We start from the raw sequence: 72,089 nt of genomic DNA on the forward strand, positions 1-72,089 counted from the left end.
CCCAAAACTCCTCTGAATCATCCAAATGCTCTCTAGCAAACTTCAGACGGGCCCGGACATGTACAGGCTTAAGCAGTGGGACACGTCTGGCACTGCAGGATCTGAGTCCATGGTGGCGTAGTGTGTTACTTATGGTAGGCCTTGTTACATTGGTCCCAGCTCTCTGCAGTTCATTCACTAGGTCCCCCCGCGTGGTTCTGGGATTTTTGCTCACTGTTCTTGTGATCATTCTGACCCCACGGGGTGGGATTTTGCGTGGAGCACCAGATCGAGGGAGATTATCAGTGGTCTTGTATGTCTTCCATTTTCTAATTGTTGCTCCCACAGTTGATTTCTTCACTCCAAGCTGGTTGGCTATTGCAGATTCAGTCTTCCCAGCCTGGTGCAGGGCTACAATTTTGTTTCTGGTGTCCTTTGACAGCTCTTTGGTCTTCACCATAGTGGAGTTTGGAGTCAGACTGTTTGAGGGTGTGCACAGGTGTCTTTTTATACTGATAACAAGTTTAAACAGGTGCCATTACTACAGGTAATGAGTGGAGGAAAGAGGAGACTCTTAAAGAAGAAGTTACAGGTCTGTGAGAGCCAGAAATCTTGATTGCTTGTTTCTGACCAAATACTTATTTTCCACCATAATATGCAAATAAAATGAAAAAAAAAACAGACAATGTGATTTTCTGGATTTTTTTTTTCTCAGTTTGTCTCCCATAGTTGAGGTCTACCTATGATGTAAATTACAGACGCCTCTCATCTTTTTAAGTGGTGGAACTTGCACTATTGCTGACTGACTAAATACTTTTTTTCCCCACTGTATATATTTTATGATATTTAGAAAACCATGTATCATTTCCTTTTACATGTCACAAACTTGCTACTGTGTTGATTTATCACTGAAAATCCTATTAAAGAAACATTTATGTTTGTGGGTGTAATGTAAAAAATGTTTTGAGGGTATGAAGATTTTATCCAGGCGTTGTATATTACAAAGTAAACACTCCTTGATATTAAAATTGCCATTTTGGGTATCAAATTAGGCAGAAAACCGGAGTCAGGCTATAATTTAAATCCACCCTCCCTCGTTTTATCTTAACCCCGTCACCCCTGGACAATTTTCCAATTTTGCCTTTGTTCCACAACTTTTTTATTTTTCCATCAGTATGGCTTTTTTTCTTTTAAATTCATTTATTGAACCAAAGGCAGGGTATACAGTATGCAAACTGACAGCAATGACAATATCATGTAACACACATACATATCACAGAGGATCAATGTCAAACAGCGTGTGTACACCAACTGTGCACTGAATAAAACATACTGTCAATTGCCTTACATTAGTCTGTATTATTATTCAAATAATAAAGCCTGCCTACTTCTAAAACATTACTACTACTACAAAACAACTATTTGCAGCCTATGTCTATATGTTTAGCTCTTTATCATGCGATATCTCCGTCCTACAACCTGAGGTGAGAGGAGTTCCACCTCTCCCATATCTTCTCAAATTTACCCGGGCACCCTCTGTTTTGGTAAAGCGTACGCTCATATGGGATAATCGAGTTCACCAATTCTTTCCAGGCCCTAAGGGAGGAATCCGAACCCCCCATCCACCGCAGTGCCAACACCTTCCGTGCCATGAACAATGTCTCCCGTAAGAAAATCCCCGTATAGTGTCCCCATGTCTCATCATTCCACACCCCAAACAGACAAACCAATGGCTCAAGGGGAACAGGAATCTGTGCCAGGGAGGTTAATAATAACGTCACCTCTTTCCAGTAGTGTACTATAATCGGACATTGCCAAATCATGTGCACAAAATCTGCATCGGATGCATGGCATCTCAGACACTCCGAAGATTGGAAACGGCCCATCTTAAAAAGTCGAGTCGGATTCAAACATGATTGGTTTATGATATAAAGTTGTATCATTCTATTGTTAATTGACGGAGACACCTTAGTTGGTGACTCCAGAATTTCCTCCCACTCCTCTCCCTGAGTATCAGGGATGAGCCTTTCCCATTTCCCCCTAACCAAGCATACGGCAGATTCCGTCCCCACCGATAGCATGTGTGTGTACAGAGAGGAGATGAGACCCTGGGGACCCTGTGATTTGAGAATGCCTATCAAGGGTAGAGACAAAATAGCATTATTCATACTGACATGTCTCATGTACGATTGAAAGGCTGATCTTATTTGCAAATATCGGAAGAATTGTGACCTCGGGACATTGCACTTAGCTTGTAATTGTTCAAAAGATAATAGTGTACCGCATTCATATAAGTATGGCTTTTTTTTGGTGGGGACGAGTTATACTTTTGAATGACACCATTCCATGTGTGGTGAAATTGCAAAAATTTGCAATTCCACTTTTTTCTACTAATAGCAAAGAGACAACTGATGCCAATATGTATTTCTCAGACTAATAGAAAACACAGCGTCTTATAGCACAGTACTAGCACAGATATGACTTATAGAGTACACACAATGGCTTTTAGCACAGTATTAGCACAGATATGGCTTACAGAGTACACACAGCAGCTTTTAGCACAGTACTAGCACAGATATGACTTGCAGAGTACACACAGCAACTTATAGCACAGTACTAGCACAGATATGGCTTACAGAGTACACACAGCAGCTTTTAGCACAGTACTAACACAGATATGACTTACAGAGTACACACAGCAACTTATAGCACAGTACTAGCACAGATATGGCTTACAGAGTACACACACCAACTTATAGCACAGTACTAGCACAGATATGGCTTACAGAGTACACACAGCTTTGTGTTTGTAGAGTGCGCAGTTACAATCTGTCCCTCATTCCAGATGCGTCCTATCCCTACACTAACGAGAACATAATGCCGGTTATCGAAAACAGTGAGGACCCCTTGTCTTTTTTTCATATGGTGCTGTGATGGGGCTGGAAGTGCTCAGACAGAAAAAGCTTGTTGACTGGCTGCACTCCCAGACCCAAACAGTAACATGGACTTCCTTGAGAAGTCCTTGTTCGGGGTCCATGCCCACACTCTAGATGTCTGGTATGGATCCCGAACTTTAGCGTTCGGATTCGGCCATCTCTATGTACAACCCCTTCTATGCTGCTTTCTCTACCAATGAGAGAAAGGAGGCTGACAGCAGAGAAAGCCATCAGTGCTGAGTAGGATTTCTGACGGACTATAATTGTTGCAGATCAGTCAGCCAGATGAAGGGCTTACAGACAGAAGCAAAATGGTAGAATATTTCTAATGAAAAACAGTTTAAAAAGTTGCTTCACTTTGCATTTAGCAAGAAAATAATCTATAACCTTTAAGTTTTGCATCCACTAATTGTAAGATTTTTCAGCAATAGTGATTAAACCCACCATAGAGCTTTCTGTCGAGTGTTCTTGGAAGGTTTGTTGTGCAACAATTGCATCTAACCTCTCACCAATCTGGTCATATTTATAATAATGACCCATGATGCTAAAATGCCATTGATGTAGGCTCACAAAATAGCTTTACAGTTTTGAGTTTCTTATAATTGCCACATAAAGCCCTAAGATTTCTACCCCTTCTAATACACCCCGATGCTGCTGCCAGACCCCTTCTTAAAGGGAACCAGTCCTCTTACTCATGCTGCCCAGTCCGCAGGCAGCATGGATCATAGAAAAATCAAAAAAGGCTATGTAAGAGCCAAGGAGAGCACTAGGAATAATCTACTCTCATCCCACAAAAAGATATGTGGTGATAAGTAGATACGGTATATATCCATGTACAATCATCAATGGGATGCTAGGAGCAGGATTTTTCAGAAACACTGGCCAGTGCTCAGGACTAAGGCCACATTATCCAAACATCTCTCTCAATCGCCATTAATGACAGCCAGGGCTGCCACTAGGAATTTCGGGGCCCCATACAGGCAAAATTTTCGGGGCCCCCTTGAGACTCCACCCAGGCTCCACCCCTCAAACTGTCCACAGTCCCACTGCTCTCTCTTGGAAAAACTCGACTTCTCACCAATCACACATTAACAGTTCCCATCTCCAGATCACACACACAGCCAGCAGCTCTTGTTTTGGCTAAAAGATTTTTTTAAATTTACCACCACAACAAGGTGGACTCTTTTGGCCTGGCCCTACTGTACTCTAACCTATTAAATATTTGTTAAAATATTCAAATACAATTTTGGTATATTTATTTTTCAGTTTTTAAAATGACCAATAATATCATATCCAAACTGACAAATACCACCACACCATGTCCAGACTACATATTACCATCACACAGTGACCTATAATACCACATACAAGGAACAAATACAGCCACACCATGACCAGACCACATATTACCACCACAGTGACAGAATAATAGCACATACAAGGGACAACTACCACCGCACCATGCCCAAACCACATATTACCACCACATGTTGACTTAATACTACAATATTGATCATTAATAAAAAAAAATACTATCACCATAAGTGTCATTATGCACAGGAGATCTGTACTTAGTATGCAGTGTCTGTGTACAGGTAATACAGTGATCACCAGTAACATTACACACAGGAGCTTTTTATATAGTGCCAGTGTACAGGTAATACAGTGATCACCGGTGACCTTATGCACAGGACCTCTGTATATAGTGCCAGTGTACAGGTAATACAGTGATCACTGGTGACATTGTTCACAGGAACTCTGTATATAGTGTATAGTGTCAATGCACAGATAATACAGTGATCACTGGTGACATTGTACAAAGGCACTCTGTATATAGTGTATAGTGTCAGTGTACAGGTAACACACTGACTCACCAGTGATGTCTCTAGGTTAAGTCTTTCATCCAGCACAGACCGCCATCATGTCTTCCAGCCAGGACTTGTCTCTGCAGGAAATAACACAGTTATCTAGAGCTCCACTTGCAGAACACATTACTTAATTTTTTTCCCAACTTTTACACTACACCAGATCAAGAAAAAAAAGGCAACATAGTGTCGCTCTGCACAGTAACAGGACCTTCCCCCATTTAAAACAGTGTCCTCAAAAAAATAAAATACATCACTGCAGTAATAATATCCCTTAATTAGGCCCTATGGTAATAATATCCCCCATCCTGTCCCCCGTGTGTCTCATTCCTGGCTCCAGCGATATTTTCCCTCATCCTGCCCTCATGAGTATCCATTCTACCCCCATATGATCTCCCCATTCTGTCCCATCTGTCTACATTGTATCCATCCTGCCCCATGATCTTGCACCATGTGTCTCCCTTCATGCCATGTGTCTCGCATCCTGCCCCTTTCTGTGTCTCACATTCTGCCCCCTCCTAGAATCATAGAATCGGAGAGTTGGAAGGGACCTCCTGGGCCATCTGGTCCAACCCCCTGCTCAAAGCAGGATTCGCTAAATCATCCCAGTCAGGCTAGTTTCACATTAGCGTTTTTTTGCGCAGCGCATCGGGCGCATAAAAAACGCAAAGAAAAACGCAAAACAAACGCGCGTTTTTTTAACGTCATGCGCACGCTGATGTGTAAAAAAAACGCAGCGTTGTTTGCGTTTTACATGCGTTTTTGCATGAGTTTGCGTTTTTTATGCGCATGCGTTTTTAAGTGTGACGTTTTTTCCATTGTCTAGAGAACATTCTAGACTTGTTTAACTCAAAAACGCATGCGCAAAAAACCGCAAGCGTGTGCAAGACCATGCGCACGCATGCGTTCCCATAGGCTCCAATGTGGTGTTTTTGCGCATTCCGTGCGCAAGCGTGCGCATGCGTTTTTTTGACGAGACAGGGCGGAACCAAAAATGCAACATGTTGCGTCTGGCGCGCCTGGCGCAAAAGACAAAAAAACGCATGCGCACGAAAACGCAAGTATGCGCAAGACCATGCGCACGTCATGTTAAGTATAGGTGCGCAGTGCGCATGCGCACGGGTGCGCACGATGCGCTGCGCACAAAAGCGCTAATGTGAAACCAGCCTCAGATGTCTGTCCAGCCTCTGTTTGAAGACTTCCATTGAAGGAGAACTCACCACTTCTCGTGGCAGCCTGTTCCACTCATTGATCACTCTAACTGTTAAAAAGTTTTTTCTAATATCTAATCTGCGTCTCCTCCCATTCAGTTTCATCCCATTGCTTCTAGTCTTTCCTTGTGCAAATGAGAATAAAGTTGATCCTTCTACAGTGTGACAGCCCTTTAGATATTTATAGACAGCTATTAAGTCTCCTCTCAGTCTTCTCTTTTGCAAACTAAACATTCCCAAATCCTGCAACCTTTCCTCATAAGACAGGGTTTGCAGACCGGTCACCATTCTGGTCGCTCTTTTCTGAACTTGCTCCAGTTTGTTGATGTCTTTTTTTAAAATGTGGTGCCCAAAACTGGACACAATATTCCAGATGAGGTCTGACCAAAGAGGAGTAGAGGGAAATAATGACTTCACGTGATCTAGACTGTATGCTTCTGTTAATACATCCTAGAATTGCATTTGCCTTTTTTGCTGCTGCATCACACTGTTGACTCATATTCAGTCTGTGATCTATTAGTATACCCAAGTCTTTTTCACATGTGCTGTCACTTAGCGCTATTCCTCCCATTCTGTATATGCTTTTTTCATTTTTATTGCCCAGATGTAGTACTTTGCATTTCTCCCTGTTAAAAACCATTCTGTTAGTTGCTGCCCACTTCTCCAGTTTATTTATATCTTTTTGAATCCTCTCTCTTCTCTAGTGTTAGCTATCCCTCCTAGCTTTGTGTCATCAGCAAATTTAATCAGTTTACCCTCAATTCCTTCATCTAAATGGTTGATAAAGATGTTGAACAATACAGGGCCCAGGACAGAGCCCTGTGGTACCCCACTTGAGACATTCTTCCAACTGGATGTGCAGCCATTTACGACCACTCTTTGGGTCCGATCACTAAGCCAGTTATGAATCCACCTAACAGTTGCCTTGTCCATTCCATACTTAGTCATTTTTTCAATAAGGATTGTATGAGAGACTTTGTCAAATGCTTTGCTGAAGTCAAGATATACTATATCTACAGCATTTCCTTGATCCACCCAATCAGTGATTCCGTCATAGAAGGAAATTAAGTTAGTCTGACATGACTTATTAGTTACAAACCCATGCTGACTCTGTTTAATCACCACATTCTTATCCAGGTACTGACATACATGTTTAATAATTTGTTCAAAGATCTTTCCTGGTATAGAAGTCAGACTCACCGGCCTATAGTTGCCTGGGTCCACCTTCTTCCCCTTTTTGAAGATAGGAGCAACATTTGCTCTTCTCCAGTCTTCTGGCACTTCTCCTGTTCTCCAAGAATTTTCAAAGATTATGGAGAGGGGTTCAAAAATTTCTTCTGCTATCCCCTTCAGTACTCTGGGGTGTAATTCATCTGGACCTGGAGACTTGAATTCATTTAGGTTAGCTAAGTGTTTCCTCACTATCTTTCTGCTTATAGATATCCTGGATTCTTCTGGATTCCTGTGTCTCAATGTCACATTCTGCCTCATGCCTCACATTCTGCCCCCTCCTGTGTCTCACTGTCACATTCTGCCCCCTTGTCCATTCTGCCCCCTCCTGTGTCTCACTGTCACATTCTACCCCCTCCTGTGTCTTACTGTCACATTCTGCCCCTGTGCCTCATATTCTGCCCCCTCCTGTGTCTCACTGTCACATTCTGCCCCATGTCCATTCTGCCCCCTCCTGTGTCTCAGTCACATTCTGCCCCCTCCTGTGTCTTACTGTCACATTCTGCCCCTGTGCCTCACATTCTGCCCCCTACTTTGTCTCACTGTCACATTCTGCCCCGTATCCATTCTGCCCCATCCTGTGTCTCACAGTCACATTCTTCCCCCGCGTCCATTCTGCCTCCTCCTTTGTCTCACTGTCACATTCTGCCCCCTCCTGTGTCTCACTGTCACATTCTGCCCCCATGTCTCACATTCTGCCCCCATGTCTCACATTCTGCCCCCTCCTGTGTCTCACTGTCACATTCTTCCCCATGTCCATTCTGCCCCTCCTTTGTCTCAATGTCACATTCTGCCCCGTATCCATTCTGCCCCCCTCCTGTGTCTCACTGTCATAATCTGCCCCCATGTCTCACATTCTGCCCCGTGTCCATTCTGCCCCCATGTCTTGCATTCTGCCCCCATGTCTCACATACTGCCCTCTTGTCTCGAATTCTGTCCCGCGTCTCACATTCTGCCCCATGTCCATTCTGCCCCTGTATCTCGCATTCTGCCCCATGTCTCACACTCTGCCCCATGTCTTGCATTCTGCCCCCATGTCTCACATTCTGCCCCATGTCTTGCATTCTGCCCCCATGTCTCACATTCTGCCCCATGTCCATTCTGCTTCCATGTCTTGCATTCTGCCCCCATGTCTTGCATTCTGCCCCGTGTCTCACATTCTGCCCCCATGTCTTGCATTCTGCCCCCATGTCTCACATTCTGCCCCCGTGTCTCACAGTCTGCCCTGGGCCCCCCCAGATTGCCGCTTTCAATTAAAAAATAAAAAGTCCTTCTTACCTGCCCGCACTCCTGCGGCAAAGCCCCCTCCACGCAGCTGAAGCAGGCACTCACCATGCGCGCTGCGGCTGACGTCAGCTGGCAGTCTCCAATTGGCTGGCGACTGTGAACTATTGACGTGCGGGCCTGGTTTAGCCTGCCGGTAAGGCCCGGTGAACAGATGAGACGGGGCCCGATGTGGGCACCCTCTGCCCACTGGGCCCCATACGCCAGTCAGGGCAGTAATGCCCTGATGGCAGCCCTGATGACAGCTAGAAGAAATAAAACCCTGAAAGATTTTCTAGTTAATATCCATTGTGTGCCGAAATCCCATGAACTTTTTAAGGCGGGGAGAAAAAAATGTGGAGGTAACCCTTGCTGTGACTGCGACGCCTGTAAGAACGTACTGCGCGCCTCATCCTTTACACCATCAGATGGCCTTAGAGAGTACAAAATATTAATATTATTATTATTTATATAGCACCATTGATTCCACAGTGCTGTACATGAGAAGGGGTTACAGATAAAAGATTATATCACATGTCACACGACGCACGTAGTATATCATGTAAGATGGTCTATATTGGATTCACATCTCACGAACTGCGTGTCAGGACTCGAGAACATGTGAGGGACATCATGTCCACGCAAAATGCCGAGGATACAGGTACTCTAAACAATCCTCATGCACTTCAAATTGTACCATAAATGTACAATGAAGGTCAAGGGTATTGACAGAGTTTATACCAGAATAAGGGGTGGAGATATCAGTCACCAGTTGGCGCAAAGGGAATGTAGGTGGATTACAGTCCTTCAAAGGAAATGTAGGGGGATTACAGACCTTCAAAGGGAATGTAGGGGGATTACAGTCCTTCAAAGGGAATGTAGGTGGCTTACAGTCCTTCAAAGGGAACATAGGTGGATTACAGTCTTTCATAGAATCGTAGAGTTGGAAGGGATTTCCTGAGCCATCTGGTCCAACCCCCTGCTCAAAGCAGGATTCGCTAAATCATCCCAGACAGATGTCTGTCCAGCCTCTGTTTGAAGACTTCTATTGAAGGAGAACTCACCACCTCTCGTGGCAGTCTGTTCCACTCATTGATCACTCTAACTGTCAAAAAGTTTTTTATATCTAATCTGTGTCTCCTCCCATTCAGTTTCATCCCATTGCTTCAAAGGGAATGTAGGTGGATTACAGTCCTTTAAAGGGAATGTAGGTGGATTACAGTCTTACAAAGGGAATGTAGGTGGATTACAGTCCTTCAAAGGGAATGTAGGTGGATTACAGTCCTTCAAAAGGATTGTGGATGGATTACAGTCCTTCAAAGTCCTTCATAGGGAATGTAGGTGTATTTCAGTCCTTCAAAGGGAATATAGGTGGATTTCAGTCCTTCAAAGGGAATGTAGGTGGATTACAGTCCTTCATAGGGAATGTAGGTGGATTTCAGTCCTTCAAAGGGAATATAGGTGGATTACAGTCCTTCAGAGGGAATATAGGTGGATTACAGTCCATCATAGGGAATGTAGGTGGATTACAGGCTATCAAAGAATCATAGAATCGTAGAGTTGGAAGCGATCTCCTGGGCCATCTGGTCCAACCCCCTGCTCAAAGCAGGATTCGCCAAATCATCCCAGACAGATGTCTGTCCAGCCTCGGTTTGAAGACTTTTATTGAAAGAGAACTCACCACCTCTCGTGGCAGTCTGTTCCACTCATTGATCACTCTAACTGTCAAAAAGTTTTTTCTAATATCTAATCTGTGTCTCCTCCCATTCAATTTCATCCCATTGCTTCAAAGGGAATGCAGGGGGATTATAGTCCTTCAAAAAGAACGTAGGTGGATTACAGTCCTTTAAAGGGAATGTAGGTGGATTACAGTCATACAAAGGGAATGTAGGTGGATTACAGTCCTTCATAGGGAATGTAGGTGGATTACAGTCCTTCATAGGGAACGTAGGTGGATTACAGTCCTTCATAGGGAATGTAGGTGGATTTCAGTCCTTCAAAGGGAATGTAGGTGGATTACTGTCCTTCAAAGGGAATATAGGTGGATTACTGTCCTTCAAAGGGAATATAGGTGGATTACAGTCCTTCAAAGGGAACGTAGGTGGATTACAGTCCTTCATAGGGAATGTAGATGGATTTCAGTCCTTCAATGGGAATGTAGGTGGATTACTGTCCTTCAAAGGGAATGTAGGTGGATTACAGTCCTTCAAAGGGAATATAGGTGGTTTACAGTCCTTCAAAGGGAATATAGGTGGATTACAGTCCTTCAAAGGGAATGTAGGTGGATTACAGTCCTTCAAAGGGAATATAGGTGGTTTACAGTCCTTCATAGGGAATGTAGGTGGATTTCAGTCCTTCATAGGGAATGTAGGTGGATTTCAGTCCTTCAAAGGGAATGTAGGTGGATTGCAGTCCTTCAAAGGGAATATAGGTGCATTACAGTCCTTCAAAGGGAATGTAGGTGGATTACAGTCCTTCAAAGGGAATGCAGGTGGATTACAGACCTTCAAAGGGAATATAGGTGGTTTACAGTCCATCAAAGGGAATGTAGGTGGATTACAGTCCTTCAAAGGGAATATAGGTGGTTTACATTCCTTCAAAGGGAATATAGGTGGATTACAGTCCTTCAAAGGGAATGTAGGTGGATTACGTTTCTTCAAAAGGATTGTGGATGGATTACAGTCCTTCAAAGTCCTTCATAGGGAATGTAGGTGGATTTCAGTCCTTCAAATAGAATGTAGGTGGATTGCAGTCCTTCAAAGGGAATGTAGATGGATTACAGTCCTTCAAAGGAAATGTACTGTAGGTAGATTACAGTCCTTCCAAGGTAATGTACATGGATTACAGTCCTTTAAAGGGAATGTACTGCAGGTGGATTACAGTCCTTCCAACAGAACGTAGGTGGAATACAGTCCTTCAAAGGGAACGTAGGTGGATTACAGTCCTTCAGAGGGAATGTAGGTGGATTACAGTCCTTCAAAGGGAATGTAGGTGGATTAGAGTCCTTCAAAGGGAATGCAATGTAGGCGAGTTACAGTCCTTCCAAAGGAATGTAGGTGGAATACAGTCATTCAAAGGTAATGTAGGTGGACTACAGTCCTTCATAGGGTACGTAGGTGGATTACAGTCCTTCATATGGAATATAGGTGGATTACAGTCCTTCATAGAGAATATAGGTGGATTACAGTCCTTCATAGGGAATGTAGGTGGATTACAGTCCTTCAAAGGGAATGTAAGTGAATCACAGTCCATCAAAGGTAATGTAGGTGGACTACAGTCCTTCATAGGGTACGTAGGTGAATTACAGTCCTTCATATGGAATATAGGTGGATTACAGTCCTTCATAGGGAATGTAGGTGGATTACAGTCCTTCAAAGGGAATGTAGGTGGATTACAGTCCTTCATAGGGAATGTAAGTGAATCACAGTTCATCAAAGAGAATGTAGGTGGATTACAGTGCTTCATAGGGAATTTAGGTGGATTGCAGTCCTTGAAACCATGCAGAAAAGGATTTCCAGTTTGTCAAGGAGCGCTTCCAGCTGATTCATTAATTACTCCGAATATTTCAAGGAATATCCAGTTTATTGTTAGACATACAACTCGTTTCGGCTATACATAAATTTAGCCTTCATCACCCTCTCACCCTTGTCTCGTAGACTCCATTGTCTTCAAAGACGATATTGATTTAGTCCTTGATACCATGACACTATCAGGTTTAAATGAACATTTGAGTTTTGTCCCATATTTCTAAATATGTTGTCTCTTATTTAGATTTTAATTTGTGTGTTTATTTCCATTAAATGTTATTTGTTTCTAACCCCTGATGATTCCTGAATCCCTTGGTGATATATTACATCATATATGGCATCATTATATCAATGATCGCATCAGAAAATGATCCTTTTGGTGGATAGGATCCTCCATCCACAACCTTGTGCTACCGAGATGACAATCTATAGTTGGTATTTGCAATACAATTTTCTTCTTGGACTTACTTTTCAAATGTGGGAATGAACTATGAAGCATTTGCTTGTTGTGGGGTAGCGTTCCCTTTACCCGCACATTATGATCTTATTAGTCACTATATTTGATCATAATAATAAAAAATGTTTTCCACTTGTAGACTCAGTGCATTAGGATTGAAACGGAACTCTGTCACTACTGATTAGCACTTTTAGGGGCAGCTATTAATTCACATTTACTTATTATATCTAGACATTATCGGGTTTATCTCTCATCTAGTTCCTTTTTCATGTTTTTATTGAATTGATAAATAGGTACACTGTCACTTTAACTTGCACATAGCACTTTATACAGGTTCCGCTTCAGAATTCATATTTAATCATTCTTATTTATGCAATATAGGTCTTATTGGCTGCTATGTAAAGCAGTATTTGGTGACTGTATTCCTGCCCTTTCATTAGCCCACAATAAACATGGTAACAGGTTAGTGCGCATGCCTGATGTGCAGTGAGACTAGAAACATTGCTGACGGCATCATTCATATGATACGGTGAGGTTATGTGACGTCACAGGGGATTTCCTCTTACATGTTGAAGCCTCAAAGATGCACCATGACAGCTCTCATCATGAAAGCCTATGAGCTTGATCAAGACAAATCCTGGGCTCCTCACATCTGTTGATCTTACAGGTTGGATGAGAGGTTCTCATAAGTCAGTGCCAGGAACAGAAGGATCACGTGACTGTTACATCTGTCTAACCAATGTCCCAGGTTTTCCTACAAAAGAACAAGAAGTCCATGGAATATCCTAATCTGCCTTCAGTTATGAGACCAGTGCCACATGATGACCCTCGTCCAGTAGCAAAGCCTCTAGAGACAAGGAGCCTAGTGGAGGCATCCAATGAAGATGTTGCTGTCCATGGGTCAGCGATGGGGAACAATGCTGATTCAGACATTGAGCCATGTATGTCTGGTGAGCCTCATCTTATATCACAGCCAGAACTTAATGACTTGTTCCAGAACTTATGTTTGCCAAAACCAAATGCAGTTACTGGCTTCAAGACTTCAAGGATGGCATTTGCTGTCACCCGCTACAAAAGTTTCTGTCTTTCGAAGCCGCTAAGATGTCATAACACAGTTCTTAGAACTGGTTGACAACCTGAGCTTTTGCACCGACATTGGTGGGTTGTTTGCAGCTTTGGATTGCTCGCATGAGTTAAGACAGTGGTGTCTCCTAATTGACTCATCAGTGTAAAGACTCCAGGCTGTCTTGTTACACAATGGTAATGTTCACCGTCCAATACCAATACTAATCAATAATTCAATATTCAAATGTTCCCAAGAATAACCGACGCTGAGATTAAGGAAGGCATTTTTGTTGGTCCACAAATCTGACACATCATGAATGACAAGCAATTCAAGGAGCTGCTGGCGGGGAATGAGAAAATTGCTTGGAAATCATTCAAGGATGATTCCCAGAATTTTTTTCGCAACAACCCAACCCCAAATTACATCAAACTGTCATCAACCTTCTGGAAGCTTACAAAGCGATGAAGTGCAACATGTCATTGAACATTCATTTCTTGCATTCACATTTGGAATTCTTCCCTGTAAATCTTGGTGCCATTAGTAATGACCATGGCGAATGGTTTCCCAAAGATATTGCTACTATGAAAAAGCATTATCAAGTGTCCTGGACTCCATCAATGCTGGCTGACTATTGCCGGACACTAGTACGGGACGCACCAGACGGTGACTACAAATGACCTAATGCTTCATAATCCGTAAAACGTCATCTCATGTTTCACAACGTTTCTAAGTAACATAGTAACATAGTTTTGAAGGCTGAAGGAAGACCTTATGTCCATCTAGTTCAGCCTATTTTTAGTGCAGCTGTTCTGCATTGTTGATCCAGGGGAAGGCAAAAAACCCACAGAGGAGAAGCCAATTTTCTCCATAGGGAAAAAAATTCCTTCCCCTAAGCTGGGTCAACCATCTACCTATAATATTCTTTATTCGTAACCTTCTATACTGTTACTCACAAGAAAAGCCTCCATTCCTTTCTTAAATTCATTCAGTGAGTTGGCCATCACCACTTCCTCAGGAAGAGAATTCCAGAGCCTCACTGCTGTTACCGTGAAGAACCCTCTTCTATGCTGGTGCAGAAATTGTCTTTCCTCCAAGCGAAGAGAATGCCCCCTTGTTCTTGTCACAGTCCTTGGTACAAACAGTTCATTGGAGAGATCGCTGTATTGCCCTCTGATATACTTGTACATATATATTAGGTCTCCCCTAAGTCTTCTCTTTTCTAGAGTAAATAGACCTAATTTTGATAACCTTTCTGGGTATTGTAGTGAACCAACTCCATTTATCATTTTAGTAGCCCGCCTTTGAACCCTTTCAAGTTCAGTAAAGTGATGCAGACGATCTGAAATTATATTTCTGCTGGGCTCTAATGGGTTTATTATAATCACGTCACATTTTCAAGGAAGCAAAACTTTGGAAAAAATGTGTTGCCCAGTGTAACATGGAGATTTGTCATTTCCTAATGATATCATTGCATTACATATTTAGGATTGGTACAATCTAATATATTATATTTATTCAGATTTTTTTATTCAGATTTTAGGAACAAATGTGCTGGCAAATCCTGATAATGGAAAATCGTAGCCCCCGGAGATCCATGAGTCTGTCAGTGTGAGTATCACAGATGGAGATGTCTGTGTGTAATGACTCTATAGAATAGGTGACTCTCACTTTTTGTATTGAAGAACTGAAATCAATTCCCTTTTGATGATCTTCTAATGATGTGAGAGGCTCCTGTATAGAGACTCTCCTTTTTTCCATGATCGGGGCTCTTGTTTAGGAATCTAATGTACGGAGTGTGACCTGGTCAATTTCTTATGGACTAATATGTAGACTCATTTTATAGTACTGACCTAGAAAACAAGGATTCTGAAATCTCAGCGTTTTTTTAAATCAGTGGTTTGTCAAGTGTTTCAGGAGTTTTGCAGCAAATTTTACTTATTCAAGTGAATTAAAAAATGCATGTAAAAGCACAGCAAATACTTGTATTCAGCACGGGAAAAAACCAGACAGAGCCAGAAAACAGTCACATGCCATACGGACCATCAGAGTGACAGAGTGATGCTAGCCCATTGTGACATCACTGGCGATGCTAGCCCATTGTGACATCACTGGTGATGCTAGCCCATTGTGACATCACTGGTGATGCTAGCCCATTATGACATCACTGGTGATGCTAGCCCATTATGATATCACTGGTGATGCTAGCCCATTATGATATCACTGGTGATGCTAGCCCATTATGACATCACTGGTGATGCTAGCCCATTATGACATCACTGGTGATGCTAGCCCATTATGACATCACTGGTGATGCTAGCCCATTATGACATCACAGGTGATTCTTGGCCATTGTGACATCACAGCTCAGTCCCTACTTATAGAATGTTCACAGGGTCACCGGTGCCATTTATGGTTCTATAGTGACTGAGAGCGTTTGCAATTTTTCACTATGTCTGGATTATGTCTGAGCGATTTTCAGGTAGATGCTCTGTTGGAGACTCTTACCAACAATCTCCCTAACACTGAGCTTCTACCACCCGATGGCGTCCTCTGCTTCACTCACCGGCTGGTGGTGGAGCTAGTCAATGACTGCCTGACCAAAAACAATGAAGATAAACTAACATCAGAGTATCTGACGGATTTACGTCACAACATCAGAACATTACTACAGCAGGTAAGTGGTGGACACTCGGCACAAATCTTCTCCATAGTCATAGATAATAATGGTGGGAGAGAAGCTTCTTTCCTTCCATATAAAACACAACGAGTCCCTAGATATGGAGTCGTTGTATCTGCAGAGAGGAGCAGAGGACACATACAATGGCCGCCTCCATTGTTTCCTTTCTTATCTCTGAATTTTTCTTTTTGTGTCTTTTCTTCTTTATAGGCTGAAAATAGATCTCAATATGGAGATTTGGCTTTTGTTAAGGAACTGGCCGAAGAAGTCCTGCGTGTATTAGAAGGTCCGGCCTGCTCGCCGGAACGCCCGGTAAGGAGCCATCATCTTCTCTATCACACGTCCTTGTTTTCTGATCTTCTCCAGATCACCAATCAGATATCAGAAGATCTGGTGTCACATAATCCACATAAGTGAGAGACGTTTCTAAGAAAAGTTCTCATGATGGCGCGTGATTTGTAGAGTTACAGTTGGTGCATCAGTAAATGTTGGTTTACTCCTTCCTGATTCATGTATTTGGTGATTTAGTGAAATCTTCCACATATTAATTAACTGTATTATATCTATCAGGAAACACCAGAAGGCGACGACGAATATGGGGCGACTGTGACCCAGGAAACCCCTGACTCTAATAGGAGTCAGCCGGAGCTGAGCAGCGATCTGATCACAGGTGAACCGATCACATAACCTCCTACAATGAATCTCCAGATATTACACAGCAGGGAATAATGGCAGATCACTCTCTACTCCATGGAATGGGACCTGTCAGCACATGTTACATATAGGAGTGGTGGGATGACGGTGTAGGACGTTCCCCTATTATATACAGATATTACACAGCAGGGAATAATGGTAGATCACTCTCTACTCCATGTAATGGGACCTGTCAGCACATGTTACATATAGGAGTGGTGGGATGATGGTGTAGGACGTTCCCCCTATTATATCCAGATATTACACAGCAGGGAATAATGGCAGATCACTCTCTACTCCATGTAATGGACCTGTCAGCACATATTACATATAGGAGTGGTGGGATGACGGTGTAGGACGTTCCCCCTATTATATCCAGATATTACACAGCAGGGAATAATGGCAGATCACTCTCTACTCCATGTAATGGACCTGTCAGCACATATTACATATAGGAGTGGTGGGATGACGGTGTAGGACGTTCCCCCTATTATATCCAGATATTACACAGCAGGGAATAATGGCAGATCACTCTCTACTCCATGTAATGGGACCTGTCAGCACATATTACATATAGGAGTGGTGGGATGACGGTGTAGGACGTTCCCCTATTATATCCAGATATTACACAGCAGGGAATAATGGCAGATCACTCTCTACTACATGTAATGGAACCTGTCAGCACATATTACATATAGGAGTGGTGGGATGACGGTGTAGGACGTTCCCCTATTATATCCAGATATTACACAGCAGGGAATAATGGCAGATCACTCTCTACTCCATGGAATAGGACCTGTCAGCACATGTTACATATAGGAGTGGTGGGATGACGGTGTAGGACGTTCCCCTATTATATACAGATATTACACAGCAGGGAATAATGGTAGATCACTCTCTACTCCATGTAATGGGACCTGTCAGCACATGTTACATATAGGAGTGGTGGGATGATGGTGTAGGACGTTCCCCCTATTATATCCAGATATTACACAGCAGGGAATAATGGCAGATCACTCTCTACTCCATGTAATGGACCTGTCAGCACATATTACATATAGGAGTGGTGGGATGACGGTGTAGGACGTTCCCCTATTATATCCAGATATTACACAGCAGGGAATAATGGCAGATCACTCTCTACTCCATGTAATGGAACCTGTCAGCACATATTACATATAGGAGTGGTGGGATGACGGTGTAGGACGTTCCCCTATTATATCCAGATATTACACAGCAGGGAATAATGGCAGATCACTCTCTACTCCATGTAATGGAACCTGTCAGCACATATTACATATAGGAGTGGTGGGATGACGGTGTAGGACGTTCCCCTATTATATCCAGATATTACACAGCAGGGAATAATGGCAGATCACTCCCTACTCCATGGAATGGGACCTGTCAGCACATGTTACATATAGGAGTGGTGGGATGACGGTGTAGGATGTTCCCCTATTATATACAGATATTACACAGCAGGGAATAATGACAGATCACTCCCTACTCCATGTAATGGGACCTGTCAGCACATGTTACATATAGGAGTGGTGGGATGACGGTGTAGGACGTTCCCCTATTATATACAGATATTACACAGCAGGGAATAATGGCAGATCACTCTCTACTCCATGTAATGGAACCTGTCAGCACATATTACATATAGGAGTGGTGGGATGACGGTGTAGGACGTTCCCCTATTATATCCAGATATTACACAGCAGGGAATAATGGCAGATCACTCTCTACTCCATGTAATGGAACCTGTCAGCACATATTACATATAGGAGTGGTGGGATGACGGTGTAGGATGTTCCCCTATTATATACAGATATTACACAGCAGGGAATAATGGCAGATCACTCTCTACTCCATGTAATGGACCTGTCAGCACATGTTACATATAGGAGTGGTGGGATGACGGTGTAGGACGTTCCCCTATTATATCCAGATATTACACAGCAGGGAATAATGGCAGATCACTCTCTACTCCATGTAATGGACCTGTCAGCACATGTTACATATAGGAGTGGTGGGATGACGGTGTAGGACGTTCCCCTATTATATACAGATATTACACAGCAGGGAATAATGGCAGATCACTCTCTACTCCATGTAATGGGACCTGTCAGCACATGTTACATATAGGAGTGTGCAGCGAGGGTGGGGGTCCTCATTCATGTGATGATTGGGGGTCCGCCACCACTTACCTTACATTAATCTATGGATGCACCATACGTCCGTATTATTCCCGTTTACAGACGTCTTGTTATTTCTCCCTTATGTTGCAGTATTATGTATGTAGGATTGATATCGACTAATATATTTTATTTCTTCATCACTTTATCACTATTTTAGTACCATCAGCGCTGGCGAATCCCAACAGTGGAATCTGTGGGATCCCGGAGATCCAAGAATCTGCCGGTGTAAGTATTATAGAGCCATAGGGGGTGTCTGTGTATCACCAGATCATGGGGTGTGAGTGACCCATCCAGTATTATCCCCATATAACCATGGGACGGCTCTGTTCTAAGCGTAGATGACTCTTTGGTGTTAGAGAATAGTATTTATAGTAAATGGAATCTGTCACCAGGTTTATGCTGCTGACAGATTCATCCTGAGATGTTTTCCTGCAGCTTCTAGATCTTAGTATTATTTCTTATTCTTTTTTAGGACTTGATGAAATCATTGATCCCGGCAGGAGAACCGCGTATGAGCGACTATGAAACATCTAAACTGATCGGCAGAGGAGGTTTTGGGTGAGATTTCTATTCCCATAATCCCCATTTCTCAGGGTTCCCTATGACAATGCTTCGGCCTCTGTGCTCTGCCAGTCAGTGTTGTCATAGGGAAACGATTGGAGTCCACATCTCCAGGTCACTATTCAGCTCAGTTATATACAGCTGAGCGAACTGTTCTGTAACCAATCAGTCTGTAAGGAAAGGGATGATATAATAGACGACACTCCCCGGTCCTAGACCTCCTCTGCTCTTCTGCTTCCGCCTACACCAGTTTCCCTGTCCTCCGCATCGATCTTAGGTTTTTTGGGGCCCCATTATGGAGCTGATAAGAGTAATTGGTTGCACACGGTCACGTGAGGGGTGACACGATACTGACGGTAATGACATCTGCACCCCCACCCTCCACCATAACCATGTGAGTCTGATCACCGGCCCCAGCAGCAGGAGGAAGAACAGCCAAAGACCGGCACAGAGGACGGAGCACTGCAATGATGGATGGGCAGGGACGAGGACAAGTGGGTCTAATGTGTTTAATTAAATTTTAACCTCTTCCTGCCCCTCCATTTATTCTGCCACGGGCTGTGGAGAAAGCCAAAAACCAACTTCTTACGACTATTGGAGCATTTTCAATTTTATCCAATTTTTATTTTTACTGAATCCTATCTATTGGTGGGTTATAGGGAATCTGCCCAAGATGAATTTCGGTAGATTCTCTCATCTACAATGTGACCTGGTGAGGGCAGACGTGGCGTGGTGCAGACCTCCCATCATCTATGGAGTGTTATTTCATGGGTTCTAGATGTGGATTTCTAGCTGGTATTAAACATTAGTATAAAAGATCATGGAATGACTTGTGTATATAGACTGTTAATAAGGCTTTATTATAAACCATGGATTCTCCTTCTCTTCAGGGCCGTCTACCTAGTGCGCCACAAAGAATCACAACAGACCTTTGCCATGAAGAAAGTGACCAAGAGGAGCCTGAAAACTCCTATTAGAGTGGACATGGCCTTTCTGGAGCGGGACATCCTAACATTCGCAGATTGTCCCTTTGTGGCCTCCATGCTCTGCTCTTTCCCTATGAGATCTGACCTTTGTATGGTCATGGAGTATGTAGGAGGTAGGACCCACACCTTGTGTTATATTCAGCCCATGTCTGCTGACATCTTATCACCTCTCACATCATTAAGACTTATCCCCATGGACGGTTACATCCCCACAGAGCATTTACTATAGGTTATCTCTTACCATGGTGCCCGGAAAGTCATTGATGTGTGGGATCTCCCTGTCGGTCCGCACTGAGCACGTCAATATCTCCAGCTGTAGACGAGATGTGACATCACTTTATGTCATTAGTTACTTGGACAACAATTTCATCATGACCTCAGACTAATATTCTGTACATTCTGTGCTTATATATTTTCTCCTGCCCCAATGTTTCTGCTCACTTCTCTTTATAGATCATGGTGTTCTGCTGTATAAACCCCTCACCGGTCATATTTCCTTTCTTCTATAGGTGGAGACTGTCGGACCCTTCTAAACATGATGGGTCATTTCCCTGTCTTGTTGGCCCGCTTGTACTTTGCAGAAGCGGTCCTTGGTGTGGAATACCTGCATAGTTACGGTGTGGTGCACAGAGACCTGAAGCCGGAGAAGTAAGTGCATACCTGTAGTATAACAAAGGGGGGAAGTTATCCCTTATCATCTCACGGACAATAAAGCTAAAATCATCTTCTCTTTCACAGCTTCCTGATAACATCTGCTGGACATATTAAAATTAGCGACTTTGGACTTTCAAAAGTTGGTGTCATGATACCACACACCAACATCTACAAGCAATCAGCAGAGGACATCTCCAGAGAGTTCCAGGATGAGGAGGTCAGCATTACACACAGGAACTTAGCTTGTTCTGTACAAATCTCATAACTCTATTTTCTCTTCCCCACATTCTTCATTTTTAGACAGCTTTTCCACTGATATTTTATCTTCTCTAATTCTGTTATTATGTCAAGAACTTGTCATAATAATCGTTTCATCGATTCTCATCTCTATCTTCTGTTGGTTTCCAGGTGTGCGGCACCCCGTGGTACACAGCCCCTGAGGTCATCCTGAAGAAAGGCTACGGAAGACCTATTGACTGGTGGTCAATGGGCATCATAATATATGAATTTGTCCATGGCTATACACCATTTGATGGGGATTTCCAAACTGGGCTGAATAAAAATATTGTCGGTGGTAAGTAGAATAATCCCATCATTGCTTTGCCTGGTTACATGGCTTTAGTTATTTCCTTTGCTTTACCTTATAGTCCAATACAGAGGATTTATTTTCTGTAACTTTCTATATAACAGGAGATATAATTTGGGATACTTATCAAGCTACTCTATCCGATGATCAGGACCCCATCACTCAGCTGCAGGACCTCATCACTCAGCTGCTCAGTATAAATCCTGTGGATAGCCTTCTGCAGGACCTCATCAGTCAGCTGCTCAGAGCAAATCCTGTGGATAGACTTGGGACAGGTAACAGATACAATAATATCAATATTCCCTTGTTACACCGATGACGTATCACTCATGTCCATGAGGATCATTACTTCTCTATCAGCTTCATCATTTATAGTTCTCCCTACTAAGATTTTCATTCTATTTCCTACATGTCTGCTCAGTTGTGTAATTAGTTCTAATTAAGATAAACTGTTCAGATATGAAGCTGTCTCTGACAATGTCCGAATCACTTTTGTTTTCCTTTATCCAGGAGGAGCTTTTGAGATCAGGGGTCATCCATTTCTTGTTGACTTAGACTTTGATTCCCTTCTAAGTCAAAAGCTAGTGTACGTTCCTCAGCTTGTGGACACCAGCTTATTTACCAGTAAGTAGAAGGAGCCATCATCTAGACTAAGTGTCTGTTTGTCTCGTCTTCCTTATTTTGTGACAATTGGTTCCCATTAATAAATGGTGACTCTATTATACTGACAATCTCTAATAACACTTCATTACCTATGTCTTGCAGACCTTTGGGATATGAAGAAACATCTGGTCTCAGAGGATGAGAAGGCCACAAGTGAGGACAATGAGAGCCTTGACTTTAAAAATTTTACATCATCTTCTGAAAGGCTTTTTAAAGTAAGTATGTGATTAATAAATCAAAAATATGTATAAAAAGACCTATGAAGGTAGACATACAATTATTTCATATCTTATTGCTTCCGCATGTAGCTCCTTACCACCGCTAACATAATGAAGATTAATGAGAATCCCAAGTCTTCTCCAGATTGTACCCTAGAATCCAGCACAAATATCTCAGAAATGTGAGTAGATTATGGGGCTATTACTGGGATCTCGAGGCTGATTATGTGCACACCAAATATGGGACATAAATATCATAATATCAAATGCAACATCCACCATCCCATGGTTAGCAGTCAATGTGCTTTTGGCCTTAGTAATTGCTGGTGATAACAGCCTATGATCGAGGCCAGTCATGCATTTTTAGAACTGCCCACTCTGAAGGAGAGATGTATTATTATATGCCAGATATTCATGGTAGTTGTTTTCCACTCTACTCGATAAAAGTTAGTTTTGAGCAGAAGACCTTCCCCGCTATGGCAGTCATATGTCCTATTAGGCCTTATTGTCGGTGTTCTTATAATGAGACAACCCCTTTTATAATGCGTTTACTTGTGATTTACATGTTTTTCTTCTTCCAAACAGGCAGAAAGAATCTGTTCCCTTATCTGATAGCGACAACGCTATTTATTTCTTGCCATTCTTGTTCCAACTGTCAGGTATGTCCATGTCTACAGCACCTACAATGGGAATGTTGACTTCAAGGCTCCAATATTTCCACATGGTTTTTCTGTAATAGGTCTCTTAAGTTTTCCATGTTTCATGTATAAATGGTGACCATGTTATACTGACAACCTCTAATAACACTTCATTACCTATGTCTTCTAGATCATTCTGAGATGAAGAAACATCTGGACTCAGAGGATGAGGAGGATCCCGAGTCCCCTCCAGAGTGTGCACCAAAATCTAGCACAAATGTCTCAGAAAAGTAAGTAGCTTATGGGGTCATTACTGGGAGCTCATCACCAAATATAGGATATAAATACCATAATATCACATGCAGCATCCACCATCCCATGATTAGCGGTCATTGTGCATTTGGTCTTAGTAACTTCTTCTGATAACAGCCCATAATTGTGGATGGTTATGCATTTTTAGTGCTGCCCCCAACACTGTAGGAGAGATGTCGTATAATATGCCAGATATTCTTGGTACTTGTTTTCTGCTCCACTCCATAAAAGTTAGTTTTGAGCAGAAGACCTTCCCCACTATGGCAGTCATATGTCCTATTAGGCCTTATAGTCGGTGTTCTTATAGTGAGACAACCCCTTTTATAATGCGTTTACTTGTGATTTACTTGTTTTTCTTCTTCCATACAGGCAGAAAGAATCTGTCCTCATATTTGATAGTGATGATTCTGCTTTTCGCTTGCCATCCTTGTCCCATCTATCAGGTATGTCCATGTCTACAGCACCAACAATGTGAATGTTGACTTCAAGGCTCAAATATCCATACATGGTTTTTATGTTTTCCATGTTTCATGTATAAATGGTGACTATGTTATACTGACAACCTCTAATAACACTTCATTACCTATGTCTTGTAGATCATTCTGAGATAAAGAAACATCTGGACTCAGAGGATGAGGAGGATCCCGAGTCCCCTCCAGAGTGTGCACCAAAATCCAGCACAAACGTTTCAGAAAAGTAAGTAGATTATGGGGTCATTACTGGGAGCTCATCACCAAATATAGGCCATAAATACCATAATATCACATGCAGCATCCACCATCCCTTGGTTAGCGGTCATTGTGCATTTGGCATTAGTAACTTCTGGTGATAACAGCCCATAATTGTGGATGGTTATGCATTTTTAGTGCTGCCCCCCAACACTATAGGAAAGATGTCATATAATATGCCAGATATTCATGGTATTTGTTTTCTGCTCTGCTCTATAAAAGTTAGTTTTGAGCAGAAGACCTTCCCCACTATGGCAGTCATATGTCCTATTAGGCCTTATAGTCGGTGTTCTTATAGTGAGACAACCCCTTTTATAATGCGTTTACTTATGATTTACTTGTTTTTCTTCTTCCATACAGGCAGAAAGAATCTGTCCTCATATTTGATAGTGACGATTCTGCTTTTCTCTTGCCATCCTTGTCCCATCTATCAGGTATGTCTATGTCTACAGCACCAACAATGTGAATGTTGACTTCAAGGCTCAAATATCTCCACATGGTTTTTATGTTTTCCATGTTTCATGTATAAATGGTGACTACGTTATACTGACAACCTCTAATAACACTTCATTACCTATGTCTTGTAGATCATTCTGAGATAAAGAAACATCTGGACTCAGAGGATGAGGAGGATCCCGAGTCCCCTCCAGAGTGTGCACCAAAATCCAACACAAACGTTTCAGAAAAGTAAGTAGATTATGGGGTCATTACTGGGAGCTCATCACCAAATATAGGACATAAATACCAGAATATCACATGCAGCACCCACCATCCCATGGTTAGCGGTCATTGTGCATTTGGCTTCAGAAACCATTGGTGATAACAGCCCATATCTGCCGCCGGTTGAGCATTTTTCGTGCTGCCGACACTGTAGGAGAGATGTAGTATTACATGCCACACATTCTTAGTAGAAGGTAGCGTTGAGCAGAAGACCTTCCCTACTATGGCAGTCATATCTCCCATTAGGCCTTATAGTTGGTGTTCTTATAGACAACCCCTTTTATAATGTGTTTACTTGTGATTTATGAGTTTTTTTCTTCCTAACAGGCAGAAAGGATCTGTCCCCGTATCTGATGGAGACGACGACGCTATTACCATCTTACCATCCTCGTCCCCACTATCAGGTATGTCCATGTCTACAGCAAAAACAATGTGAATGTTGACTTCAAGGCTCCAATATCTCCACATGGTTTTTCTGTAATAGGTCTCCTTTGTTATTTATGTTGCCCATGGGCCCATACTGCATCTCTATTTCACTAATTTTGCACAGGAGCTTTTTCATGGATTCTGTGAGATGCGTTGTGGGATCCAATAACCTACATCATCATAAGGCGACATTGTCTCCTATAGTAGAATATCGCTCATCAGTGATGCACCACATGGCGGCACACAGGGCGCTTACTGCTCTATATCAGTGACACATCTAATGCCCCTCAGATGGGATTATGTACATTATATAGGACTTATTCTGCCCTATTATGATATAATACCAGATTATCAGGACTATAGGAGACAGGACTAGAACAATCCTACTATATACAGGAGACAAAGCAGATCCCATTAGGATATGTCATTACTGAGGTTTTGTTTTTTACTTTCTGATCAGATTTTCCAGCTCAGACAGAAAGAATATCTGCAACAAATCTGAGTAATAAAGAAGAAAAATCAGAAAAAGGAAAAAAGGGGAAAAAGAGACGAGGTAAGTGTGAGAATCAGCCCCATGCTGTGTGATGTCAGTGAGAATCACTCATGTGGAGCAGATGTCATCTGTCAGTGATGGGATTATCACATGTATGATGGCTGACAATGACCCCTGACCTCTGTGTGATAATATTCCTCTGCCGTCCGGCCACAGTGACCGCACAGTAGTATCATGTCCGATGGCGTCCCATCACTTACATTATATTCACTTCTCTTCTCATAGGTTCCATCTTCCGCCGGATCTTATCATCCTGCCGGCATGGATTATCCAGGGCTGCTCGAGTATTTGCTTGTTGTCACTGTTGCCCTAGAACCATCTGAAAGACAGGAAACCTAAGCATCCAGCGCCCTGAAGCCCAGCAGATCCACCATCACTGCTGGGCACAAAAGCGGGACTAACTCCTAGCCGCGGTCTACGGACCAAACATTGGGCATGGGCAGGGCCTTGGGGGCAGATCCCAAGTGCGCTCAACCATGTGAAATTGGAATCATGGAAAAGTTGACAGTGATTTCTCATCTTTACAACAAAATTTACAAAACCATTTTTTTTTAGCGACCACCTGTCCCTCTGATTTCCCTTTGAGGGGTTTCTATGGCAGAAAATACCCAAAAGTGACACCATTCTAAAAACTGCACCCCTCAAGGTGCTCTAAACTACATTCAAGAAGATTATTAACCCTTCAGGTGCTTCACAGGAACTAAAGCAACGTGGAAGGAAAAATGGACACTTTAATTTTTCCAACAAAAATGTTCTTTTAGCATCAATTTTTTCATTTTCACATGGGCAACAGGATAAAATGGTTCGCAAAATTTGTTGAGCAATTTCTCCTGAGTAAACCGATACCTCATATGTGGTCATAAACCACTGTTTGGGCGCACGGCAGGGCTCGGAAGGGAAGGAGCGCTATTTGACTTTTTGAATGGAAAATATGCTGGAATATTTAGCGGTTGCCATGTCGCGTTTGGAGAGCCCCTGTGTACCTAAACATTGGAGCTCCCCCTCAAGTGACCCCATTTTGTAAACTAGACCCCCAAGGAACTTATCTAGATGCATATGAGCACTTTGAACCCCCAGGTGCTTCACAAATTGATCCATAAAAATGAAAAAGTACTTTTTTTTCACAAAAATTTTCTGTCAGAGACACCGCACTGAACTTGCTCACTGAGCCAGTGCGCGTGTCCTGAGTAAAGCGAACAGTGCTCAAAGATACCTGTGGAGCGGGCAGCAACCGAGTAGATGTGTACTTCACACCCGCAGGACCTGAAGCACGTGACTGCTAGGGGCGTGGCCTAAACTCCACAGAGCTAGGAGATGCAAGACAATTCCTAGCAGAGTAACTGCGAGACAAAGTTACCAAGGGGCATAGACAGGGAGAATAGTCAGGACGTAGCCAATGAGTCACACACAGATATAGCTGCAAGGTACCAGAGGGGCGAGCAGAGAGTAGTCAGGTCACAGGCAATGAGTCATACACAGATAGTTGCAAGGTACAAGAGGGGCGAGCAGAGAGTAGTCAAGTCACAGGCAATGAGTCATACACAGATAATAACGCAGTACAAAATCAACAGGCAAACTCACAATGGGAAACAGAATCGGGACAGAACCATATAAACAAGCTATAGCAACAAACAGGCACACGGGGGTCAGTACACTCGGCCAAAGGCAAAAGTATAACTGGCAGGGATTGAAGCTACCCAGGGGTTTATGAAGCTCTCCCAGAACCAGAAAGAGGCCACAATCATTAACCCCAAGTGTGCAGGTCAAAACCTGCACAGAGCTCCAGACATTAACCCCCCGGTGTGCAGCTCAAAAACCTGCACTGGGATCATGACAGTACCCCCCTCTCAACGGGGGGCCTCTGGACCCCCAGGCTTCCCCGGGTACTTGGCATGGAACGCCTGAACCAGGCGATCTGCATGTACCGAGCGAGCAGGGACCCATGAGCGCTCTTCTGGTCCATATCCCTTCCAGTGGACCAGGTACTGCAAAGAGCGGCGCACCCGCCGAGAGTCCACAATATGTCCGACCTCATACTCCAATTGACCCTCCACCAGCACTGGAGGAACAACAGTCTCATAGTTCTCTTTGACAGATCCTGCTGGTTTCAACAGAGACTTATGGAACACATTAGATATTTTTAAGGAGGCGGGGAGACGCAACCTATATGCCACAGGGTTGACTATCTCCATAATCTCGTACGGACCAATGAACTTTGGTCCCAACTTAACTGATGGTACCTTTGATGATTCTGTCACACTAAGGTGCGACCCGTCTTAATTGTCTGTGGCCGAATTGTAGCTTTGGCACAAGGTATACGTATACTCGAGAAAAGAATACACAAGACAAGAGGGTATCGTGTCAATATGATTCTTCTCTGTCTTTAATCAAACGTGTACAGCTTTTATAACAGAATTTGAGCTACATCATCAGTTACATCATGGGCATGTTTCCAGTTACTATTTGCTTTTCCCAGGTCGCTACACAATTATTATGTACATTTCTGGGCTACCGTTGGCTGCTCCCACATTGCTAGCTAATACTTATATACACAAGTATTGTCTTCTAGCTTGACTCACCCTGGTCCACCCAGTTTATTCAATATTTGATGAAGCTTAGGTGAGTGATACCATACAGAAACAACTCTAAGAAAATATAAGAAAATATAAGAAAATCAGAAGTATCTTAAAGCAACATGATCCCAATATCCAGCAAAGCGTCCATATAGTGATACAGTTTTGATTCTTGTATATATTCATGTGCCATATATTCTTCCCTTAACAGTCCCTCCTTTGGAGATATGCAAAATCAAAACCCTAATCTCGTCGAGCCTATCGATCTGTCCTCCCGGCCTACCTATCTCAACAATGCTGGAACCTAACTAACTAATCTTCACCGTATATACGAGACGACCCATCTCTAGTAGATGGACCCCCTCCTAACGGACTTTGCACAGGAGGAAGTCAGATCCTGGACTTTCCCTCATTGGCTTGCTTCAGACAGGCATATTCCGGAGGTGGTGATTGCATGTTTTCATACAGGGAATCTTCGAAATCAGCATGCATGGTCATCACTGTGGTTTCCATAGTTTTCATCATCATTTTCTTAAGACATGGAGCTAAGCAGCATAGAATTAAGGCAACAATAATTAGAACACATAATATGGTTATTCCAAACTTTGTAAGTGCTTTTTGCCAGCCATTCCACCACCCAAACCAGGTATCCCATTTGTCATCGGTTCCAGAGTTTTGAGCTAACTCTTCTGATAGGTCAGTAAGGCCTTTAAGTGCTCTGGATATACTTCCAGAGGGGGCAGTATTGTTCGGTATATAGGTGCAGCAACTGGAACCTATCATTTTGCAGACTCCGCCTTTTTCTGCTAGGATCATATCTAAGGCCATCCTGTTCTGGAAGGCCATGATGGATGTGGGGCCTAATTGCTCACTGAGTCCCCGTATAGCATCTCTAGTAAAATTAACAAACCTCTGCTGATTATAGTATAAGTAATTTATCCATTTTACATTCTTATTTACCCCAATCATGGGAATAATTGACTCAAAACCAGCTGCTATCTCATTTCTGGCTTTAAACTCATTAGGTACCCCTTGTGGAAGTCCAATAGAATCTATGTAAATATGGGGGTCAAAAGAACCTTGAAGTTCCTTCTTTCCTTGGAGTTCCCTTTTTACCCTTTTTGGCAAACGTCTTTCTTGGAGTACTTGATCCCAGCCGGGTAAATCAAATATATGGAAAGGCATAAGGGCTTTTACTATGGCACACTGTCCTTTCCATGGAACAGTGAGTCTTGGCCTGATCTTCATGTCCCCACATAACCAATATACATCAGGCAATTGGTAAATTTGGCCTATTAACAAGGAGTCGTTATATAGGTTACCTTCCTGTACCTGAATGACTTGATTATTACAGTAACCAGATGGTAGATTGTTCACTTGTCTACCAGGGGCATCTCGTTGGAAGCAGGTGTAATTACCTGGGTAGGGGGTAATCCCATGACCAGTTGGTTCGGTATTTTGATGAGGTGGGTATAGATGGGCTATGGATTGGCATTTTTGTGAGTCACCTGGTTGATTATCCATGTATAGAGATAGGGTACACAGGAATCCCTTCTCATCTTCCCAGGGGTTAATTGGGAAAGGTACGGTGCCTAAATGGGGTCTGGCGGTGGTGCAAGCTATGCATGAGGAGCGGTTTGCACTAGTGGCGGTATATCTCACCCATTCGAGCCAGATGTTGGAGTCAGAAAACCCTGTTTCTATGGCAAGTTCTTCCTCATATGTCAAATCTACTAGGAACTTAGCTCCTGGTACTGGTTCATCTATCTCTTCAGTTGATGGTCTAGATTCAAGGTTTCTTAATCGGAATTTACCCATGTTGTCACCCTTCCCGGCTCTACCGGCTTTTGTACTTGAGCCTAGTACGTACAACCCTTGGTCATTTTCTGAGGGGTTGTCAATAGTAAGGTAGAGAACTATGCATCCCTCCCTGGGGCAGTGAGTGGCAGGGATGGGTAAGCCTGGAAAGGCTCTCTGGCCTTTGAAAGGGGCTTTAGTCAGAGTCAGGCGGGATAATAGGCTGGTTCCCCATTTGTCCCTTCGCTCTAAGGCTGGGAGTGGTCGATAACCCCAATCATGTTCACCGGTGTTCCATCCAACAAGAGCCCAATCCTCACAGTTTGACCCTTCCCCCCTTTCAGCTGTGGTGACACAGATGAATTGGGTACCTAACCAAATATCAAACTGTCCCATGGGGCCTGGGCAGTCTACTATAAGACAATAGTCAAATTGATATGTTACCCTGGGGGTGGAAACATTATACCAGAAAGTCATCATGCCCTCCTCATGAGTGATTGTCCCCAGGAGGTTGGCTACAGGGTGAATTAAGTAAAGGATAAGTATTAGGCAGATGAAGGGTGGTGGTCGCCACTGGCTTCTGGATCTGGGACCTTCTTGCAGTGTGAAGCGTGGATCCATGTGGGCTTGCCCTCGAGCTTGACAGCTGTGGTAGTAGTCAGCAGGACTTGGTATGGGCCGTCGTATCTGGGTTCCAGGGTACGTCTGTTGAACCTCTTAGTGAGGACCCAATCACCAGGCTGGATCGTATGGGTTCCTTCTAGGTCCTGTGGATCTGGGATGGATGAAAAAACTCGAGAATGTATTTTAGTTAAGTGCTTAGTTAGTTCAATTACAAACTTAGTCAAAGTGTCATACTGCAGAGACAACTGTTGTGGGAAATACAGTCCTAGCCTTGGAGCACTACCAAACAGGATCTCGTATGGACTAAGCTTGGTGGGACCAGCAGGTGTATGTCTGATGCTGAACAGTGCGAGGGGAAGACTCTCATGCCATGGTCTTCCTGTCTCCTGTGCAGCTTTTAGCATCTTACACTTTAATGTACCATTCAACCTCTCAACCTTGCCACTGCTTTGTGGGTGATATGGAGTATGTAGGGCCAACTCGGTCCCGAGGGCCTCCCATATCTCTTTTGTGAGATTGGCTGTGAATGCGGGTCCTTGATCACTTTCTATGGTCTCTGGGAGCCCATACCTGCACGCTATTTCTGAGAGAAGTTTTTTAGCAGTGGTTTTTGCTGACTGGTTCTTGACAGGGAAGGCTTCTGGCCACCCTGAAAATATGTCTATTGCTACTAAGGCATACTCAAAACCCCCTGAGTGTGGCATTTGTATGTGATCTATCTGTATGCGCTGAAAAGGGTACAGGGGTCTGGGTGTACATTTCTGAGGTGTTTTTTCGGTTTTTCCTGGATTGCATCGGGTACAGACAAGACACCCTTTTGTAATGTTGGCGGCTACTGTTGAAAAGCCTGGTGCGTGGTAATACTGGCGGACAAGGTTGTGCATCTTGACCTTGGACTGGTGAGTTGTGCCATGAGCCCATTTGGCCACCATAGGGTAGAGGACTCTTGGTAGGCAGGGCTTTCCTCTGTACATCATCAGATGTCTGGCATCTATTGTGGCTCCATCCAGGGTCCAGTGGTCCTTCTCTTCTTTGGATGCTTGTTTCTGAAGTGTGGAGAGTGTCTTCTCCCAGGGCTCCTTTTCCTCTGATACTGAGTCCTTAAGAGAGAAAAGATGAACAGTTTCTGGGTCAAGTGGTAGTAAGGCAGCCTCTTTTGCTGTGACATCAGCCAGTCTGTTGCCCACTGCTTCCTTTGAAGTTCCTCCAGTGTGTGCTTTTACCTTTACCACCGCAACTCTTTCTGGCATCAACAAGGACTCCATTAATTCTTGTATGGCTCTGTGGTGTCTGACAGGCGTTCCATTGGATGTGATGAAGTCTCTTGCTCTCCAGATTGGTCCATAGTCATGACAAACACCATGAGCATAGCGTGAGTCAGTGTATATTGTGGCTGTGCGTTGAGCAGACATCCGGCATGCTTCTGTTAAAGCTCGCAGTTCCGCTTCCTGGGCAGAGGCGGATGGGGGTAATGGTTGTGCTAGTAACACAGTATCTTCTGTAACTATTGCCATACCCGTATGGAACCGGCCTTCTTGGTCTGCATATCGTGATCCATCCACAAAGTGTCAGGTCCGGGTTTTCCAAAGGAACATCCGTGACTGAATCAAACCCGGAGGTCTCCTGTCTCATCAGAGCGAGACAATCATGTTGGGCCATTTCAGAGTCGACTACCTCTTCCACTGATGTGTCAGAGATGTGGTCTTCGCCCTCCCCTCCTTCTGGCAGAGGTAGGAGAGTGGCTGGGTTAAGAACAGCACACCTGGAGATAGTAACGTTGTCTGGAAGCAGAAGGGAGCATTGGAGACGTAAGTGGCGGGCGGCAGACAGATGCTTCGGCTGTGTCTGGGCCAGGATGGCAGTAATGTCATGAGGTGCCATGATCTTCAGCTGGTGACCCAGTATGACATCAGATGTTTTGCCCAGGAATAGGTGGGTTGCAAACACAGCTCTCATGCAAGTTGGGGCTCCACGAGCCACTGGATCCAATCGGGCAGAGTAGTACCCAAGAGGGTGTTGTCTTCCTCCATGGAGCTGCGTCAGGACTCCAGTTGCATGTCCTTGTTTTTCCATGACAAACAGGCAAAATAGCTTGTTGTAGTCTGGTAGTCCTAGGGCCGGAGAGGATGTGATGGCAGTCTTTAGCGTGTGGAATCCATCGATGGCTTCTTTGGTCAGGCTGAAGGGGTCGACCTTGAGGCAGTCATACAGAGGTTGCATGTGCAGAGAGGCATCCAGGATCCAGGGACGGCAGTAGGAGACAAGGCCAAGAAAGGTCTGCAGTTGTGAGGGCTTGATCGGCAGGTGTATATTTCGTACAGCCGTTTTTCTGTCCTCAGTCAGGTGTTTGGTTTGGTGGGAAATACAGTGTCCCAAAAATACCACTCTTTCCTTGCAGAACTGCAGTTTGTCCTTTGATGCTTTACATCCATTGTGCGCCAAGAACTGTAGTAAGGAGATGGACTCCGTTTGGGCTTCTGTCAGTGTGTCAGCACAGAGGAGGAGGTCATCTACGTACTGTAAAAGAACAACAGTGGGATGTGTCATCTTCCAGGGGTCTAAGACAGTCATCATGGCTTGAGTAAACATAGAGGGGCTATTTTGCTCCCCTTGAGGCATCACAGTCCAGGCATATTGCCGACCCTCATGCGTGAAAGCAAACAGGTACTGACAGTCAGGATGTAGAGGCACACTGAAAAATGCATTTGCTAGGTCAATCACCGTGAACCACTTAGAGGTGGGTGGGATGGATGAAAGCAGTGTGTGTGGGTTAGGCACAATCGGTGTGTCCAGTACTGTGGCTTCATTGACAGCTCGCAGATCATGTACCATGCGAAACTTAGTAGGTTGTCCCTTTGGTGTTTTCTTCTTCACTGGAAACAGAGGAGTATTGCAGGGTGACTTGGTGGGTGTGATGGCTCCATTCTCGAGGTAGATTTTCAGTTGTTGTGTAATAGCAGCAGATTGTGAGATAGAGAGCGGGTATTGTGGTTTCCTGGGCAACAGTGCGCCAGGTTTCAATTCTACCTTCACGGGCGGAACCTTAAGCCGGCCAATGTCTTCTTGGCCTCGCGCCCACAACATGTCTGGGATCAATGCCATGATTTCTGGTTTGACTGGATCTATGGACGCGCCCTGCTCGTTACACTGCAAAGAGAAAAAAGCGTATAATTCTGCAGAGTGATCATAAGAAAGTGGGGTCTTGAGACTGACTGTCCCGTCTTCGTGAAACAGAATATTAGCTTGAAATTTTGACAGCAGGTCTGACCCTAGCAGATTGACTGGACAGGTGGATGAGACTACCAATTGAGACAACATGGTTTGTGTTGGCTGGAGACTTACATGGAGGGGTCTGGTCATTGGTGTGTACCGAGTATTTCCATCCACCCCCACACAAGGCACGATTTCATCCGTCAGACAGTCTGGATCTGGTAGGTCAATGTTTCTGATTACACTTCTGGCTGCACCGGTGTCCACCAAGAAAGTGAGGGGTTTGCCCTCAACCTCTAACTGGATAGTGGGCGTTGGTCCACTTGGTTGTTTTGTGGAGTGTATGAGTAATGTGGTGTGTGGTGGATCCGGCTTGCCAATGTCCTATTGTGGACGTGGTCCAGGTGGTCCCTGGGTAGGCTGTTGTCGCTGTTCTGGCCCTCTCCTGAGTGGAGCTGATCTACAGTTCCTCCTTAGGTGTCCTATTCTCCCACAGTTGAAGCAGGCTACCCTAGGTCTCGGTGGTCTGAGATTACTCTGGGACGGGTCTTGGGACAACAGAAGGGTGGTGCGGGGTTTAGCTGACAGGTTTAACTCTAGTCCCTTTGCAACAGTATGTAGTACCTCTGATTCTAGTCTGCGGTATTCTGGCCTGGTGTTTTGCAGTTGCTTGCGTATTGGTTCTCTGAGACCCTGCACAAAGGCCTGTACCCAAATTTGGTGGTGGGCTTTGTCCCCGAGGTCAAATCCTAAATCAGTAAACATTTGATTCAACCTGTGGTAATATTTTTCCACCGATTCATTTTTCTCTTGCATTGTATCCTGTAAGGAGGTGGCTTGGTCTATTAGGCGGTCCTTGGCCCAGCTCTGGAGCTTTTCTAGGAAGTCCCCCCCAGATGCTAGGGTCTGATAATATTCAGGCATTCCACTCGTGGGTCTTAGGGATGGTTCCATTACAGGCCAAAATGAATCTCCTGCTTTGATCTCAGCCAACCCAATTAAGTCTATCCATGCTGCTGCATGGGTTTTGTGTATCTGACTCATTTTCCTATAAAAAGGCATTGGGTGCCCTTCTGGATCAGGTAAGCTGTTAACTAGAGTGGCAGCTTCCTGCGGTTTCCAGCTCACATATCTGGTACTGCGTCTGGTAGGAACAAAAATGTCATTGGTGGGGGCTACATGCCTAGTTCGGCGTGGGTAGAAAGCATTTGTATATTCGGGGCTATTTGGGGGACTTTCATCCTCATACAAAGGTAAAGACATCCTCCCTAGATTGCCTGATGCTGCTACACCACTGCTTGGCTCTGGGTCTGTATTCTGTGGTAAAGATGTGGTTGTGGAGAAACAGGTTTCTGGTTTTTCTTCCTTATCCTCTCCTTCAGTCTCACTCTGCTCACCATTTGTATATATGCCAGATGCTACCGGAGCTAAGATGGCTGCTGGATGACGTGTGTCCTTACATAAAATGGCTGCTGGTGTAGGTGTGTGTGTAGTTTGTCTCAAGACGGCCTCTGGTACATGAGGTGTGCCGTCTACATTCAGGACTGGGTACAAGGAAGAAAACTTGTGTGGGCGGGGTGCCCCACAAACGGCACATGTGTCCCTCCAATCTGGGTTCTGATTTTGACAGACTGCACATGTCCACCCCCCTGGATTATACGGAGGTGGTTTATATGGTGCAGGTGCAGCTGCCAAAACTGGAGTCATTTTATCAAGAGGTGGCTTATACATATATTCACCAGTGGCAGAATCACATTCTTCAACCCACATTTGTCTCTTAATTTCCCTTGCGGTTCTGTGCCATGCTTCCGCATCCTTCAATACATTCCTATCATGTAACAAACCTTTCTTGGTAATTAACATACTTTTCCATTCTGTCTCATCAAGTCTACCTCCTCGGGTTGTAGACCCTATAAGCTTTAGGAGGAGTTTCGCATTTTTAACATACTGTTTGCCTTCTCTTTGTGCCACTACCTCTTGAGCAGAAAAATAATTAGCCTTAGACTCACTATGACCCATGTTTATAACTTAATTTTCAACCACTGTATCTTAGCAGAATCTTATAAACTTTTATATTGCCGTAGTTGTAAATATGTCAAAAAGGTTACTGTGTATGTGTGTATTATGAAACAACTCATTACACTTCTATATAATATGATGTTATATCTTCCGGACTGATTACAGATAATTCAGCGTGATTGTAAAACACTTTGAGTTCAGGAAATGCAGCTGAAGTAGCGGTCTAACCAGTTTTTCTCAGTATAAGAGCTGCGGACAGGCGTGTCTCAACAATATGTCAGTTCTACAAAAATTATTGCAATACAACAATCAATGTTTCTTTGTTACCAAGGCAACTAGGGCTAGGCTTTTTGTCACTTTAGGTATAGTAAATAGTGGAAATCACTTGTAAATAGGTGGTTGATGTTTCAGCAGAGGAGGAAAAATTAATAATCACCTTTTTCCTTAAAAATGTATATGCCGTGTCATTCACGTCACCGGGCCCAGTTTATACCGTGGGCGTATGGCCGGACGTGAGCACCTATATGTATATATCTGATATATATACTTATATATAACTTCTTCGACCGTCTAAGGTCGGAACCAGGGTGATAACTCAGTGTGTGTCCCTCCCCTTAACTCTGCTCTGTATGTTTCTAATAGCCCTAGTGCAGCATAAAATAGTTTTTTAACAGATACTAGACACGCCTTTAGAATTTTTAGAATTGGTTAGATCGATCAATACACACAGACAATTAAGGAATTATATATCTGACCGGGTCCGTAGGCTCAGGACTTTCAAACGTGGTCAGTTTAAGGGTTCAGAGAAGACAGCCAACTATCTCCTCCCAGCCGGACGTGAATACAGAAGGTTAGGTAAGATGATATATTTTCTCACCTGGTCTCGAGCTGCGCAGCCTCGTCCCGCTGGAAAGACGTCCATCCTGGGGGGAGATTTTGTTGCGGCTGTGATCGTCTGGTATCGTCCTGAGCCCCACGTTGGGCGCCAACTGATGATTCTGTCACACTAAGGTGCGACCCGTCTTAATTGTCTGTGGCCGAATTGTAGCTTTGGCACAAGGTATACGTATACTCGAGAAAAGAATACACAAGACAAGAGGGTATCGTGTCAATATGATTCTTCTCTGTCTTTAATCAAACGTGTACAGCTCTTATAACAGAATTTGAGCTACATCATCAGTTACATCATGGGCATGTTTCCAGTTACTATTTGCTTTTCCCAGGTCGCTACACAATTATTATGTACATTTCTGGGCTACCGTTGGCTGCTCCCACATTGCTAGCTAATACTTATATACACAAGTATTGTCTTCTAGCTTGACTCACCCTGGTCCACCCAGTTTATTCAATATTTGATGAAGCTTAGGTGAGTGATACCATACAGAAACAACTCTAAGAAAATATAAGAAAATCAGAAGTATCTTAAAGCAACATGATCCCAATATCCAGCAAAGCGTCCATATAGTGATACAGTTTTGATTCTTGTATATATTCATGTGCCATATATTCTTCCCTTAACACCTTTAAGTTGATGTTACGCGTGGAGAGCCAAACCTTCTCTCCCACCTGAAACATGTCTCCCGAGGCTCTCTTTTTGTCCGCAAAATATTTGTATCTCCCCTGGGCTCGAGAGATATTACGCCGGACTTCAGCCCAGAGGTTTTTTAACCATTGAACGGACCCCTCTGCTCCTGGGCAACCGGAATCCACCCGAGAAAACTCCCCAAAATGCGGATTAAAGCCATAGTTAATCAGGAATGGGGACATGTTGGTGGACTGACTCACCCGGTTGTTAAAAGCGAATTCAGCCAACGGTAACGCATCACACCAATCCTCCTGTCTGGCGGAGGTCAGACACCTGAGAATTTGTTCCAGGGATTGATTGGTGCGTTCTGTCTGACCATTACTCTCCGGGTGATATGCCGACGAGAAGGAGAGTGAGATGCCCAATTTCATACAGAACGCCCTCCAAAATTTGGCCACAAACTGCACACCTCTGTCAGACACAACATTCAGGGGTACCCCATGCAATCGGACCACATGCTGCACAAACAATCTTGACAACGTTTCTGCTGAAGGTAATGCTGCCAAGGGAATGAAATGGGCCTGTTTAGGAAACCTATCCACCACCACCCAGATCACGGTATTGCCCCTGGAAGGTGGAAGGCCGGTAATAAAATCCATGGAAAGATGAGTCCATGGCCTATCAGGAACCGGTAAAGGTATGAGTTCCCCAGCCGGTCGGTTATGCGAGCTTTTGGAACGGGCACATATGTCACAAGCAGAAACAAATTCCTTGACATCGGACCTTAATGAAGACTTGATACCTGGATGAGCACTCAGCCTAGAATCATGAAACTCCTGCAGAAGTCTAGGCCACAATGAATCTGGAACAAACAGTTTATCGCTTGGCCTGGTTGCCGGAGCTAGGGCTTGAGCCCTTAGGATTTCTTGTTCCAACTCAGTTGAGACCCCCGCCACTACCACCCCTGGGGGAAGAATGGAGGACGGCGGCTCAGGGGGAGACACTGGATCAAAACTTCTGGACAGGGCATCCGCTTTAACATTTTTGGACCCCGGTCGAAAAGTAATTGAGAACTGAAATCGTGAAAAAAAAAAAGTGACCAACGGGCCTGTCTAGGAGTAAGCCTCTTAGCAGATTCAAGGTATGCCAAATTTTTGTGATCCATGACAACCGTGATAGGGTGAGCTGCCCCTTCCAAAAAGTGCCTCCATTCCTCAAACGCCAGCTTGACCGCAAGAAGTTCTCTATTGCCTACATCATAGTTTTTCTCAGCTGAAGAGAACTTCTTGGAGAAGAAGGCACAGGGTTTGAGATTGGTAAGGGTGGCCGGACCCTGGGACAGCACAGCCCCCACCCCCACTTCAGAAGCATCCACCTCCACAATGAATGGTTTGGACGGGTCAGGTTGCACCAACACCGGGGCAGACATGAAACATTTCTTAATCGCTGAGAAGGATTCCTTAGCGAGTACAGACCAATTTTTTACATCAGCTCCCTTCTGGGTAAGATCTGTGAGTGGTTTCACCACTTGTGAGAAACCTTTAATGAATCTCCGATAACAGTTCGCAAATCCTAAGAAGCGCTGGAGCCCCCTGAGATCTCGAGGCTGAACCCAGTCAGCGATCGCCAGCACCTTCTTAGGATCCATATGAAACCCCTCAGAGGACACAATCAACCCCAAAAAAGACAGCTCCTGTACAAAAAACGAACATTTTTCCAATTTGGCGAACAATTGGTTCTCCCTGAGTCTCTGGAGAACTGTCTTTAGATGTTGCAAGTGAGATTGACTGTCCGGGGAATACACCAAAATATCATCCAAATAAATAATAACAAAACGGCCTATCAGATCAGAAAACACAACGTTGATGAAATTTTGGAAAATAGCGGGTGCATTAGTTAACCCAAATGGCATTACCAGGTTCTCAAAGAGTCCTTCTGATGTGAGGAATTCCGTTTTCCACTCGTCCCCTTCCCGAACCCTTATCAGATTGTAGGCCCCCCGCAGATCTAACTTGGAGAACCATTGGGCCCCAGCTAACTGATTACATAAGTCTGGGATGAGGGGAAGCGGGTTAGAGTTCCTAACCGTTATCTTGTTCAGTTCCCGAAAGTCGAGGCACGGCCGCAAACCACCATCTTTTTTCTTCACAAAGAAGAACCCTGCTGCCACAGGTGACACAGAAGGCCTGATATGCCCTTTGCGGAGACTCTCAGCTATGTACTCCTTCATGGCTTGGCGCTCTGGCCCAGACAAATTGAACAATCGAGCCTTAGGTAACTTGGCTCCAGGTACTAAATCAATGGCACAATCATAGGGTCTATGTGGTGGCAGCGCCTCAGCCTCACTTTCGGAAAAAACGTCTTCGAAATCTTTCAGGTACTCCGGAATACCTTCCAGATCGACAGACGACACAGACACGGATTTAACAGCGTTAACAAGATGTCCCCAGTTACCACATTTATTATTGCATCCCCATTGAGTGATTTCCCCTGTAACCCAATCAATGGTAGGATTATGGCGTTGAAGCCAAGGCATCCCCAGTATCAGTCCTGCAGGCAAGTTATCTAGCACCAGACAACTTAGTTTCTCCACATGAGTGGAACCCACTTTTAGAGAAAAAAGATCAGACCTGCAACAGATACCATCTTGGGTAAGAGGAGATGAGTCAATTGCCACAAGTTTAACAGGATCATGAAGCCTGACTGTCCCTATCTTATTAAGTGTCATAACCTTGGTATCAATCAGGTTCACAGCCGATCCGCAGTCAATAAAAGCAGTAGTCTGAACAGGACCATAACCAAGTTCCAGTTCCACCTGCAGCACCATCTTTGCACATGAGGAAAATTGTACCTGAAGGTCTGAGTAGCCTCCTCGATTACTACCCAGACCTAGTCGTTTCCCGCCATCTTGGAGGATGACGGACAGGAGGGGCAGTCCTTCTTCCAATGTCCAGATTTCCCATAATAGAAGCACAACTGCTTTTCCCGGCGGCGTCTTCTTTCCTTTCCCTCACAGGTGACAGTGCTCACCTCCATAGCCATAGGAAGAGCCTGGGTCTCATCTCCACTGAAGAATAAGGGCGATTCCCATTGCATAATGCCTCTAGCCCGCAGCCTGCGATCCATGCGAACCGCTTGGACCATGGCATCCTCCAGGGAGTCAGGCGGAGGATGAAGTGCCAAAGCATCCTTCAGACGTTCACACAGGCCTCTGTGGAACAGCCCCCGAAGGGCGGCATCACTCCAGGAAATCTCCGCTGCCCAACGTCTGAATTCAGTACAGAACCATTCGGCCGAGTGCTCCCCCTGACAGACACTCATTACTTTGTCCTCAGCCAACCGCACTCTATCAGGCTCATCATAAATAAGCCCTAAGGCTTCAAAAAATGCATCCACAGACATTCTCTCGGGCAGAAGAGGAAAGTGAGAATGCCCAGGCTTGTGGTGACCCCCTAAGCATGGACATCACCATCCCCACCCTCTGTTTCTCATCCCCAGAGGAGCAGGGTCTCAAAGAAAAAAAAAGCTTACAGCCCTCCTTAAATGCCCTGAAATCATCCTTGTTACCAGAAAATATATCTGGCAATTTAACCGGGGATTCAGGTGGGACTAAAATGACATCTCTATTCCCCACCTGCTGGAAGCCTGCGGAAAGTACCCCCTGAACTGAGTCCTCAACCCGCCGTTGGGACTGGGCCAGAGCTTGGTGTTCCAAACTAAGCTTCTGCAGTGACTGAGTCAAGCTTTTCACCTGCTCAGATAAAGCACACATTGGGTCCATGCTGCAGAAGTGAGGAGAGAAAAAAAAATTGTAGGCCAGTTATAATGTCAGAGACACCGCACTGAACTTGCTCACTGAGCCAGTGCGCGTGTCCTGAGTAAAGCAAACAGTGCTCAAATATACCTGTGGAGCGGGCAGCAACCGAGTAGATGTGTACTTCACACCCGCAGGACCTGAAGCACGTGACTGCTAGGGGCGTGGCCTAAACTCCACAGAGCTAGGAGCTGCAAGACAATTCCTAGCAGAGTAACTGCGAGACAAAGTTACCAAGGGGCATAGACAGTGAGAATAGTCAGGACGTAGCCAATGAGTCACACACAGATATAGCTGCAAGGTACCAGAGGAGCGAGCAGAGAGTAGTCAGGTCACAGGCAATGAGTCATACACAGATAGTTGCAAGGTACAAGAGGGGCGAGCAGAGAGTAGTCAAGTCACAGGCAATGAGTCATACACAGATAATAACGCAGTACAAAATCAACATCAACAGGCAAACTCACAACGGGAAACAGAATCGGGTCAGAACCATATAAACAAGCTATAGCAACAAACAGGCACACAGTGTCAGTACACTCGGCCAAAGGCAAAAGTATAACTGGCAGGGATTGAAGCTACCCAGGGGTTTATGAAGCTCTCCCAGAACCAGAAAGAGGCCACAATCATTAACCCCAAGTGTGCAGGTCAAAACCTGCACAGAGCTCCAGACATTAACCCCTGGTGTGCAGCTCAAAAACCTGCACTGGGATCATGACATTTTCTTTTAGCATCAATTTTTTCATTTTCACATGGGTAACAGGATAAAATGGATCCTAAAATTTGTTGGGCAATTTCTCATCAGTACACCGATACCTCATGTCATGTTTGCAGAGCCCTTGATGTGCCTAAACAGTGGAACCCCCCCACAAGTGACACCATTTTGGAAACTAGACCCTCCAAGGAACTTATCTAGATGTGTGGTGAGAACTTTGAACCCCTAAGTGCTTCACAGAAGTTTATAACGTAGAGTCATTGTTACAGAACCCCCCCAGCACACCGAATAGGAGATGTATGCCCTTAATGCAGCAACCGACCTGCTGCCACCCCCTGGGCAGAAGTAAGCAAGATATGCCACTTCTGACCTCCCCCCACCTTTGTAAATCCCACGGCTATTGTAATGTACGTCTGGCGTCTTAATTGGAGCCTGTTATCTACTGGCCTGACTAGAGTTGAGCGAAACGGGTCGAAAAAATTCAAAAGTCGCCGACTTTTGGCAAAGTCGGGTTTCATGAAACGAAACCTGACCCTAGGATGAGGTCGGCCACGAGGTCGGCGACTTACGCGCCAAAGTCGCGTTTCAAAAGTTTGTTTTGCGCTCTTTTTCAGCCAATCAGGATCCACGGACACTGGGCAACGTGATGACCTAGGCACGGGTCACCACCATCTTTCAGAAGGGCATGCAAGTGATTGGCTTGCTTTGGTGGGCGTCACAGGGGGTATAAAAGGGCGTGCACGCCGACCGCCATCTTACTTCTGCCGATCTTAGTATAGGGAGAGGTTGCTGCTGATTCTGTAGGGAGAGCGTTAGGCAGGGAAGAAGACAAAAAAACTGCTTCTGCTGCTAGCGATTTGGCCTGCACAACACACAAGTCACTGTGTGTGCAGTGCAAGGGGAGGCTATATTGTGGTGTATCAGTGGAGTTGGTTGTTGGGCTGCCTTTTAAGGCTTCCTGACACGCTGGCATTGCTGTTTACCCACTGCTCCGCAAACTGCTTTTTTAAAAGCAATCCAATCTCCCTTATCCTCTAGTCACTTTTGTCACAGCTGTGCCATCGAGCCTGTCACATAGCGCTCAGATATCAGTGGGCCTCACACAATCCACAAGTGTCCAGTGTCCAAAAGTGTGCGCAGAGATTCAAAATCTCCATTATCCTCTCGTCACTTTGGTCACAGGCAGCTGTGCCATCGAGCGTGTCACATAGCGCTCAGATATCAGTGGGCCTCACAATCCACAAGTGTCCAGTGTCCAAAAGTGTGCGCAGAGATTCAAAATCTCCATTATCCTCTCGTCACTTTGGTCACAGCTGTGCCATCGAGCGTGTCACATAGCGCTCAGATATCAGTGGGCCTCACACAATCCACAAGTGTCCAGTGTCCAAAAGTGTGCGCAGAGATTCAAAATCTCCATTATCCTCTCGTCACTTTGGTCACAGGCAGCTGTGCCATCGAGCGTGTCACATAGCGCTCAGATATCAGTGGGCCTCACACAATCCACAAGTGTCCAGTGTCCAAAAGTGTGCGCAGAGATTCAAAATCTCCATTATGCTCTCGTCACTTTGGTCACAGGCAGCTGTGCCATCGAGCGTGTCACATAGCGCTCAGATATCAGTGGGCCTCACACAATCCACAAGTGTCCAGTGTCCAAAAGTGTGTGCAGAGATTCAAAGTCTCCATTATCCTCTCGTCACTTTGGTCACAGGCAGCTGTGCCATTGAGCCTGTCACATAGCGCTCAGATATCAGTGGGCTTCACACAATCCAAAAGTGTCCACTGTCCACAAGTGTGTGCAGAAATTCTAAATCTCCCCTGTCCTATAGACACCTTGTACCTTGTTTTACATTACTATATAGTTTGTTGGATTTTGTCTACATTTCTACCAAAAATGAGGAAGGCTGGTGGAAGAGGCCGTGGAATTGGGCGGGGGTTGGCAGCTGGTAATGATGGTGTTGGTGGTGGATCTGATGGTAGTGGCAAGAGCAAAATAGGACCGAATGCAGGAGGTGCTGACCCTGCGTCATCGTCTGGCTACATAAGGCCTGTTTCACACTTGCTTTTTTTTGCAGCGCGTTTTTCCCGCAAAAAAAACGCATTGAAAAACGCATACAAAAGCATACAACTGCTGCGTTTTTTTCAAGCATTTTTATGAGCATGCATGAAAAAAAGCAGCGTTTTTATGCGTTTGTATGCGTTTTTAGTGCGTTTTTACCGCGTTTGCTTTTTTTTTCCAACATTAGGTGGCCCCTCACACTAACCCAAACCATGACTTTACTAACCCTGACCCTAACCCTAACCCTGACCCTAACCCTAACCCTTAACCAAACCATACTTAACCCTAACCCTGACCCTAACCCTGACCCTAACCCTTAACCAAACCATACTTAACCCTAACCCTGACCCTAACCCTAACCCTGACCCTAACCCTTAACCAAACCATACTTAACCCTAACCTTAACCCTGACCCTAACCCTGACCCTAACCCTTAACCAAACCATACTTAACCCTAACCCTAACCCTGACCCTAACCCTTAACCAAACCATACTTAACCCTAACCCTAACCCTGACCCTAACCCTTAACCAAACCATACTTAACCCTAACCCTAACCCTGACCCTAACCCTTAACCAAACCATACTTAACCCTAACCCTAACCCTTAACCAAACCATACTTAACCCTGACCCTAACCCTAACCCTTAACCAAACCATACTTAACCCTAACCCTGACCCTAACCCTTAACCAAACCATACTTAACCCTAACCCTGACCCTAACCCTGACCCTAACCCTGACCCTAACAATAACCCTAAACCCCCTTAACTAACCCTAACTCTAACCCAAACCCCTAAATTCCATGGTTAACAAAAAAAAACGCATGTGCAAAAAAACGCATACATAAGCATGCCAATGCGCACATATGCGCACCCATAGACTTATATTGGGTGTCTTGCTGTAAAAAAACGCATTGCGCGCGCATGCGTTTTTTTGAGGCAAATCGGACGCACAAAAAATGCAACAAGTTGCATTTTGTGCGCCCGAGCGCATACCGCAAAAAAAACGCATGCGCGGTAAAACGCGTACAAATGCATGTGTATGCGCACATAAGCGCATCCCATGCAAAGTATAGGGAAAAAAAACGCATGCGCTATTTAGCGCTAAATTACCGCGAAAAAAAACGCAAATGTGAAACCAGCCTAAGGCCTCGAACGCTTAGTTTTCTAGGAGTTGGCAAACCGCTTTTAAAGGCAGAGCATCAGGAAAAAGTTTTGTCTTACATTGCTGACTCAGCCTCCAGCTCTATCGCCTCCTCTTCTTCAGTTGTAAAAAGTAAAAGCAAGGGGGCGTGGCATGGCGAGCGAGGAGTGAGGACGCATGTAAGAGAGCTCCCGCTCCAGCACCGGTGACCGACCCGAACAGAGCCCAGAATACTTACCCCACCTTCTGATGTCGGCTAGGAGGACCAGGGGGAATACGTCCGCGGGCCCCTCAGCACCCGACAGCACTCCCGGAGGCATTTCCCGCTACCTTGTAGGAGCGGGAAGAAGGAAGGCCGCGGGCGCCATGACAGGTGTGCAGGCCCCGCCGCCACCAGGAAGTAAGGCGCAGGCGGGAGGAGAGAAAACTGGTGAGACGGCAGCCGGAGGGGGACCCCGTGGAGGGAAAGGGGGCACATCCACGGGGGCCCAGCAGGCAGCGAGGCTATCTCCTCCTAATAAATCCTCTGGGGCCCAGGAGATCCGTCAATCACAGGGGCACCATGCGGACGGTCCCGCGCAGATACAGGCCGGCGGATCAGATAAGAACCCCGGGGGGATGAGTGCAGAACCCCCCGTGTCACAGAGAGGCGGCAGTGTCCCCCCAGACGTCGACATGGCCACTACAGCTGTCCCTGCAGACTCTATGATGATGGACACCGCAGCATCAGATATACAAAATAATGTAACCCGCCGACCAGACGCACTCCTGACACCGCAACACGGGAGATCATTCTCCTCCACGACAGGGTGCTCCGTGACACCCATGGGAGCTGATTTCAGCCTATTATACAATAAGATAAAAGATATCCCGACGAAGCAGGATATGGAGCAGTACATTGCTCGTCTGGAATGCTCCTATAAGGCTGAACTTTCCGTATTAAGAGATGATATCCAGCAATGTGGTGAGAAAGTGGAATCTCATGACCAGCTTATAGCCTCCCTAACCGAAAGAATGGAGGCTCAGGAAACTGCCACAGCCGCACAAGCAAGACAGTTGCAAACTCTAGCTGAAATGCTGGACGATTCCGAGAATAGGGGACGCAGAAACAATATAAGAATAAGGGGATTGCCTGAGACTATATCCCCCCAAGAGTTGAACACCACTTTGAGAGATATCTTTAACTCGGTACTAGATAGGCCTCAGGATGCCCAACTGGAACTGGATCGTGCCCACAGGTCCCTGGGCCCGCGTCCCGGCGAGCAAGATCCACCAAGAGATGTGATATGCCGGGTTCACAAGTACCAACTTAAAGATGCGATCATGGGAGCAGCCAGGAAAGCAAAATCTATGAGCCACTTGGGATCTCGTATACAGCTCTTCGCAGATTTGTCCAGATGGACACTACAGAGACGCAGAGCTCTCCGCCCCCTCTTAGACGAACTACAACGACGAGGCCTTCCCTATACTTGGGGATTTCCATTCTGCCTTCGGGTTCGGAAGGGAGGTAGAGTGCATTGTTTGAGTCATCCTGGCGGAGTTCCGGCGTTCTCAGCTGCCTTGGATCTAACGGAGGTGGATATACCTGACTGGCCACCCCTGCCTTCATACTATGGACTTCAAGGTCTCCAAAGAGGCCAGATCCCTCAGCAGCAACGTCGTCGCAGGGGTCGGCCCAACGGTCCAGGGCACATGCATCCTGTAGACGACGAGGCTGGATAGTATGCCTTGTCCTAAATTGCAGGTGGCTCTGCGGTGTTATGTTTTGAGAGTTAACTTACAGTCTAGTAGGTTATACTGGTTTGTTGTTTAAAAGCGAAGTATTTATAATACTATCAGTGCTGTCGATATTGAAAATAGTTGAGAATTGGGGCATGTTTCACTAGCCTATAATTAGCTGTTACACGTATATTCTCTATCTGTTTAGTTCCCGTTATAAAGGGAATACGATGGTTAAATCATTGCAGGGTCGGGAACTGGGGGAGTAGGTGTCTCCAACTCCTCTTTTTGCTATACACTTAACCCCCGGAGGCGCTGGGTTGCCATCGAGGCACGCAGCTGTTATATTTTACCTCCAACAGGTATTCCTGGAGTGTGCTTACTTACACTCGTATAGTTAAAAATCCTATTTCTTTGTCTCCTTTCTCTTTTTCCTTTTTCTAACCTCTCGTCTACTTTCTTTGTTAATACCCACTCCCTTCCCTAGCTCTCCTTCCCTCATCAACAATGGGCGTAGGACTCCGGAGCCGATCCATCTTGTTAGCCGTAGCCTGCATCCTTGGCCTCACGCTGCAGATACAATGTCGGGTAAGAACACTGTACAAAAGATAACACTGGGCTCTTTGAATACTAGAGGCTTTAATACTCCGCAGAAGCGGTCACATATTTTATATGGCATGCATAAGAAAAGAGTAAATATAGTAATCCTACAAGAGACACATTTTAAAGTCGGACACATCCCTAATATTCACGACAGACATTACACGACCTGGTTTCATAGTGCTAACCCGGATTCACGCTCCCGCGGGGTCTCCATAGCGCTCCATAAATCCCTCCAGCATACCATATTGGACACATTGGTTGATGCGGAGGGCAGATACGTGCTTTTGAAAATTTAAATTTTTTCAACCACATATACTATAGCGGGTTGGTACGCTCCCGGCCGGGACCAAATACGAGCTGCTAGATCTTTCCTGAAGATCGTGGCTGAGTTTGCCGAGGGGGTGGTCATACTGGGAGGTGACTTTAACATGACTCTTAACCCGACTCTAGACTCCACGGCAGCGAGGTCATATCTTTCATATCGCCAGCTATCCTCACTGAAAAGGGATCTCCAGGATTTGCGACTCACTGATGTCTGGAGACTTTGTAATCCCACTGAAAGAGACTACACGTTCTTTTCCACACCGCACAACTCTTATGGGAGGATTGATTTCTTTCTCCTTAGCCACTGTGCATTGGCCTGGAACCCGAGACCTTCTATCAGGAGTTTTCTATGGTCGGATCATGCTCCAGTGTTTCTGGACATTAGCCATCCTGACTCGTGGCAGCGGCATTGGACATGGAGATTGAACGATAATCTTTTAAAAGATAATACTTGTGCGGCCGACATCAAGTCTACCATAGCGGACTTCTTACAAGACCATGCACACGACACTACTGCCATCCCTGTTAAATGGGAGGCCCTTAAATGTGTTCTCAGAGGGGTCCTCATTAAGCATGGATCTCGCTTGAAACGAATAAAAAGTAAAGAGATTACAGACTTGACAGAAAAGATATTGACGTTAGAGACGAAGCATAAAACGGACAAGGACACGGAAACGCTGATTGACTTGATCAAATACAGAGACGATCTGAAGTCCCTACTGAATGAGAAATACCGACACCACAGAAATCGCTTTAAAAGTATATTATACGGTCAGGCTAACAAATGCGGACGTCTACTGGCCAGGTTCTTACATCCGCGTAACCAGACTACATATATCTCTTCTCTTCAGCAAAAGGGGGGTCGAGCGACGTCGAACCCGACAGAAATTTTGGACATAATGAGGCATTACTATCATACATTATATAATATTGGTGGAGATTGTTCCCCTCAGTCACCTTTGGATCCTCAACCAAGCATAGAATCGTATATTCACGACACCGCTCTTCCCACACTGTCCACGGATTTAACCATCCCGTTGGATTCGGACTTTACGACAGAGGAGATTGTTGAAGTCATCCAAAACACTCCGGCTGGTAAAAGCCCGGGACCGGATGGGTTTTCCCCTCATTTCTATAAGATGTTTCAGGAACAACTTAGCCCTATTATGACGGGGGTATTTAACTCCATCACAGCTGAGTCCCCGCTTGCCCCACAGTCTTTACAGGCTTTTATTACGGTGTTGCCAAAGCCGGGCAGGGACCCTAAATTAGTAACAAATTATCGCCCAATATCTCTCATCAATGTTGATGTAAAATTATACGCCAAAATACTGGCTAATCGTCTGGCTCCCCTCTTGCCCTCGGTAATACATTCAGATCAGGTGGGGTTTGTGCGAGGAAGGGAGGCGAGGGACGGCATAAGTAAGACTCTCAACTTGACTGCCTATGCTAAATCGAAATGTAAACCGTTGGCTGTACTGTCGATGGATGCGGAGAAAGCCTTCGACCGTGTGCACTGGGGCTTCATGTTTTCGGCCCTGCGACAGCTGGGCCTAGGGAACCGCTTTCTGCATAGGGTCGCAGCCCTATACTCTGGCCCGTCGGCCAGAGTCAAGGTAAATGGAGCAATGTCGGGCTCTATGACCATTGGGAACGGGACCAGGCAGGGATGCCCTTTGTCGCCCCTTCTCTATGCGATAGTTATGGAGCACTTAGCAGTGGCGATCAGGAAGAATCCTAGTGTACACGGTCTATGGGTGGACGATATTCAGTATAAAGTCTCTCTTTATGCGGATGACCTCTTAGTGTACATATCCCAGCCACACATAACCCTTCCATCATTGATGGAGGAGTTTCAAAAATACGGAGAGGTCAGTAACTTCAAGATTAACTTTCAGAAAACTGAAGCCCTAAATATATCCCTAGGACAGGCTGAACTTATAAGACTTATGGGAAATTTCCCCTTCCGGTGGAAGACTGGGGCCATTCAATATTTAGGCATTCAAATCCCTACTGACACGACCGACTTATATAAGTTAAATTATGTGCCTTTGTTGGAGTCGACTCTGAAACGGTTGAGGGAATACGGACGGAAGACCATCTCATGGTTTGGTAGGATGAATTCATTTAAAATGGACATTCTTCCAAGGTTCTTATATCTATTCCAGGCGGTCCCGATAGTGCCGCCGAAGACATTCTTTCAGACCATTAGATCTGCGTTAATACACTTTGTCTGGCAGACATCTAAACCTCGTCTTAAATATTCTATTCTAACCGCCCCGAAACCCAGAGGTGGAGCGGGCCTCCCTGACTTGGAACTCTATCACAGAGCTTCCCTACTTGCACGTCTGTTTGACTGGCAGTTCGGTCATCATTCTAAACAATGGGTACAATTGGAACAGGTATCTTTCGGCGTCCCATTGCGTCATCTCCCGTGGATCAGACGAACTGAACAGGTTGCAAATGACTATAAGGGACCAACAGGTTTCTTGACTCGAGAAGTTCTACGGGTCTGGAATCGGGTTAAACATAAACAGAAACTGATCAGTAATTTGAACCCATTGTCACCGATATTTGGTAATCCGGGCTTTCCCCCAGGGTGTCACATAGACCAATTTTTGGGTTGGCACAGGAGTTCTGACTTACGATTGGGACAGACACTAATGGACGGAAAATTTCTGACATGGGACGCCTTACGGGAAAAGTTCCCAGGTAGGACACTCTCCTGGTTGGAGTATAACCAGTTGCGATCGTTTATACGGGGACGTTTGGCCGACTGTACTTCTCGCCCTCCCATGACGCGGTTGGAAGCTCTCTTACAAATGCAAGACCCTCCCTCACATTTGATTTCCTTTTTATATAAGGAACTTCACTCAGGGGATTCGGAAGGGGTTCCAAGTTACATCCGCGCATGGGAGGAAGAGATGGGATGCAAGTTCTCGAAGGAGGACCTTGATAAAGCTTTTCTTTATACACATAAAATGTCTCCGGCCGGGGGCGCTCAAGAGAAAAATTACAAGATACTGACTAGGTGGTATCTGTCCCCCGTTAGATTGAAGACCATCTTCCCGACATTGGATGATACATGCTGGCGATGTGCAATGGAGAGAGGCACGCTATACCACATATGGTGGCAATGCCCTGCTATACGACCCTTTTGGGAGGGGGTTTTTCGGGCATACCAGGAGATCTCTGGGAAATGTGTCCTTCCCTCCCCACAAATTGCCATTTTATCAATTCTTCCGGGTTCCATATCAACACAAAAGAAGAGCCTTCTCCGGTTTTGTATTACTGCAGCAAGGATGGTGATCCCGCGCTACTGGCGTACAACGACAAAGCCAACTATAGCAGAGTGGTTATCAGAGTTTATAGACATTTTTCGTATGGAGGAGTTGATGGCTGAATTGGAGGGAGATAATTCTCGCTTGATTCGAACATGGCAGCCCTGGATGGTGTTCAGGGAGATGCCTGGACTACTTCGGTTAACTGAAAATGTTTCTTAGAGACCGGCTCGGAGATCCGTAACCCATCCCTCAGTCCCCCCCTCCCCTCCCTGTGAGTTATCCTTTTCTTTCTGTTTCCTTACCCTATCTCTTTGATACTTGTAATACACCCTCACAGGTTATGGGTAAAATGTTGGCGAATCCGGTACGGATTGGTGTATAACCATGTCTAATACTGTATCTTGTACCTTATGTCTTGTTTGTTGTATGTTAAAATCTTTTAACTTCTTCAATAAAAAAGATTCAACATAGTAGGCGGATTGTTAAGAAGGCCTATCATAGGGCCAAGCACTCTAAACGGAATTCTCTATTATACAATAAACGGGTCAGGGAACCTGATAATATGAATCATTGTAGGTTCATTACTACGTTCCATCCTCATTCGGATCGTGTTAGGTCAGCACTAATTAAGGCATGGCCTATTCTACAAGTGGATCCTATAATTAATAAGTTTCTACCTAAACGACCTTTAATCACGTTTAGACGTGCTAGAAATTTACGTGACCTCTTAACTAAAAGCCACCATGTGGGTTTACAGTCACAGACGTTTTTGGGCGCTGGCTCAATTGTGGGTGGTTGTTCTCCTTGTGGCCGCTGTGTGGCATGCCCTAATGTGGACAGGTGCAATGACTTCTCTAATTCGGCTGGTACAAAAACCTATAGTATTAGGAAACGTATCACGTGTACCACAAGGTATGTGGTGTATTTCGCCACTTGTCCTTGTGGTTTAACTTACGTGGGGATGACGACAAGACAGCTTAAGGTCCGGATTAGAGAACACGTTTTGGGCATTCAAGCTGCCGACGGGCATGATGAGACAACCACCCTCAAAACTATCCCCAAACACTTTAAGTTATTCCATCAATGCAACAGCTCTCTTTTGAGAGTTTGCGGCATTGATGTGTTGGAGATTAATATCAGGGGTGGTGATTTGTCCAAACGTTTAGGTCAATTGGAGTGTAGATGGATTTGGACCCTTAATACAGTTCAGCCATACGGATTAAATGAGAATCTCAGCTTTTCGCCATTTCTCTAACCATTGGTCTACTGTGCTTGGTTATGCTTCCGCATACATTGTTTTTAACTGATTTTAATTATGTTTTTGTTTTCCTTTTTTTTTCTAGTGTTTTGTGTTATTGTTGACGGCTATCTGTATCCGGTTACTGATATGGACGCGTATTCATCTTTGGATTTATTCCACAATCGTCGTTATACATATATATTATATGCGTTGGTGTCGTTTTTTGTCATCTTGAATGTTTTTGCTTGCAGGTATATGCACATGTGTATATATATATAAATAATTTTTGGGGTCCGTATTTTTGGTGAGACAGATTGATGTTGTATCTGTCATGTTGTATTTATACTCTCAATGTATGGGATAATATGTGTGCTATAATTAATGACATGGCCATTATATTTGTGACGTATCTGTCTTTATGCATCCATATGGGATCACTTTTGTTATATTTGTATGTGCATTTTCATTTTCTTTGTTGATACTCTATATAAACATATACCTGTATAATGTTAACGCTTTTGTATATATTGTTATGTTCATCTGCGATTCTATGGCAATTATGTTCGTCTAGGCATGGGTTTTCACTATATGGATTTATGCTATTGGTCCACTGTATGATGTCATTTCTACAAAGCCAATTCTTTTTCTTTTTCTTTTTCTTATTATTTGTTATGTGATGTAAATTGTATATAATTCTCTGCTAGGTTTTGTCTTTGTGACATACTTTGACTATCATTCTTTCCAGCCGCCCATTTCCTTGCCCACATATGCCATGGCGCGCCCTATCTTATTCATTACGGTGCACGTGCGCCCTGCTTTCGTTGTGTCGGCCGGCTCGTGTCTCTGTAGTGCGCCGACTTCCGGATCACGTGGGGCCCCACGTGTTTCCGGCTCTCGGCTGCCCGTGCGAGCGCGATCCGGCGGACGTGACGTCACCGGGGGGCCGCGCGGCCGCGATGATGGTTCCGGTATGGATTGTATTTAAATTCAGATCCAGTACCTTAAGCCTTATTCCCCCTGATGAAGGCACGCCGAAACGCGCGTTGGGGTTGGTAGGTTGGTCCGGGAGGGTTGCCTTTTGCCTACAAGGTACCTGTATATTTCTATACTTTGCTTAATATTGGTGGCATTCATCTCTTGTATGAACATGTGAATCTGTTCTTGTTATGGCATATTTGCCTGCATGGGTACCCGGTATTTATTACCTGTTGGCATAACATTATGAGTGATTGATGTATTCACAGTACCCTGTTGTTTATTGCTACTCCCCTGTGACACACCTACCTGGGCTCTTTTGTATGTGGTTGATATAGCCTTTTTCCATCCTTCAGCCCTTTTCCATGCATGTTTGTCTGTATATATGTGTATACATATTTTTATACATACCAATAAAATTGTTTTTACTTGGTGTTTGACCTTTTGACTGTATTTGCCTTTTGTCTGTGAGGACTGTAAACAAGAAGATCCCAGTGCTCCTCAGGATCATCAGGTAGATGGAGAGAAGGTGTCAGGAGATCTCCCCTATGATGTGTAGACGGCTGTGAAGGTCTTGTGCTCAGTCTTGTTTTATCCACCAGTATTATATGTTTTATACTTGTGTAATGAGAGCGGTGGAGATGGCAGGATTAGAGCTGATCATAGATGGGACTTCTCCATCTGTCTGTGACTTTTACAATATTTGTTTCAGGGTGAAGATCTGACCCATATTAACACTACAGAGACATATGTGAGGGGTGATGAGTGGTGTAAAGAGGAGATTCCCACATATGACTACCCAGGTGAGTAGTAACCACTGAATGCAGAGAAGTCACAGATTCCTCTCAGTCACCGGCTGTGGCTGCTTTATCGGTGGTGTAGTCCGACCGTGTTACTGGGACGCCCTCCCAGGGCTGTGGGGTACCGGGCCCGATAAGCTTCAATGGCAGATGTCACAGCAGCTGGGACCTGGCCCGTGGCCCTGGGTGCCCATTGTAAAGGGAAATGTTCAGTGTGCTTATGATGAGTGATTCGTGATGCCACCTGTGGTGTTTGGCAATAGAGATGTAAGCCGACGCTGCAGACAGATCCTCTGGGACAGATGGTGTGGTGCAGCAATGATGTTATAGCCCTCCACAGGCAGGGCTGTAGTCCCCGGGCAGTGTAGGTGAAGTGACACTTAGATGGTGTAGTGTCAGGCGCAAGAGATGTAGCAGTGCTGGGCAGGTTGGCGCAGGAATAAGGACACCAGGGCATGTAGTTCCAAAGCTTTACTCACAGTCTGTTGCAGGTACAGGTGCCCGCATCTGTGCCGTGTCCTCCGGGCCAGGAGCTCAGCCAACTTCCAGGCAAGATGAAGTACTCCTTTCCAACACTCCACCAACATATGTGCCTTTCCTGAACGTCTCCTCTTATAGCGCCTTTGAGTGAAGTACTCTCAGTACTGAATTACACTGGAGTTCCTCCTGACAGATGTTCCTATGAACTCTTCTTGTACGGCAGCTTCTGAGCTGGGAAAGCCATCCAGTCTGGCCTAAGCTGTTACTAGTGGTTCAGCTGCTCGATCCTTGTTAACATTCACGTCACTTGGCAAGTGAAAAGGTTTTAAATACTAGAGTAGGGACTGTCCCACAAGGGTTGCCGTGACGTGGCGGGATGGCTTGTACATTATTTTGATCAAAATTATGTTTACTAAATACCCTTATTATTATTACTACCTTTATGCATTATTGGCAGTATATTTTTTACTTTTTAGTTCAGGATATTTGTGTTTTTTGCTTTTTGTTTTCTATGGTTAATGGTCATGTGTTAATATGCACTTACATTGTGCATACACATTAACTTACTTTCTCAGTTCAGATTTGTTTTTATTTTTATTTTTTTACGGCAGACAGCTGTAGCCTGCTTCGGGGACTCCTTGCTACTAAGTCCCGGCTCACTAATATGTTGCTGTTGTGCCCCCAAGTCTTGAGTGGGAATAAAGTGGTCACTACTTCTATTCCTCCGGTGTCTGCTGCAGGACCATTAGTATCCGTACAACCTCGGGGACCGGACCCCGGCCTTGCGCTTAGAACTTGAAAAGGGTTCTCCTCTAACCCTGGTCTTATTCTCCTCACGTTCCGTGCTAATCCTTCTTCCCAATGGAGAATCAAGCTTCCTTTCTCTGTCTCTTTCCTGTGCCAGCAGACCCAGATCACTGTGGCCTGCTGCAGCACTTCCTTCTTCCATCCCTCTCCCAGGGATCTTCTGTGTCTCATACTCTGTCCTTCTACATCCTCACTCACTGACTGAATGAAAGACTGACTGAATGACTGACTCAACTCTTTCCGCTCTTTTATGTGAACTAACCCCACCCACCTCCCAGCACGTTTCATGTTCCAAGCAGGGAGCCATCAAGGGGTGCTATGCTACACTCCAAGCAGGGAGCCGCCGAAGGTGCTTTGCTACACTACTTTGTGGCGTGGGGTTGTAGGTGTTGGAGTGTGGTCAGGTGTCTTCACCTTACCTGGATGGTGGGGTACCACACCTCAGGAGGAGGTGCAGTACCTCTGTGGCGACTGAACCCTCAGGGGTGCCACATTACCATGATCCCCATTTTGCCTCTAGACCACAACATTCTCCTATACCCAAAAATGACTTTGGGCATTGAAAGCCCTTTTCTATAGAACTTACAACCAATTACATTTTTTTTTGATCCTAAGGAATTCAGATTACTGCACAATCTCTCCTGAAATGGGGAGCAATATTATTTTCTCTAATCTTCTGCTCAGGATCCATAGTAGCTCCAATGGTCCACCATAAATGAGGGCAACTCTGGTTTACTGTTGTTTAATCTGTATTTGTAGCTTTCAGGTAATGAGATTCTCGTGCTCTGGGGCGGGGCTGTGGGTGGGGCTGTGGGCGGGGCTTTATGTGGTGCTCTGATTACATATTCATCTGTATTGGCTTATGACAGGTCGCTGATCCCTCACTGACCTGCCCCCATTATTACATAATGCATATAATAGCATTGATATTATTGGTGATAATGCCTATAATATTGTGGCTATTGTGAGGCTTAGAAAAAAAATTACATCCAGCAAAATGTCAGCGGCGATGGCGGCGCCTGCACAGTAGCATCTATATCAACTTTTTATTGTTAGGAAGTTATAAGGATTAAAAGTTAAACAGCGATTTCTCATTTTTGCAAAAAAATTTACAAAACCATTTTTTTTAGGAACCACCTCACATTTGAAGTGAGTTTAGGGGGTCAAAATTACAGAAAATACCCAAAAATGACACCATTCTAAAAACTGCACCTCTCAAGGTGCTCAAAACCACATTCAAGAAGTTTATTAACCCTTCAGATGCTTCACAGGAATGAATGGAATGTGGAATGAAAATATAAACATTTACTTTTCTTTCACAAAAATTTTCCCCCTCAAATCCCCCCTGAAGTGACCCCATTTTGGAAATGACACCCCTCTGGGAATTCATCTATGGATATAGTGACCATTTTCACTACAAGGATGATTTCCAGAAACACGTAGTGGAAGTTTCAGAGCAAAAATTGCAAAAAAAAGTCATTGTAGTGCCCAATATATTGTGCCCAGCTTGTGTCTCTGGAGACCTCCCCCCACCTACCCCCGGAAGTTGTTAAGTCCGCTCTACTCAAATGTGTCTGTCACTAAATAATCCAAATGCTTGAATGTCAAAACAGTTAAAAAACGTGGTTCTGTGTGGAAGATTGTAAAGCCGTCATGGAGGCATAAGGCTGGCAATGATGGGCATTGTGGGTAATAATAGCGGGGATCATGCCTCATTCCTCTCTAGGAACATACACGACATCTTCTCTGGGGGTTCTTTCTTGTTTCAGTTACTGGGATGAGTGCAATAAAATGTCACTTGGTGAGTCTTCTGACATCTTCACATTCTAAAGGATTGGCGGGGACAAAATTTTCAAAAACAAGATTTTCTCCTTCGCCTCATTGGGGGACACAGGTACTGTGGGTGTATGCTACTGCCGCCTGGAGGCTGACACTAAGAGTGAAAAAAAGAGGTTAGCTCCTCCTCCGCCGTAAACACCCTCACCCTGATTGCGGGCAGAAACCAGTTCATGTTTTGTGTCCGTTGGAGGCACATGCCTGTTTTTTCTCCAGACTTATTTTTTTTTCTTTTTCCCTTTTTCTATGAAGATGAGACCGGGGCGACGGACCCTATTGAAAGGGTCCGATCTCCCCAAACCAACAACGGGCGAGCACGTGCGAGTGTCGCCTCCACGTATCCTCTCCCGCAACGTGGGACACATCTGGTCCTTTTTTCCCAGACTTTTTTATTTTTTCCATGAAGATGAGATAGGGGCAATGGATCCTATTGAAAGGGTCCGATTTCCCCAAACCATCAACGGGCGAGCACGTGCGAGTGTCGCCTCCATGTATCCTGTCCCGCAACGTGGGACATGATGCCGGACTTAGCCCTGACCTCCCTAAGGTATTGAAACCCTAGGCTGTACAGAGGCACAAGCATAGTCCGTGCGGCTCCCACTGCTCCACCAATGCTAGACTGCGGTGCTGCAAGGCAGCGGACGGTCCCTCTCCTCATCCCTGGAGGGATAGATGGAGCTAGGGTGCCTGCACTGTCCTATATGTGGCCCCCCTCCCCTCTACCTGAGCTGGGAAGCTGAAGCATGGTCATGGAGGGGGATGGCCGGGGAGGGCTCCTGCAGCAGCGTCCACAGGGATGGAGCCCTTAGCCTTTTCCTCGGGGGTCAGAGCGGCAGCATCCGAAGATAGCACCCCCATCGCGCACGGTGGCGGGTCCTGATGTCCAGCCATGTATCCTCGGCCTGGAACTCCGTGGGAGACGGGTCCGCCCACCCCCCGTCACGGGCAGGCGATGTAAATCTAGCCCGCGGTTTCGGTTGGCGTTAGGCCGCAGGCAGAAGTCCCTCCTTCGCGTCACTTCCGGCAGCCTGCCTCCTGTGGCCTGGGCGGGCGCCGAAGAAATTGAGGCCCCGGTTTCGGACCAGCGCTAGGCCGCAAAACTGGAAAGACTGTCCCAAGGATGCCTCTTCTTCTGACGGCCCTCCCGCAGCTGTGGCGCGCGCTTCTTTGAGCTGGAGCAATGCCCGGCACTTCCAGGACACGTGGGGGCACAGGACTGGGGTAAGTGCTGCCCCCCAACCCGAGAGGCCACGCTGCGGGAAAATGAGGAGTGCCCCCCCCCAGCAGTCTGCAGTGCTGATGCCGGGTAGATACAGCATGTCTGAAAAAGCGAAGACGCACACGTTTCTATACGCTGCATGCATCTCTTGTCGGGCCGCGTTTCCGCGGGCACAGAGCAAGCGATTATGCGAAGCCTGTGATTCCAAACGCGCCCAGGAGCCTTACCCTGCGACTGAGCCCAGTGCAAGTCCCCCGAGTGGGCCCTATCACTGTCGCAGTCCATGGCGTCGCTTACGAGAGCAATCGAGTCCCTTCGTGCCCCAGATAGGGGCAGGGACAGTGGCTTGCCTGTGTTAGAGGGGTCCTTTACCTCACAAGAGCATCCGGCCTGCAGGGGCCGCCCTCACTCCAGGCAGACGCGGGGGAAACGAACCCACACGGCGTCTCCCGGTTCATCCGGTGCCTCGGCATCCGTGAGTTCTGCTTCTCGCTCTCCTTCACCAGTAGTCGATAGCGAGCAATGCTCAGACGAGCCCCTTGACCTAGATACTCCGGGGTGTTGAGAAACAGTGGACAGCCTCATTGAAGCCGTCAACCAGACTTTGGGGATTGAGGATGATTGCACCTTGGCTTCTGGCCATAAGGTGTCATTTAAGCGAGTTAAGCAGCCGCATAGAGTATTTTGCACTCACCCAGAATTCGAGGACATAGTGCAACGACACAGGGAACGGCCGGACAGACGCTTCTCGGGCCAGAAGGCGCTCGAAGCGAGGTATCCGTTTGCCCCGGACCTCTGTAAAAGATGGACGGAATCCACAACGGTGGACTCACCCATGTCACGCTTGGCCTCTAAAACCCTGTTATCCGTACCTAGTGGTTCTTCTATGAAGGATCCCACAGATCGTCTCATAGAGAGCTTGGCTCACTCAGTATTTGAGGCATCAGGGTCAGCACTCACTCTCTCCCTCGTTCGCGGCAACGTGGGTGGCCAAGGCCATGATTTCTTAGTCAGAATCATTAAACAAAGCCTTGCAGGATAGGGCCCTACCTGCAGAACTATCAGAGATCGCGAGTCAGATCGCTATGGCTGGGGACTACTTAATCAATGCATCTTTGGATGCGGCCAATTGCGCGGCACTTGCTGACGCAAGCACAATTTCCATTAGGAGAGCTCTATGATTAAGGACATGGCGGGCCGATTCAGCCTCCAAGAAGTCCTTGACTTCTCTACCTTATCAGTGCAGCCTTTTCGGAGAGAAGTTAGATCAGCTCATCTCTGATCCCACCTGATCTCATATAGAGCCAACCCCTTGGGGAGAATGCATACTCACCAGCCCAGGTTGAGGGGATCCAGGTCCCAAAGATCTTCTCTTTATTTTTTTTATATAGCGCTAACATATTCCGCAGCGCTTTACAGTTTGCACACATTATCATCACTGTCGCCGATGAAGCCCACAATTCTAGATTCCCTATCAGTATGTCTTTGGAATGTGGGAGGAAACCGGAGTATCCGGAGGAAACCCACACAAACACGAGGAGAACATACAAACTCCTTGCAGATGTTGTCCTTGGTGGGATTCGAACCCAGGAATCCAGCGCTGCAAGGCTGCAGTGCTATCCACTGAGCTACCTACTCTGGTTTCGCCATGTCTGGCTCACCATCGCACACGACACATGGGTAAGAGAGCTGGTGTCCTCAGGGTACAAGATAGAGTTTGTCAGGTACCCCCCCAAGACGGTTTTTTCTTTCCTATCTTCCCAAGGTGGATACCCAGGCAAGGGCTTTGCTAGGAGCCATCGAATCGCTCTACCGCAATGGAGTCATTATTCCCGTGCCAGAACACGAAAAGGCTCATGACTTCTATTCCAACCTATTCACGGTCCCCGAGAGGGATGGGACTGTCTGTTTTGGACCTGAAGCTCCTGATCAAATTCATCAGGGTCAGACATTTCCAAATGGAGGCACTCCGTTCAGTCATATCGGCCATGGGGCAGGGAGAATACTTGGCCTCTATCGATATCCAAGATGCTTACCTACATATCCCCATTTTTCCTCCGCATCAAAGATTTCTACGCTTCGCCATCAACAGTCTACATTTTCAGTTCGCAGCACTTCCCTTCGGGCTAGCCACCGCCCCCAGAGTGTTCACAAAGGTCATGGCAGTCGTCATGACCATCCTGCACTCCCAGGGCATAGTCGTCTTGCCTTACTTAGATGACCTCTTGGTCAAGGGCCCTTCTATTTGGGCATGCAAGGAAAGTGTCAACATCACGCTAGTTACTCTTTCCCGCTTAGGGTGGTTGGTCAACGTGAAGAAATCATCTCTTGTTCCAGCTCAGAGGATTTCCTTTTAGGATGATCTTCGACACCTTTCGAGGGTTGGTAATTCTCAATCAGGACAAGGCCCTAGCTCTCCGGCAGGGAGTCCGGACATTTCATCAACCAGTCCCTCATACCATCCGTTTCGGGATGAGGATTCTAGGAAAAATGATGGAAGCAATATCGTTCACCCAGTTCCATCTTCGCCCCCTGCAGCGCGCCCTCTTGTCATCCTGGGACAAGAACCCATTCTCGCTCGATCATCGGTGCCGGTTGTCCTCTCAGGTCAGACAGTCACTCGAGTGTTGGATAACCAGTTCCTCCCTGCTTCAGGGGAAACCTTTTCCCCCAGACTATTGGTTGGTGGTCACAACCGACGCCAGCCTCCCCGGCTGGGGAGCGTTTTCTCGCTACCACACGACCCAAGGACGGTGGTCGCCGCAGGAGGCACACCTCCCGATCAACTTGTTGCAGATACGAGCGATCTGGCTGGCTCTGCAACATTTTCGTCACCTTCTAGCAGGCCGCCAAGTCCGGATTCAATCGGACAACGCCACGGCGGTGGCTTACATAAATCATCAAGGGGGCACCCGCAGCAGAGCAACCATGCGCAAGGTAGGGTGTTATGAAAGAGTCACCGTAGGAGGAAGACACAAAAATAGAAGCTACGTCCAGGAAACCTGAGAAGTTGGCAACTATCAGATTGCAGACCCCTGAACCTATCAACACAACTAGCAGTAGCTGTGGGGGGTTCCTACGGTGCCCTAGACCCCTCGATCACAGCCGGAGAGCTAAATAGCCTAAAGACAGAAAAGGAAATCTAAACTGCCCCAGAGCAGACCCCAAAGTAAAAGGCAGCCCCCAACATATAATGACGGTGAAGCAAGATGAAAAAACACTCACACAGACAGAAAGATAGGCTGAGCAAACGATGGGGCCCAAACTAACTAAACAGGACAGGAAAGGAAGGTTGCTGTCTGCAATCTGCCAAAACCCTATCAAAGACATAAGCCAACAGGCTGATATGGAAAAAGACCCTGAAGCAGCTAGGCTTCAAAAGCTATATCAGCACTCAGGTACTTTCTGAAGACAGAGCTAAAGGAATTCAGCTCACCCCAGCAGGGAATGGCAGAAATCCAGAAAAACAAAGCAAAACAAAGTCAAGGCACAAATGCAAAAGGCAGAGCCGAAAACTTAGCTTTAGAAGAGCAGGAATTCAGACTGGTCTCCAAGGATCCCACAGAGAAATCACCCGCAGGGCAGAAGGGCGTCGGCGGCCTTATATCCAGTCAGTCACTCCACTCAGCCAGTCATCATCATTAGGCTCAGGTGCTTGACAATCAGGCTCACTACCTTTCTTTACCAGAAGAGGGAGTTCATCGGGCCTCAGTAGTGAAGGGGAAAATGAACTCACAACAGTAGGGCACGTTTTGCATTGGGCCAAGAGGAACCACTCGGTGATATCGGCAGTCCACATCCCGGGCGTGGAGAACTGGGCAGTAGACTTCCTCAGCCAGCAGTGTCTTGTGTCCGGGGAGTGATCACTACACCCTGAGATCTTCCAGCAGATTTTCCAATGGTGGGGGACACCGGATAGGGACCTGATGGCCTCAGGGGCGAATGCCAAGGTGCCCCTGTTTGTCGCTCGGTCCAGGGACCCGCAGGCAGTCACTTTGGATGTGTTGGTTCTGCCGTGGAACCCGTTTTGCCTCTCATATCTATTTCCCCCGCTGCCACTACTTCCGAGAGTCTTCAAAAAGATCAAAACAGAAGGGGTTCCAGTGATTCTCCTGGCCCCAAACTGGCCCCGTCAAGCTTGGTACGCGGATCTAGTGCAGCTGCTCGCCGACATTCCTTGGCGACTGCCAGAGCGCCCAGATCTACTGTCCCAGGGCCCGATCTTCCACTCGAGCTCAGGGGCCCTGTGTTTGATGGCATGGCCGTTGAATCTTGGATTCTGACCCAGGTGGGGTTTGGGCGCGAGGTGCTTGCTACAATGGTTAGCGCCCGGAAGCCTACCTCGGCGCGAATTTGCCATCAAACCTGGAAGGTTTTCTTTTCTTGGTGTCGAGGCCGCAGTTATTCTCCACTGAGATTCTCTATTCCCAACATCTTGGCCTTTCTCCAGTCTGGCCTAGACTCAGGGTTGGCCCCGAGCTCCCTCAGGAGACAGATATCAGCTTTATCCGTCCTGTTCCAGCGCAGAATTGCTGTAAATGTGCAGGTAAAGACTTTCATCCAGGGGGTCTCCCACTTGGTACCTTCCTATAGTGCGCCTCTGGACGCCTGGGACCTTAACCTGGTCCTAAGCATTCTGGAGGAAGCTCCATTTGAAACGCTACAGGATGTTTCTTTGTCATACCTCTCCTGGAAGGTGGTATTCCTTGTAGCGTTAACGTCTATCAGGCGAGTCTCAGAGCAGACGGCCCTATCCTGTCGAGCCCCGTTTCTCACTTTCCACAGGGATAAGGTGGTTCTCAGACCAGCTCCCCCCTTTCTACCGAAGGTCGTTTCCTCGTTTCACATTAATGAGGATATTGTCTTGCCTTAATTTTGTCCAGCATCGCCACACCGAGTGGAAAAGCCCCTTCACACGTTGGACCTGGTAAGAGTCCTCAGGAGGTACGTGTCACGGACGGCACCCTTTAGGCAGACAGACACTCAGTTCTTGCTCCCCGAGGGGCGCAGGAAGGAACTCGTGGCCTCAAAATCGGCCATAGCGAGGTGGATTAATTTGACTATTCAGGAGTCCTACCGCATCAGGGGTGCGCCGGTTCCAGCAGGGATCAGAGCACACTCTACTCGGGCAGTGGGCGCCTCTTTGGCACTTCAGCACCATCTTTTCGATGGAAAAGATTTGCAAGGCAGCAACCTGGTCCAGCCTGCACACGTTTGCCAAACATTTCAATACCCATACTCAGGCTTCAGTGGATGCGAGCCTAGGTAGAAGGATTCTCCAAGCAGCGGTGGCGCACCTTTTAGACAGGAGGTGCATGTAGCTTGGATCGGTGAGTCAACTTCCCACCCAGGAACTGCTTTAGGACGTCCCACAGTACCTGTGTCCCCCAATGAGGCGAGGGAGAAACAGGGATTTTTGTGATAAACTCACCGTAAAATCCTTTTCTCCGAGACGCTCATTGGGGGACACAGCACCCACCCTGATAGCCAGTTAGCTCTTGTTTAATTAATATGCATTTTCGATGATATTAGGGTGGTTCTTTTCTAAACATATTGTTACCTGCATTAAGGCTGATTTTTGTTGTTGTCCTACTGCTTTTGCACTAAACTGGTTTCCGCCCGCAATCCGGGCGAGGGTGTATACGGCAGAGAAGGAGCTAACCTCTTTTTTTCACTTAGTGTCAGCCTCCAGGCGGCAGTAGCATACACCCACAGTACCCGTGTCCCCCAATGAGCATCTCGGAGAAAAGGATTTTACGGTGAGTTTATCACAAAAATCCCTGTTTCAGTGACCTTTTTTGTATAACACAAAAGAATTATATGTGGCCACCTGAAACAAATAAATGACTAACTTTATATACCAGATATATGATTTTCTTGATACCTGGTATGGCTGTAGAACCTGATCTGCAAGGTCCACACCCCCATATATTTGTGGTAGTCAATGACAGACACAGGTTTTGGAGTAGTGGATCCCTGTTGGTCTGCAGTGGCTCTTGTGGCATCTGTGTGGATCGAGCTCAGGATAAAAATATCTTTTTTATCCTTATACTTAAGGGCAAGCAGCTCTCTATTGCGTAAAACCCCTGACTGCCCCTTTCGGAAATTTTTTTGACCACTGATTGTGGAAACCCCTGACGGTTTTTGCAAATGGTCCCACAAGCCCCTATGTTATGTACAACCAGACTTTTAAATAGGGGTATGCTGGTGTAGTAGTTGTCAACATACAGATTGTAGCCTTTTTGTAAAAATGGAGTTATCAGTTCCCAAATGATTTTTCCAGATGTCCCCAGATAAGTAGGGCATCCTGGTGGGTTTAGTTGGCTGTCTTTCCCCTCATAAATATGAAAAGCTGATGTGTATCCGGTTGAACTCTCACACATTTTATAGAGCTTTATTCTGAACCTTGCCCTCTTTGAAATAATTGGTCCAAAATTTTCCACCACCTCCACATTTAGACCAGGAATGGCATTAAAATGAGCGATGAATGGTTTAGCCGAATCCGAAGCCTCCCATCTGGGAAATGCTACATCAAGAGGCAAAGCCCCTTGGACATTGGTGTGCGCCAATTCACTAGCACTAGGGACAGCGCTAGTACTGGGCATTGTTCCCTGAGTTGGAGACATTTCTCCAGAAGCGCTATTTGTCCTTCTTGTTGTACTGGTCCTTGTGTGTGAGGATGGACCAGAATCACTGCTCATTTCTGAGCTATCACTGTCGCTGCTACTAAAGCCCTCGAAATCCACATCGCCATCTGACACTGCACTTTCTTCACTGTCAGAACATGAAAGTGGATAAGTCTCCTCTGCACTATAACACTGACGGGCCATTTTTATTTTTTTTAATATTTTTTTCCGGAAATACAAAACTCTGATGTGACCAAATTATTTGGGAGACAATAGAGAAAAGTCTAATTCTTTTGCCTAACCCTAACTTTAGAATAAACCCTAACTTTAGAATAAACCCTTACTTTAGCCCCAACACTAACCCTAACTATGGCACTAACTGTAACCTGCCTTATCTGTTTTTCCACTGACATATGATGGACCTGAGTGGGGACTTGTTTTTGTGAGATGAGAATTGGTATTATTTTCGCCTACATAACATTGATTGGTTCCTTTTTATTCGATATTTGGGAGGCAGAATGAACAAACAGTTGAACACCACACACTACTGGTTCATCCAACAAGGTTTTTTATTAGACTGTGAACTGTCATTGTCTTGGTAAATAATTAACCCCTTAAGCCCCAAGGGTGGTTTGCACGTTAATGCCCGGGCCAATTTTTACAATTCTGACCACTGTCCTTTTATGAGGTAATAACTCTGAAACACTTCCATGGATCTCGGTGATTCTGACATTGTTTTCTCGTGACATATTGTACTTCATGTTAGTGGTAAAATTTAATTCAAATAACTTGCGTTTATTTGTGAAAAAAATGAAAATTTGGTGAAAATTTTGAAAATTTTGCAATTTTCCAACTTTGAATTTTTATGCCCTTAAATCACAGAGATATGCCACACAAAAAACTTAAGTAGCATTTACCACATGTTTACTTTAAATCAGCACAATTTTGGAACCAAAATTTTTTTTTGTTAGGAAGTTATAAGGGTTAAAATTTGACCAGCGATTTCTTATTTTTGAAACACCATTTTATTTTTAGGGACCACATCACATTTGAAGTCACTTTAAGGGCTCTCTCTCTCTCATATATATATATATATATATATATATATAATAGTATAGAAAATACCCAAAAGTGACACCATTCTAAAAACTGCACCCCTCAAGGTGCTCAAAACCATATTCAAGAAATTTATTAACCCTTCAGGTGCTTCACAGGAATTTTTTGAATGTTTAAAAAAAATGAACATTTAACTTTTTTTCACAAAAAAAATACTTCAGGTCCAATTTTTTTATTTTACCAAGGGTACCAGGAGAAATTGGACTGCAAAAGATATTGTTCAATTTGTCCTGAGTAGGCTGATACCTGATATGTGGTGGGAAACCACTGTTTCGACGCATGGCAGAGCTCAGAAGGGAAGGAGCGTCATTTGACTTTTTCAATGCAAAATTGGCTAGAATTCAGATCGGACGCCTTGTCACGTTTGGAGAGCCCCTGATGTACCCAAACAGTGGAAACCCCACAAGTGACCCGATTTTGGAAACTAGACCCCCCAAGGAACTTATCTAGATATGTGGTGAGAACTTTGAACCCACAAGGGCTTCACAGAAGTTTATAACGTACAGCCGTACAATTAAAAAATCATACTTTTTCCATAAAAATGATCTTTTCACCCCCAGTTTTTTTTTCCCAAGGGTAACAGGACCCTAAAAGTTATTGTGCAATTTGTCCTGAGTACGCTGATACCCCACATGTGGGGGTAAACCACTATTTGGGCGCATGGCAGAGCTCGGAAGGGAAACGGCGCCATTTGACTTTTTTGGCTGGAATTGGGATTGGACGCCATGCCGCGTTTGGAAAGCCACTGATGTGCTTAAACAGTGGAAACCCCCCACAAATGACACCATTTTGAAAACTAGACCCCCCACGGAACTTACCTTGATGTGTCGTGAGCACTTTGAACCCCCCAGTGCTTCACAGAAGTTTATAACGCCCGGGCGTGAAAATAAAAAAATCATATTTTTTCCACAAACATGATCTTTTAGTCCCCAATTTTTTTATTTTCCCAAAGGTAACAGGAGAAATTGGACCCCAAAAGTTGTTTTGCAATTTGTCCTGAGTAGGCTGCTACCCCATATGTGGGGGTAAAACACTGTTTGGGCGCATGGCAGAGCTTGGAAGGGAAGGAGCACTGTTTGACTTTTTCAACGCAGAATTGACTGGAATTGAGATCAGACGTCATGTTGCGTTTGGAGAGCACCTGTAGTGCCCAAACAGTGGAAACCCCCAATTCTAACTCCAACCTTAACCCCAACACACCCCTAACCCAAACCCTAGCCCTAATGGGAAAATGGAAATAAATACATTTTTTTTATTTTATTATTCTTCCCTAACTAAGGGGGTGATAACGGGGGGTTTGATTTACTATATATGGCGGTTTTTATGTTTGGAAGCTGTCACACGCTAAAAGACGCTTTTTATTGTAAAAATAGTTTTTGCATTACCAGATTTTGAGAGCTATAATTTTCCATATTTTGACCCACCGAGTCATGTGAGGTCTTATTTTTTGTGGGACGAGTTGACATTTTTATTGGAACCATTTACAGGCACGTGACATTTTTGATCGCTTTTTATTCCTATTTTTGGGACGCAGAATGAACAAAAACCAGCATTTCAAGAATTTCTTTTTGGGGTGCGTTTACACCATTCTGCATGCGGTAAAATTGAAAGGCGGCTTTATTCTTCGGGTCAGTACGGTTACAGCGATACCTCATTTATGTCTTTATTATATAAAAAATAATTATTTTTGCATCACTTTATTCTGTGAGCTATAACTTTTTCATTTTTTTGCTGATGATGCTGTGTTGTGGCTCGTTTTTTGCAGGACAAGATGACGTTTTCAGCGGTACCATGGTTATATATATCCGTCTTTTTGATCGCGCGTTATTGCACTTTTTGTTTGGCAGTATGATAATAAAGCATAATTTTTTTATTTTTCTTCTTTAAGGGGTTCGCTAAAGGGGTTAACTAATGGGACAGTTTTATAGGGTGGGTCGTTACGGACACGGCGATACTAAATATGTGTACTTTTATTGTTTTGTTTTTTTTCATTTCCAAAAAATGAATTTATTAGGGAATATTTTTTTTTTTTTAAATTTAGCGATTTTTTTTATAAATTATTTTTACTCTTATTTTTCTTTATTTAACTTTATTATACTGTCCCAGGGGGGAAATCATTGTCATGTGTGAGATCGCTGATCTGACACATCACAGATCGCTGTGACAGATCAGCGATCTCACATAGGCACTGCCCAAGGCTTCATCATGCCTGCGCTTTGCAGGCACTGACGAAGCCGCCTCCCTGCAGGCCCCTGAAGGTCCCCGCAGCCATATTGGATCCAGGGACCTGCAGGTAAGGAGGCCCCCAGGGCAGCACATCGCGCTGCGCTGGGGGTCTCAGGGAAGCACGGAGGGAGCCCCCTCCCTGTCGATGCTTCCCTAAACCCCCGGTACACTGCGATTGTGTTTGATCGCAGTGTGCTAGGGGCTAACGTGTCAGCTGTGATAATCAGCTGACACCCGGCCGCGATCAGCGGCGCTCACCCTGTGAGCGCCGCTGATCTCTATGACGTGCTATCCTGTCCTTGGGAATTAAGTCCCAGGGCACATGGACGGGATAGTACGTCATATGGCAGAAAGGGGTTAAAGTTTTTTTTACATAGCTTGCCATTTTTATGGACAGTTTAAGTAGAAATGTTCAAAAATATAAAACTCAAGGATATTTTATTAAAAAACTTTGTTTTATTATCTTCGCAGATGACTGTAGCAGGAGAACAGAGGGACAGCTGACATCTTCAATTTTTAAATCTGATGATCTTGAGATCCTACAAGATACAACTGAAGTGAATGCCATTACTCCAGATATATCATCATCCATTCACAGCAAAGATCTGTCATCTGATCCTATGAAACAGGTCCCATCTTCTGATTCATTACCGACTACTAAGGAAAATCAAAGTCACAAAAGAGGCATTAAAAAACAAACTGCTCCTAAAGCAAAGAAGTCATTTTCATGTTCAGAATGTGGGAAATGTTTTAACAAGAAATCACATTTTGTAACACACCAGAGAACTCACACAGGAGAGAAGCCTTTTTCATGTTCAGAATGTGGGAAATGTTTTAGCTGGAAAGCACGTCTTGATCGCCATTGGAGCAGTCACACAGGGGAGAAGCCTTTTTCATGTTCAGAATGTGGGAAATGTTTTATCCAGAAATCACATTTTGTTACTCACTATAGAAATCACACAGGGGAGAAACCGTTTTCCTGTTCAGAACGTGGGAACTGTTTTAAATGGAAAATAAGTCTTGATCGCCATCAAAGAACCCACACAGGGGAGAAGCCTTTTTCCTGTTCAGAATGTGGGAAATGTTTTAACGAGAAATCAGATTTTGTTAAGCACCAGATAATCCATACAGGGGAGAAGCCTTTTTCCTGTTCAGAATGTGGGAAATGTTTTAACCAGAAATGGAATCTTGTTACTCACCAGAGAACCCACACAGGGGAGAAGCCTTTTTGCTGTTCAGAATGTGGGAAATGTTTTACCTGGAAAGCGCTTCTTGTTAGACATCAGAGCAGTCACACAGGGGAGAAGCCTTTTTCCTGTTCAGAATGTAGGAAATGTTTTAACCGGAAAGAGCTTCTTGTTAGACATCAGAGCAGTCACACAGGGGAGAAGCCTTTTTCATTTTCTTAATCTGGGAAATGATTTTACTTGGAAATCAACTGTTAATAAACATCAGAGATGTCACATAGGGGAGAAGCCTTTTTTGTGTTCATAGTGTTGGAATAGTTTTAACCAAAATTGAATCTTCTTAAATGGGTTGTCTCTTGTCATTCCTCATGTTTTCTGCCAAAAGGATAAAACTAAACTTTATTAATTCCAAATGTAAAACTATACCCATAATTCACCTCCTGAAGGTTAGTCAGTAGGTGACTAATAGAAAAAACATGTACCCCACAGTTCAGTATATAGGGTGAGTTGACGTATACACACTCACTCTCCAAGCCTCTCATTTCTACGGGTTTCATCGTCCTGACCAAAGGCGACTCATCAGGAGACTATTTAATATTGACCTATATTCAAGTGAGACTGGACAAAAGAAAAAAATAAAATCATGTATCATGTTATTCGAAACAGTCAGAAAACTAGCCCCATATTGGCAGATCCCAGACCTCAGACTATATACTGTGTAAGTTTATAACCCACTCCGTGTAAGTTTATAACCCACTCCAGTGTCAGGAATAGATAGTATGTGAAAATACAGTATAATTCTTGTGTTTTTCTCCTATAGGGTCTGCCCTAGTTTGGTATTGTAACTGCTGTTAGTAGTGCAGACAAATTGTCCTAGACTAAACTCAGTTTTCAGACGGCCCAATGTTGTGAGTTCATTTTCCCTTCACTACTGAGGCCCGATGAACTCCCTCTTCTGGTAAAGAAAGGTAGTGAGCCTGATTATCAAGCACCTGAGCCTAGTGATGATGACTGGCTGAGTGGAGTGACTGACTGGATATAAGGCCGCCGACGCCCTTCTGCCCTGCGGGTGATTTCTCTGTGGGATCCTTGGAGACCAGTCTGAATTCCTGCTCCTCTAAAGCTAAGTTTTCTGCTCTGCCTTTTGCATTTTGGCTTTGACTTTGTTTTGCTTTGTTTTTTTGGATTTCTGCCATTCCCTGCTGGGGTGAGCTGAATTCCTTTAGCTCTGTCTTCAGAAAGTACCTGAGTGCTGATATAGCTTTTGAAGCCTAGCTGCTTCAGGGTCTTTTTCCATATCAGCCTGTTGGCTTATGTCTTTGATAGGGTTTTGGCAGATTGCAGACAGCAACCTTCCTTTCCTGTCCTGTTTAGTTAGTTTGGGCCCCATCGTTTGCTCAGCCTATCTTTCTATCTGTGTGAGTGTTTTTTCATCTTGCTTCACCGTCATTATATGTTGGGGGCTGCCTTTTACTTTGGGGTCTGCTCTGGGGCAGTTTAGATTTCCTTTTCTGTCTTTAGGCTATTTAGCTCTCCGGCTGTGATCGAGGGGTCTAGGGCACCGTAGGAACCCCCCACGGCTACTGCTAGTTGTGTTGATAGGTTCAGGGGTCTGCAATCTGATAGTTGCCAACTTCTCTGGTTTTCTGGACATAGCTTCTATTTTTGTGTCTGCCTCCTACGGTGACTCTTTCATAACAGCCCAATATGTACCCAGCAAAGAGCAAACAGATGAACGGCATACTAGGGTGCACAAATCACCACATTACCAGACGGAGCTATTTATCTGAAGTATTGCGGTATATAATTCAGTCAAAAAACGGAGGTGCTTGCATGAAAAAACATGAATATTTCAATGTGAAGCGAAAAAAGAAGAAATATGCAGCACTCACCGATGTAGCTGAAAAACTGTGCGTCTTTATTTCACATAAATTCCATCAATATGATGTGTGGACATGCAGGACGTTAGAGGAATGCTAGGGGAGAGAGGTGCCGGACAGCGGCCGTTTCGCGATTACTCGCTTC

At 45.2% G+C, this 72,089-nt stretch overlaps 1 protein-coding gene and 1 long non-coding RNA gene across 2 annotated transcripts; both read left to right on the top strand.

The window, feature by feature from the left end:
* Positions 1 to 9,051: 9,051 nt before the first annotated feature.
* Positions 9,052 to 24,838, top strand: LOC141082425 (microtubule-associated serine/threonine-protein kinase 3-like). Its single transcript, XM_073566367.1, has 18 exons — positions 9,052 to 9,145; positions 15,020 to 15,024; positions 15,116 to 15,142; positions 16,422 to 16,523; positions 16,782 to 16,881; positions 19,263 to 19,330; positions 19,578 to 19,663; positions 20,557 to 20,765; positions 21,162 to 21,300; positions 21,391 to 21,523; positions 21,715 to 21,880; positions 21,997 to 22,167; positions 22,403 to 22,516; positions 22,658 to 22,770; positions 22,864 to 22,955; positions 23,359 to 23,432; positions 24,093 to 24,166; positions 24,812 to 24,838. The coding sequence occupies exons 1-18, from the start codon at positions 9,052 to 9,054 to the stop codon at positions 24,836 to 24,838; spliced, it is 1,794 nt and encodes a 597-aa protein (XP_073422468.1).
* Positions 24,839 to 25,014: 176 nt separating this feature from the next.
* LOC141082220 (uncharacterized) lies at positions 25,015 to 26,152 on the top strand. The gene is made up of 3 exons (XR_012230468.1): positions 25,015 to 25,138; positions 25,499 to 25,575; positions 26,058 to 26,152. It is a non-coding gene; the product is annotated as an uncharacterized lncRNA (long non-coding RNA).
* The last annotated feature ends 45,937 nt before the right edge of the window (positions 26,153 to 72,089 follow it).

The sequence above is a fragment of the Dendrobates tinctorius genome, unplaced genomic scaffold (genome assembly GCF_039654945.1).
Source record: "Dendrobates tinctorius isolate UK_male_01 unplaced genomic scaffold, ASM3965494v1 ptg000017l, whole genome shotgun sequence".
Lineage (NCBI taxonomy): Eukaryota > Metazoa > Chordata > Amphibia > Anura > Dendrobatidae > Dendrobates > Dendrobates tinctorius.

Coding starts and splice junctions, on each gene's coding strand:
- LOC141082425 (XM_073566367.1), top strand. CDS start 9,052: ATGGTCTATATTGGATTCACATCTCACGAACTGCGTGTCAGGACTCGA. Junction 22,168..22,402: donor TGTGGATAGACTTGGGACAG/GTAACAGATACA, acceptor TCCTTTATCCAG/GAGGAGCTTTTGAGATCAGG. Junction 23,433..24,092: donor ATTCTTGTTCCAACTGTCAG/GTATGTCCATGT, acceptor TCTTCCATACAG/GCAGAAAGAATCTGTCCTCA.